Genomic DNA, 59409 nt, shown 5'->3' with positions numbered 1-59409 from the left:
CTGAAAGTAAACTCATGCAGCCTCCTGTTCAAGCCTTTCTGTATATTCATGAGTTGTTCTTTGGTAATATCGGTTTCGAGATCGCACTTGAAAAAAAAATCTAGCTTATAAGATCGGAATGGTCGAAATGCTGCATTGCAATCTTGATCGATAAAGGGGTAAAAGAGGCAAAAAAGGATGTTAATATACGCACATATCCGTGGGTGCAAATGTCCGCGGATGAAACCTATACGCTAAAACTTAGGGTAGTAAACCAAATGTCGGTGAGTGAAAAAGTATGCGAGTTCAATTATCGTAGGTGCAAATGTACGTGGGTGCAAATGTGCTGTCTCCCGTTCGAATAGTTAATCTAGGCAAGCTGAGTGGAAAGTCACACGGTGATTTTCAAATGTCGTTTCATATTATTTCTTCTGGAGTTTAAGAAGGTTTGATATTTATATTTCGGGTATTTATTAAGTAACTGTCAGATAACTCTCTTTATATACAGTACAGCAACATCCCAACCTTGAAAAACCTTGTGCGACAGACTAGCTTCGTGTTTCATTTGACAAAGAATAACCAAGTCCCCCTTACTCTTACCGTAATATTAAGAACGAAGTGAGGGCACACAATTATAACATTGTGGAAGCACTATTGGAGCCAACTAGTTTTTAATTGACCCTGCTATATGTCGGGCCACTTTATTATGCGCGTAGATATTTATCTCTTAGAAATATACTAGACTTGCTGAATATTTACAAAAAAATACAATATTTTAGTTGTACTGCTATCCCTTCTGTATTCCAAAACATGGAATTTATTTACTGAGAAATTTGCTGTTGTCTTGTTTGTATCATACCTGTTTAACGCCGTTCTAATGATGTTTCTGCAAGGCAAAGTATAGCGTTGATTTCCACACTATTTTTCCTTTTGGTCTTGATGAAAAGCTTGTCCCATATAAGTAAGTTGTACAGAAAATCAGCGATAATTTAATGATTTTGTCACTGAGCTCCGGATATATTCTTTTTCGAGCAATATCTGGCTGTGACAATGGCAAGGTTATGTGTTTCGACATCAGCGTGTTATTGCAGGAATGATCAATCATCGATTCTTTCTCAACAGCGTTAAGATCGTACAAATTAATACCCTAATATACAAAATACTTAACAATACAAATGTTTCTCTAAATTATACTGTCAAATTACGGAACGTGCGAGCTTCTTAATCAGTTTAAAATTTAACAAGGGAAGTACTATGTGCTCCCGGACTCCTTCGTTATGATGTTCCCTGTTTATACTTAACGTTTATACGTTTATACTCAAAGACTCAACGAATCATTCAGCCGTTAAGGACTTGAAATTGGCGTAGGACCTCTGACTAAGTTTGCGCATCAGTAGGAGGTAAAACTCGCAAAATAGGTGAGCAGGCCATTATTGCCTTGTATTTTGCAATTGAGGTATAATGTTGGAATACAGTTGAGAATCACTGATAACCACAGAATCGCGAAGTTTGATTTAACGCCGCCCTGTGGTGCCTTTGATTTGAAATCAGTAACATAAAAAGTTAAATATTCAACCACAAGTTCTTTGTCGAAAATCCAAGACATGGGCTGTGTAGTCGGATCTTGTCGTTTTTGATAGCATTGATTGAATTTGGAATGACAACTTCAATCACACGTTATTATTTATCCGCTAGATGATTCAAATGAGTCAGATACAAAAGATACCGACACAAAAGCCAAATAACTACTTCTCACATTTCCAAAATGAATCGGAAAGATTGAAAACGGCCCCTACATTAGGAACAACGCTCGGTTACAGGCATTGGATCGGAGTTTACTCGTACCTGGCTGTAGTGGCGAGAATCCTTAGAATTGTTGAGCATGATAAGTGCATGATTGTTGTATTTTCAAGCAACTCCATTATAATAAGTTTTGTTTATATGTACTGACAATACCTGGACACTAATCTATCTAGGGACAACTAGGGGTATAGACAACTTACCTTGGATAAGATGCTACAATTGTTGAATCGACGACGACTTAAATTCGTGTAACATTACTACAGCTCACTCATAATAATCTATCAACACTCATGAGCCAGTTAATTTTGTGGTAAATATCATTAACTTTTTGTCATTATTATAAATGTTGTCAAAAAAACTTGTAGCGGTTTTCACATCCATGCAATGTGTCACGAAATCACGACCAGTCGATCAAAATGGATGAACTTGTCTAACGCTTTCTTTTTCTCTTTACCCGAGGTTTGTTGATGTGTTTATGCAAATCTCTATTATCGTGTTTCGCAAAATTTAGTAATCTTTTCGGAAGAGCTATTTTTAATCGACGAGATGCTTGGTACATTAACACTTGGATTAGAAAATTTTGAATTGCAATGCAAAACAACACATTTATACTTACGTCCGACAACAGGGTTAAGGAATTCATATTACTGCTGACAGAACAGGATATCTTGAGGCTTCCTTTTAAGTACGAACACTCTTACAAGGTCTGTGAAAATAAACAGCATTTCCCATTAGCGGTTAAAGGTAATAATAAACTTCCATTTCTCTTTATAGAACAAAAACGAGCAAATGTTGTTCAAAGTTAAACGTTTTAAGAAAAATATGGAATTGTGGTGTTGAAATTAAGCGAATTAAAAACAGCATTTGCGTTGTGTCAACATGAATTATTTTGTCCAATATTAGAAAAAAGTTGAAATCACAGATAATTTCTAAATGCGATAATCCTTCTCTGTAGGTACCTTATTTGTTTTGGAGTGACAGATTACGCCGGTAAATATGGCGCAGGTGACGTGTGGAGAAAATATCTCTTGTTATTTGTTATCGACATGATCTTGACAGCCGAGTGTGTTTGATGGCAAGGTGCTAAATGAGGCGGCGGCAAAAGAATACCACGAGATATGAACCTTGTCTGTCGAAAATTGATCATCTGCTCGCATTTCGACCAACTGTGGGTCGCCTATGAATGGCGTCAAAAAGCACCTGATGGAACTACATATTCAAAATAACATTCAGTTAATTGGGATATTTCGACATCGCACACAAGCATAACCGTAACCCGAATAAAAATTCGAAAAAAATTCCACGCTAGAACTGTTCATCTGGAGGTTGTATCATGTTTAATCTGGTACGAGTATATCGGAATTAAGATAAATTTCTTTGCGGGCAGAGATGAACCATCTTCTGACAACTCTATAATTGGCTCGTTTATTATTCATGCAAGCGGATCTCATTCGGCGAAAGCAGTATAAGTAGGCCAGTGGCGCATTTTCTAGATATGAGATGTAGTTAGACCAACATATCCATCAAAATTTGCCGCAATCCGACATTGCGCCGATTTCTCTTAAGACATGAAAAACTATTGATTTATCGATGTGCCTTTTCAATTCAACGCGGACGGATCAAAGGCGCTAAAAGGAGATTTATTTAAATTCGCCGTTCGCTCGTTTCACTCCCGTCAACTATTTGACAAAACGCAGCAACCGCGACGGCAAGGCCCACCTCGTAGAGCTTCTAACTTTCATTCAAGCACCGTAACGAATTAGCACGTTCGTATTTTTCCTCTTTTCAAGCAAAATCACTTTGTTTTCCCGACACACACAGCCCGTTTCGTCAACTATTCATTCGCGAGCCGATGACTGACGGCATTTTTCGCCGTCTTGAGATCAAAGGCGAGGCGTGTGGCATCGAGACCGATGAAACGAGAGGCATTTAAAGCGAATTCAAAATGACTGACACCTTTGATCCGACTGGATATCACTCGTTAAGATTGAATTCTTTATTTGATTTTAGGCTTCGTTCATTTTAATGAACGGACCAGTTGAAGAAAACGACGGCAACTTATTTACAATCCTCACTCCGCACCACAGGTGTGAAGGTTTAATGAGAAGGAGTAATTTTGAGTAATAAGATCTGAACGTTTTTCATATCTCACATCTGCAAAAAGTAATTTACATGCCTGGTATATGTCAAAATTGCTGATCGTCCACCATTTTGATATTCTGATAATATTCTTATAGAAGTTATGCCATTAATATATACAGTTTTGGATCAACCACCATGCTAAATAAGCACGTGCTTAGGGCACAACAGAAAGGGGGCAACACAAAATTTTTATAAATGTTTGTAAATATCAGAAATATTTTCAAAATATATCATATAATTTAATCATAACTTAGCCTTTATTTAGTAGTGAATACTGAAACTTATCCAGATGACATGGAACACTAGTTTCGTCATTTTATATAAATATGGCATCATATAGTCTTAAGCGCTTAAGGCCTCTAAAAGACATGAATCGACCCTGAATATACAGTCGAATATCAGCGGTTCGAGTCAATTATACAGGTCGTTGTCTCGTTTTTTTTGGCTCGAATACAAACTGTGGTGTTTTATAATACGTATAAAAAAAATCTCAACATGCGAACCATAAACATATTTTTTTTATTCACCGAGTTCTAAAGTAGACTGTTCACAGTTTTGTAGATTGAGTCTGATAATACAGATTTGTTGCAGGAAATTGCATGCAGTGGTTTTGAAATTTTAACTTCCTTAATTCTAAAATATATAATTTTCAATAAACTAACGACTAATGGGAGGAAAATAGTTAAACTCCATTTTTTTAAACATTCAAGCCTTGTCATTCAAAAAACGATTTATTCTTGCTAAAATGCAGACGTTTTTGACAGCTATTTATTCATTTAAAACGAACTAATTTTATTAATTTTAAATAGCATTATCTTTCACAGGAAACAGTAAGTGCGCGACGAAAATCGTAGTCAACACTAAACGCATTAAAGACGATTTCAATCCATGTCCTTCAGGTATTTTTAAACGATCGTTGACAATTTCCCTCACCAGTCACTAAGTGCATAGATGATAAATGGGAGATACTTTTATTTATATACTGTCATGTTTGGGTTGTATATGCATTGAGTTGCCTAGATATGTTCAATCTATGATCAAAATGATTTCGAACTAATAGAAAATGGATCTGGCTTCGAACAAAATTGAAATATGCCTAGCAACTGTTGACAATTGCGGCACTTATTACTCTACTGTTATGGACTGCCACATGAAGTGTATTTTCTCAAAACTTCGGTCGGAAGTGGACACTGTACTCATACTTAGGCTATTTGATAATGAAAATAAACCAGGCATTCCGACGGAAGAAATTCATTGAATCGAAAACGTGTGTGGTGAATTAACTTCATTTTACTATAGCATATTCATCGAAATAAATTGTTGATGTTTAATCTGAAAGAAGTTGGCTAAACCAATTCTAGAGGTTACATCAGGTTAATACAGATTTCAGCAAGTGCGTGTATGAACACAATATATAAAAATATGCAAGTTTATGTTAGATATTCCGCATTATTTACGTAGACGACCTGGTTAAATCGATTTTAACGTTATAGGAACAGATTGGCGTTATCGTCGTTTTAATGACACATATCAGAAATACCGGTTTTAAAATTTCCAGAATCTGTTTTATCGGAAAATAACTAAATTCTTTAATCTATATTTATTTTCATCAAAAGCAATTTAAAATTTTATATCGCTTTAACGACGACGGTAACCTGATTCCACATCAGAAGTTTTGCTGCGCGTAAAACTGTCGTTGATATGGTTTATGATGGAATGATGTTTATGGTGTTGACTTTGCCTCCATCTCGCGTTCCATAACAACCTTCGAATTTATTTGTTAAATAACTTCGATCAGGCGTGGACCGCAACTATTTTATTCGTAGTCATACATGGCAAACTCTGACCTAATACGATGTTATAAAATTTTGTCGGCGACTTATAAATTCTAAACTTCCAGTTTTTATCGTCGGTTGCGGAAAATTTTCTTGTGTCATGCATGGCCCATAAAAAACGTTTAATCTTTATAGCGCTAGATCGTTATGAGATCCGAAATGGCAAAAACGCTTTGTAGTTTAGTTCTTTTACTTGTACTATCGCTCGTTTCCTTCAATCAAATAAATCGGCGGCGTTTTATAACACGTGTGTGTCAATTTAAAACGAACGTTATTTTTTGTCAAAATGTCATAAAAAATTTACGTGACAATGTTTATTATGCTTGTTAAATTAGTATTTGATTCATCTTCAAAAATCAAACCTTTCACGACCCAGTAAAACCACATATAATACAACGAATGTAGGTTATAACACTTTCTACATTTTTTTTTGTTTTTCCATGTAAGTTGTTGCTCTGTATGATGTGGTGTGTTGTATGATTCCATTGGTCATTTGCAATATCAAAACGAGATCAAACTAACTCCTGAAACACTTTGTGGGAATAAAGTGAAGGAATATTTCATGGTCTCTCATGAAGCTGATGTTCTGGCATGGCCAGTCGTAAAAATCCAACAGGGAAACTTGGCAAAACTCTACAAAAGCTTTATAAAATTACGTCGACTTACCTAACCTTACCTATTGCCGAAGCACTTCATCACAATCAGAAAAATAATAGCGGATAAATGAAGCCGAACTATATCGCAATTTACTGTCAAAACACAATTTACTAAAAATTAAAATACATGACATGTACATAATGTTAGATATATAGCTTTACAGCATTTTTGCTTTTAAAATCTCAACGTTTTTCATTGAAACTTATTTCATATACATTAAAATATTGTACATTTTTAAAAAGTACGTTTTACAACTCCGTTAATTGCTGTCAATTTCGGAACGAATTTCCTTATCTCGTGTTTTTATTCCCAATTCTAATGAAGGTGATGGTCATTGTTTTTTTATTAAAAACTAAATCACGCAAAACTGTATTAAGTTAGTTGCTCGTGTAATGAGGAATAGGATATGATTATTCCAAACATGGAGGGTTCTGCACCACTATGTGTTTGCTCGGTCGGAGCGATGGCCCGTGGACATTTGTCAATGAGGCCGTAATCGAGATATAATCTTAGTGGCTTAAAAATGCCATAAAAATATTACCTCTGCAAAACATCCTTATATTTTTCTTGAGTAGGCAACGCTGAGAATAAGCTTCGTAATATCCACGTAGTAAACAACAACCATTGCTGCAAACAATGATTGCATCAAATGGTAAATTGTTTACCGAACATGTGTCAGTCTCATATAAACACACGGGTCAGTCATTAGGAGAAGCAATTAACAATTAATTATAAATCAACCAAATCGAAATAAACACTTAATTGAACTATCTCGCCGATAGTTAGCGCGTAGAAAGTGTTGTGACCGTAACTATTTCAAGCGCATTTTTGCTTTTGTATTTCAATAACAAAACATAAAATAGAATACAAAAACTGTCCGGCATTCGTGCTTAGAGACACACTACTTCTGCTTATTGTTTGTGAAATGTTTGCTTTGTGGACATCGCTTTAAGCATGAGAAGCTAAAGGTAAGCAGATATATACCTAAATATGGATTTTATTATTTATTTGCTCCCTCTACCACTGTTTTCGAGCGATAAGCTGCGTTCTTCGAAGTTGTTCTCATTAGCATCTTGACGATTGCAAGCTGATTTTGATCTCCAATGTTAATCTTACTCTAGTCATATATATTCTAATTTTTACCATAAATGTACCGAAAAGCATAATATGCCCTGATAACTTCAAACAATCACAAAAGATAAACGAATAAGGTACACTTGTATGTATATCATGTACCGAACTTTCGTATTTAGTGCCGAAAATAGCCGTTTCAGTCAATTCCGAATTATTTCTTAAATCATTTCACAGGTTGAGGCATGGAAGTCATTGCGACCTAAATCGGTAAAGTCACTTTCAGTATTATATACAAATATATATAGTTATATACAAATATGACTTAATTTACCCGATGTAACTGTGTCTTAAAAATCTATGCTTGAGGGCCCTAGCGCAAATACGCTTTAAGCACAGAGACAAGGTTATTTACTTTAAAATGTCTCGTAATTTAATACATTTTTGTAACACCACTTGTCAGCGTACATTTCTACTACGTCTGCTTTTATTAGTCTTGTAATTGTCAAATAGCATATGTCCGGCTGACAAAAAAAGCTCATCAACAGGAGTAGTATATTTTATCACATCAATGATAAACAAACAACATTGCCGTACATGAAATTTGAAATTCAACATGCTAAACCACCCGTGATCGAATGGTAATTGAAAGAAACCCCACATATTGAACGCAAGGGGTGTTTTTCTATTCGGAAAATTTAGCAAAATTTCTTGGTAAGTACGCTGCGCATTCATGGAAAACTTTTTTTATATCTATGTTCTTCAGCTAAGCTAATCCGTATATTTGGATGGTTATTCCATCTCGATTTATACGTTGTTGAATAAATATAACAGTAAAATATAAATAGGGTTGAAAATTACCTTATTTACCATACAACGTATTTGAAATTTTGGATTATTTTCAATAGTGCGTGCGTCGATCGGGTGTGCTTGAGATTGTCAGGCGAGAGAGATGGATGACCACGGCGTCATCATTGGCAAGTAGTATTTCCTATTTATCAAACGAACGAATGATGAGTTGAGCGCTGGGTCAAGCAAATCAAGAGGCAATTGTAAAGACGAATCGGTATGTTGGTTATCACATTTTAGAAACAACAAAAATGTTTAAGTCGTCAATCATCATCGTTGTGTGGACAGCGTGTTGGTTCTGTCACCAAACGACCCAGCAATCGTCAGGACTCATACAAACTACAACCTGCTTTTGTCAAAACACAAAAGGTCAACAGCGACCGCGGGCACTGGTTAACAATTTTAAATGTAATGTATCAATAATATCATTAATAAATACTTGTATAAAATCATAACTTGGGTTCAATGAAAATTCAGAGAACTCCAGAACATTCCTTGATACGTCAGTAAAATCTGTTTATTTCCATCTCAAAATGATTTGGAATTGTGTAAATGCGAGAAAGAGAATCTTTACTTGCGACTTACTTGCGTATTTGCGAGTGTTCGACATATTTTTTTCTGAATATAAAATTTGAGCAAATCGAAATCATTTTTATACCCTAAAATTCGATTCCCCCAGAAATCACAAACAAAATGAATATTTTTAAATCATTCTTAGTCAGGAAGAAATTTTCTTTTTATAAGAGGGATGACAAGTCTGATTCATTTATTATATTATTCAATACCATGCTTGGCGAACGCTATTCATCTACTCAAAAATGAACCTGAAACAGATTTGTCTTAGTATGTTCCACGAGTATGGGGTCACTGAAATACGACCCATCATTCGCAAATGCTCTGGAAAGGTCCGGTTTAGTTCATGAACCATATTCCATGTATAAAATTTGTAACCACGTATTTACATTCGTCTCGTTCACACTGCTGTTCAATCTATTTTTCTCTGATTCCGTATTTTCTATGCAAGCTTCACGCTCATTTCTATTTCGAAATTCATCAAACCGCCATTTTGTCTTACTTCCACTTTTATATGATCCGTATATTTCATTTCACCGTCTCCGATGCTACGATGAAAACAATGAGCCTTTTGTAATAACTTTCAGACCTTCCGGTTGGAATTTATGTTCCGTTTTGATGAATGTTTGGTTATCAAAAACATCAGATAAACTGTGGTATAATTTATAGCATGAAGAAAACCGAGATAAACTATTTTTGTAATCAAAAGTGCATCCGCACTGTCCGCATGTTTTCTTCTTGTATAGATGAAATACATTTCTCCTACGTCTTATTTGCTTAATTAAATTTTTAGACCATATTTTGAAAATTTCGCGAGTTTAAATTTGATGTTTGTGTAATATGAATTGGTCAGCAAATAGTAGTGCAAATTAATAAGGGAATGACTAAACAGTGGCTAATTATTGAAGAGTAGCTCGCGAAACGACTGTAATCGACTAATCGGGACAAATTGTCATTTCAATTATTCTACCACTTCTTCGATTCACGATAAATATTTCACACTATTTTTTTCAGTACATTAATCATATTAATGTGGGGTAATTTTTCTAAATATCTTGAAAAAGTTTGCAAAGGTCATGTTAATCATCGCAACGATGTCACAGAAGCTAAGCAATAAGTATGTTTATAGTCTGCTTCGTACATAGCAAGCTTTCGATGCGACGTTATATAAACCCTCAGAGCTTTGAAATCAAGGCCAGATTCGGATGAAATATTTTATACAAATTAAATTCCATGTATAAATTAACATGACCAAATAAATGTAATTTTAAATGTATAATACTTTGTGTTGAATTTGCATTGTGTGGGTTCTTTTTTATCTTTAAATGACATGTTTTTGTTGTTGCCAATCACAGTTAACAATGATTTATGACAGCTGTCATATTTTATCTGATTCCTTCGTACGATCTTCTTGTTAAAACTTCACATACTGATGATGACTCATGTCTTTCTTCATGATACCAAGAATTTAACTGAACATGTGTTAATTGATATGGCGCTCGTATTTGAATGAGAATATTTCAAAATAGAAAGAAACATCAGAAAATATTCAGTCGGAGAAAATTTTGAACTTTCGCTGCCTGGGAACGTATTTGTGTTTGGAATTTAGAAATAAAAAAGCCATGTCAAAACTGATCAAATTACGTTTCATGTACATACGTTATGTTTGGAAATCGGTGTATCACACAAATTTGGAATTTTTCAAATATAATCGGAATTTTAAAAAGTCCTATATATATCAGGTTACGAATTCCCCGCAACAAATTTCAAAAGAAATGAGGTCGATGGTTTGGGCTCCACTCAGCGGGCTATATGACAAATTCATTTCGTGGTCACATGCGTCTCAACGAAGTAATCTTCAAGCCACTGTGAAATAAATTATGCCCGGTGGTTTCACTTGTTTGGATTGAATTAAAACGAGTCCACGCAATGCTTTGAAGTGAGCGAATTCCGTCTGTTATATTTGTATTGCGTCACGTTAATCATAAAACACGACGTTGTCAACACAGTAATCTCTAGGCCACTGGTTGTAACTGTGCTAATGTACTACTACAGCAATTTGTGATTTGTTTCTCTTCGTTCAATGAAGAATTGTTGAAAATTTACTGGGTATTTGATCAAGGGCGCCTTTTTGTTCGGCAACATAGAAATTTCATTCTCTCTAATCTACTCGTTAGTATTGATCATCGTGGGAGCTCCTGATCTACTGTCCAAATTTTTTTAATTATTATGCTGCTTCGCAAAATATTAATCACCCCACTGCGTTTCTCAACGACTTCAAACGAATTGGTTTCGGATTGGCACAAAGCTATAGAAATTTATTTCCAAGAGTGTTGAGTTCGGCGGGTTCCCTATATATTTTGTAGGGCAGAAAGGGTTGAAAAAAGTTCCTGATCTTTTACACATTTTAGGTCCGTCACATTCGTTGATATTTTGATAAACTGTCGCTCCCTTGCAGTCACTTAAAATCAACTATTTAAGTATTCATTAGTATAACAATAATTTTAATTTTCTTTCAATTTTAAAGTATTTTGACGAAAAAAAATAATAGTAAACCTTTCCGCCAATGAACAAATTATTAGCAAATATCTCCACCATTGTCTCAGTTTAATCACCAAATTTATACCAAAATCAATTTTTGCCAATAATGCGTTCATTGAAAATCCTTTTGCTCAAGAATAAATATCACCCAATTAAAACCCAGAACGCCAGGTTGTGAGTTTAAAACAAAACAACTAAAATAAAATAAAATAATAAAGCACACGTTCGTTTTTAAAGCAGTGGAACTGAATAAGTCTCGAAATAAAATGAAAAAATAAAAGAAATGTTGAAAAAATAAGAAGTTGGTGTCATATTCTACCTCAAAATGATCCGGATTGACAACTTTGGCCTAGAAACTATTGGAAGATAATGAATATCCTGCCTTAATGATCAGGCATGATAGAGCGCTATAAAATTGTGATTTCTCGTTCTATTTTTTCATTATATTTATGGAAATATGTATCCTCCTGTAGCAGCACCAACCGGCTGCCCGCAATATGCATATGGTGAACTGTATAAAGCTGGAGAACCAGTTACGCTTGGCGGAAATACAGGAACATACGGATTTAATGAATTGGAAAAAGGATTTTTGTACGGGTTATACCTATGTAGCGAATTACAGCGCCTTTGACTGGATTGTAATAGGCGTTCATTAGCTAGAGCAACTTGTGTTAAATTATTGGGTAGATTGAAACCGGGTGGATTGGAACCAGCCATCGAAAAAGCTGATCCGTTAAAGTACGTGGATATGTTGTTGGAAGGAAAATTTGGCATCGCAAAATTATTCACTCCCGATGAGGTGGGAAGTGCATGAGTACTTAAATGCTCAACGAGTCCTTCACGAGTGTGAAAAGTTTTTCCACAATGTCCTTCTGTTGCGGTTACCCATTTGCAAACATGAACGGGAGGATTTGATTCAGCAGTTGATAGATATTCATTTCTAGATGCCATTGCGGCTGCTAGAAGTTGGGATTGCAATCGATTGTAAGGGGATGAGAAAGCTGTTTGCAATCCGAGAGACTGCATGCTGTCTAATGGATACAATGAATAGTATGGATCTGTTTCTTTTATTCTGGCGATATCGCAGGCCCCAGGAAGATGATTATATTGACACCCAACACAAAATTTGTCACAACCTGCTGGGAGGTACGGATAAATACCACTATGTTTGAATGATTTGTTAACATCGAGAGAAGCATCAGAGTGACCGCCGCATGAGTAAGGGTGTGTTGTTGTACAACCACATTTTTTGTGACTATGGGAGTTTGGAATTGGACTTGTGTTGAGATTGCCTGCGGAAGATCCTCGTCGAACTTCATTATCGCCCGAACAAACTCGCAATTTTGTGTGTGTCGGGCCAGTGGACGAGGACGAACGTTCATGCGATTTTATGCTGTCACCTGAGTTCAAAGTCGTGGGAGAATACCGGCTATTAAATGACGGTTTTTCTTTGTTCGGCTTCGCATCGGATAACTCAGGAGACGATCCATCTGACACGCCCATTGGCGTACTTGCTAAAGTCCTCCGTGTAGGGGTTTCTTCGCTCAAAATGTTCGGTGAAGTGCGTCGCGGTTCGGGGAGACCAGTAAGAGAACTTTTTGAAAAAACCGGGGCGGACAATTTCCGTGTTGGCACCGCACAGTGTGAGTTTTCCGGCTCGTATGCCGATGAACGATTCTTTGATGTTTTGCTGTATGGTGTCGCACTCTTTCCAGTGTTAGAAGATGGCGATTTCAGTGGAACTTGCGAATTATCCAAGCTTGCAGAACTCTTTTCGTTTGATAGGCTTTTGTTAGGCCCTTCCTTGCCAATAGCACTGCAGGTTTGCGCAAGTAGAGCGAGGGGACTTTTCTTGGCATCAAGCTGAAAAACAAATAGAATAGGTCAAAACAAATAAACTTAATATTATTATTGTAACAACAGCTACTATAAATAACTCGTGTCAAAAATTATTTATAGCCTATATAAATTTAATCATGCCCATCCTAAAATAAGAGAAGCTGACTTGCTGACCATAGAATATACAATAGCCACTGTGGCAACTAGCCACCCTTATTTACGCATTAGGTACATCTTCAATTCATATCAGAAAAATGCAATGTCCTGTACGGGGAATTGATCTACGAGATCATTTAACATGGGAAGTAGTTAACTAGTTTCTAAATTTGCTTGGAAACACTACACACTAACCCTGTTTCAAGAAATTCGAGGATCGCTTGATGCCACGGTCGGAGGTCATCCCGCGTTCATATACAGACGCAAAAACTGTGTTGCGCGAAAAAAATTCTCATTATTTAATTTGAATCTTTCGACAAACGCAGGTAATGATGAATATTAATGGTGATTGCAAATACTGTTGCGAGTTTGATTGATGGTGGAATATTTTCAGCAAAAATGCGCCCAGCGACCAACTTGAACGTCTAACCACGATTATTACATACATATATATTGTTTAATCAATTTACGTGAGTAGTCACAATGTATAAAACCAACAACCATGTCCATATCATACATGAAAGGTACTTAGAAAGTTTACCCTATCTTTATCGGTGGTTATCCAGTATAGTTATTGTATAGTGAAAATTATAAAATAACAGCGATTCGGTGGGTGCGATATTGCGCATTGCAAACGAGACAATTATTCGAGGAAATTTGACGCCTCGTGGAACAAAACATTATGCAGATTTTCAGATAAGTTTAGCAACACAGGTGCATTCGGATCATATATCGAGATCGTGGCGACAGAATGATTTATGAACATGTGCATGTCAAAATCTGCTTTCTAATCCGTCGTGAATAAGCATAGATAAAGGGCAGTCACCAATCATGTGTCATAATTTAAAATATTTTGTTTTACGCGATGTTCTGTATGGGCTACGTTTTAATGGGCGACTTGGCTGTATTTTGTCATGAAAAAGAATTATTGTTTATGCCTGGGTTTATACCAAGCTACTTTGAATGAGATTATCAGATGTCTATCTATCTACCTCTGTGTAAGATTAAATTCACTGGTACAAATATGACAAATATTTTATAACTATTTATAGCAATTCCATTTTCATTCAGTTATTTATTGGACATTTCAGTTGACGCTTGGACTATTCGGAATTGTGAAGATCATACAGCCCTTGCTTATAGCATTTTGTCACCCTTTTCATTGTAGCTTTAAGCGTTGTCACTATATTATAATTTTAAGCGGTTGGACGTTCAATAACCAGAATCAATATTCATTGGTAGCATGTTGGGTACAGATTAAAAAAAAGCCTAGGAATAAGATCGTGGATATTTGTTATTGACGTCATTTCGGCTTCTGGATCATTCAAACGATATAACCATACATCACAAATCACTGAGCTTTTTTTTTTAATTCGGTAATGTAACACATCTGCATAGGCTTGGGATTCACAGCCTAATTAAAATAATAAGTATTTATTTGCCTTATGTCACGTTTTGTGTGAATGGTCAATTTTAATGCTCATCTAAACTTAAAGTATCGTCGGCTTGGCATAACACGTTCATTCTAACACCTGGCGTATCTATTAAACTTATTGTCATAGCAATAAAATATAAAATTTCATTTATCAAAATATCTTGGTAGTATGTGTTTGATTCAAGCGAAATATACAGAATAATAGAATTATATTCACCATTGACGTGAATCAGGCCGAATGAAAAAACTAGGGTATCGTTTGTGGCAAATAATTCTAAAAAGTTGTTTGCCGCTATTGAATGAACCACCGATACGGCGGATGAGTAATCAAGTGTTTTCTTTCCAATGATGTATGCCTCTTGAATTCCCGATAGATCTACAGCGAGCGTTGTGAACTTTTCAACCGCGCGAGAACTCGGGTCAATCGACGGTCGGACGTATCAATCAACTGCGAAATTAAAGGATCGTCCAAATATAATTATATCGGTTGTCATTCATCTTATTTAAAATATGATTTACTACTTTGCATAGAATAGCTTGAGATGATGATTGAGAAAAACTAATTCACACACCAATTACATGAATCGCGTTAAGAGAAGAGTGGTCGCTTTTTCAACAAGAAAACCATAGTTGCCTTTGTGTAACAGAACTTCGTAGCCAATATACGCAAATCTATATGTACAACTCGTAAAAACAGAATTCTGTATTTAATATGCAATTTCTCTCGGTAGCAGTCGTCATAAGCTTGTTCAATTGTAGCCAATTAATCGACCATTTGAAAAATTGTTTCATAAAATTTCTCGCACATTGATGTCAATTCTACGGCAAACAAATGGGAAAGCAACGGTCGATTTTGTGTAGCTGATATGCAAGTATTATTTATAATACACACATACAGACATAACATAATTTGGATCATAGAAACATATGCACGTATGTGTTTGAAAAACATGTAAAAGATAGTTTAAATGTGATGATGACAAATTTTGCGATTAAACATATCACATTAATTTACGATGATCCGTAGTTCGTGATACAGTATTTAAAAGTCGAAATCTTTTAGCGAAGTGTTGATTACAGTTTGACACGAATAGTGATATTACGCAATATGTGGAAAATATTCCAAATCACCTCTGTGATCAACAGCCAAATAAATATCAATGGGCGTAAATTGTACTTACCGAGGGAGGTCCTGGTGGGGGCTGTATGTACTCCGTGCGGAGATACTGATGCGTTCTTCCCGCTAACACGCCGTCCATTGTCGATGTCTTATAATATTTTTCTTATATTTGCTAACTATGAAAATAAATAATTTTGATAAAATAAATACCAAAATGAACTATCAAAGAAACTAAGTGAATATTGCACTCTTATATTCACTACCTTCAATCATTTTTTTTTCACTTTGCGTGTGCACTTATTCCACGTATGATTATTATTATTTGAATGGAATTCAGTACTTTCTAAGTATATTCTTTGGTTTAATCTAATGCGCGCTTTAGGGTACAACTTCTACAGAACTCTTTTACGCTATTGCTGTTTAGTTAAACTCGTTGATCATCACACGCCGTGTCTTTCGTAAATATTTCATATAACTGATTCACACGTTTTGTACTGTTCAACTGTGTTTAATTGTTATCCACGCATACGCCTATTTCATTCTTCATACCAACACAAATCTCAGAAGATACTGATATTTCCTACCACAAAATAGCTCCAAACAGCCAAAGGCATTCAACTTATTTTCTAACCGGCTGAGACAAAAATATTATTGCAATATTACTTTCCTGATGCTTTGTATGTTTTTCGTTGCAGAAAACCTAATTGCTTACTAACTACCACCAGCGCTGAATAGTACAAAAGAATTTGAACGCGAAAGAAAAAATGAAGCTATCCCCGATGAAAGATGAACATTTCAACACATCTATACATCATCGATTACGCCTCTCACCACAACCCGAAAGGTCAGAGTAAGAGGTATAGGAGGAAACTCTCGTTTCATACACGACGGAGCGAGCAAACAGATACCCGCTACCCCAGAGCGCTACAACAATGATTCTAAATGAAAAGATGAAAGCCTGACCCGCCGCTCACCCAAGCTCGCAATGCTTTACGCAATTAACTTATCATAACCGTTTTAGCGTTACCACTTTCTTCTCGCTTCTTTCCCGCTCTCTCACTCTCCTATCCGACCTACTATGATTGATTGACATCCGAACTGTAAGCTCACTTCACCCTAATCCATCTTCTTTTGTCTCTCGACAGAAACGCTCTCGCCAGATAAGCCCAGAGTGATGATTAGGAAATCCCACACTCAAAAAACCGTTCGATATTTTGAACGATTTAGCGGGCTGTTAGGGAAAAATACAATTTTAGCGCGAGCTACGTTTTGTCAATACGAGTAGGTGCTAAGTGCGGACATATGAGGAAGGGTACAAAATTGCTTCGCCTCTACCGATACAAACCTTTTATTGTCAACAAAATTATTTTATATCGGAACACGCTAATCAGAAATTATTTGAAAATTAATACATTAAGCAATAATAATAATAGTTTATATTCAAAATTTCGAAAAAATGTCCTGAATTGGCCAATATTATACAAATAACTAATCAACATGTTTGTTCGGGCCCTTCAGTTTCAAATCAATTAAATACGACAAGTGTCAACGGCCTTCTTCTGTCATTAAACTGTCTGTAACGTCACTCTCAATTTCGTTCAATAACACATTCTGACAGCCGTGAAAATTCAACTTCCTTTGAACATTTTTACAACTTTTTTATTGAATATCGATAACATATTATCACCGACAATTTTCTACGGAAAGGTGATTTCGATTTTTCTTAATTCAGCAAGCCTTAATGGGAAAATGGCAGTCCGTTTTTAAGAATCACTAAAATGCTTTCAGATTAAACTTCAGCCTACTTTATACTTTGTTGACATTTTTCTATCTGGTTAGTTATAGAGATTGATGACTATAGGCATTAGGATAAAAATAGGATCGTGAACTGCCAACTGTTTTCGTAAATTAAAGAATAATGCAGGGTCTCAACATGACTTTGTACCTGTTGAAGTTATCGATTAATGTCGACGCCAAAGATGGACGCAATTACAACAACGAAATATATCCTCGCCTTAAACGGCGTGGACTGCGAAGCGCTCGGCGAAATCGACGACTATCGGTCCATTACCCTGACCGCGTTCGTAATTCAACACCAACCCGCAGCTTGTCTCGTTGCCTATGTGACAGCCGAACATAAACTTCAATTTTCACTTCGAGAGTAAGAGCAATTCTCCGGAGAATTTGTTATCATTTAAGCTGCGATACTTCGACTTTTCTTTCCATGGGTGAGTGAAATTATTCAAACGTCTGTCAGCCGAAAGTAAAAAAGATAATGAAATCGAAGCCTTTCATCCTTTGACAGCAAACTATTAAAACTGTAACGTTCTGTTTACCTTGTAACATATGATTACAAGCGTCGATAAATCATTGTATTTTATGAAGGTTGCCTGATAAAAAGTTGGGCGTTGGACGAAGCGCCGTGTCAATATTCTGAAAAATAAGAAATTCGACTTTCACAAAAAATTTATCAAATGATATCAATGGTATTACCTTAAACTTCTTATTTATTTTTTTAACAGCAACATTCCTGCTAAATTAGCTTCGTATATTAGTGATTTTTATTGAAATTTGACTCGTACCATCGAAATCCGTTCGTTGCCTGTCAGTCAATCAGCAACTGAAATTTGAATAAAGCGGTTTCCGATAAACAGCAATTTCAAAAATAAGTCGCATACTCTTATGCCATAATAAATTTTAATTCAAGTTTCAATTTCTTCAGACAATAAATCGTTGCATTACAGATCCCAATTTTGTTCCACTATGCCATTTTAAAAAGTAGATTGTTAATTCAAACGGAGTAACAGTGAAAAATTGCAACGGATGAAGATCATACGCGACCTTGACTCGACTATGAATTTCAGCTTTGGATCTTGTTACTATAGCACGTTTATAGAAGGAGTTCGCTCTGCGATCCAAACTTTAAAAAAGTTTTATTATCTAAAATATAGAACATTTTAAAGCCTTCTTAGGGTCAAGTTCAATATATATATATGTGTGACGTTGTACTCGAAATTGAGGTTACTAAGTGAAATGATAAGAAAATCAGTTATGTAAATAGTAGAAGAAAAACACATAACGCACATAGACCAACATCACAATTCTGTTTGCAGATCGAGTCTTAATAATTATTTTTGACCTTGACAGAGCCGGGCGGATTTATCCTGGCACGGTTTCCATGGTTACTTGCGTTTTGGTTCATAAACAAGATAAGAAGTGTTGTCATTTTTCCTGAGCAACAGAAGAAACTTCAATAATTTTCCTGCCCAACGCCTGGTATAAATTTGCCATTGGCGGTAGTTTGCCTTTTTGACAAAACTGTGAAATTTATGAACACGACAGCCGTATTTTGTCAAATCTGAAGGTATCAAGCATGCTACTCTATAGACATCTAGCGGCGATACGCAGTATCTTGAAGTATGCTATACTATGTTAGTTCCGGTAATAGATTTTAAATTTGAATTTTTCGAATTCTTTTTTTGCCCTTCGCCCCGAAATACATCAGTAAATGATGATAGAGCCGATTATTACAAATATGGAATTTAAACCCTATCAATTATAGCAAAAAACTGGCAATATCGGCAGCAACGCTGGTTGTCCATACCTAATCATGAATCTGGATTCTTACGATTGTTTTTAACCTTCGTGTTTTACAAGCGTATTGAATAATTAATTCAAAACTGGTTGCTGGTTTACAATGATTTTAAAGTCAATAAAATTTTCCTTGACTTTGTTTATATTATTAAAACGTGCTATGTCCCTTTTATGCGTGGTTTCCTACCTTTTTCGATACTTTTTCCATTGGCCTATTTTGTAACTCTTAATTGTCACGCACCCGTTCCTATATTACCCTTTCTCAGTTTGTATAGTTGGAAATGTGTTCATAAATATGTATTACATAACTACTGAATAACTAAACAGTATGAATAAAACTACACTAAATACAAAGTAATATCCCCCACAACAACTAGAATTTTCCCCGATTTGGAAGGGAAGCTGCTATAATCATTCGATTCATAAACCATTTCAGTATTCGCTTGCTAAATTTATGATATGGGGTGATAAGGTTCGTTATTTTGAGCAAGAACGTGACGGAATAGGTGACAACAAATCAATTCATTCATTCAATATTCAATTCATTCTATATTATTCAGAAATTTTTTAAGTTGTTGAATCTTTTTGAATACTGAAGTGACAAATAAAACAACCTCTTGACTCCGACATATGATATCAAATTCGAGTTTGGATACGATGCCAGATCCTCATTACGAAAATCCGTCAGTTCGGAGTTTATGTCGAAGTTAAGTTTAAATAATTTAAATCACAATATTACTGTACTGTACTGCGTCTATACATCGTGTGTTACTGCAGAAATAGGATATTTCATTTTTTTGTGTATACTAATGGAGTTTATAATATTCCAATGCTCAAAACATTGATTTGGTTTAGAATTCAGTGATTCCCAAAGTGGGCAATATCGCCCCCCAGTGGGCGAAAACGATACAGAGGGGGGCGAAAAAGTCTAAGGGGGCGATAGGGGGGCGATTTTGCGAAACCTGTTTTATGTTCGGCGCACTTAATTCTGTACTCTGTGTGCATTCGCAGGCTTGAATCACGTGGGCGATTATCACACGCGAAAGGATTTCTGGTCTCGTCTTTGCAGTAAGGCTAGGTAGTTTGCGTATCCCAGTGGTCGGCAAAATACGGCCTGAATAAAATAATCTGGCCCGGGACGATTCACTGAATGGACCTTTCCCCGACCTTTGACCGCGGAAAATTCTTCCCATACTTTACCATTTTAAAATTTTCGGTGTTTATTTTAAGAGTGGTTTCGCGAGTTGTTGCCTGTAAAATGGGGTATTTGTTTCAAAGTATCATTCTAATACACACCATTTAACAATCTGTTTTTTAAAAGTACCGATAAAGAATTTTAGCCTAGTCTATCACAGATATTTCTACACTAATTTTTGATTGCTGTATTTAAACTGAAACTCATAGAAAGACAAAGTAATCATTGACACATTTGATTTATATTCAAATTTCCAAAAAACAACTAAAAACTAACGAATATAATTCAAAAACGCGAAAATGAGGTAATGTTCACGACCACGCCTAAAAATCTTGTCTGAGTGAGAGTGTCTGAGCGCCTGAGCGGATGCGAGAGGGGGCATTGTTACGTTTTTTGCATCTTGCTGATTGGCCAATGTCACGAAGTAAACAAGGAAGTCTATGCCCGGGGAAATATCCAAACGGCGGTTTTGACGATGAAATTTTATTTATTTGTAATCTACGCTCGAGGAGTAAATTCCATTTTTTCACGTAACAGAATTTATCGTGAGACACGTTTATACTGAATTATACTATATCCTAACAATTTAGTGAACAGCCACTCGTTTAACGAGCCTACAATTTAATTATAATTAGACAAATGGAAACACGCAGAAAAGTTGATGCTGAGTGCAGGGGTTCAATAGCGCAGTAAATATTCGAATATATTGCAAAGCAATAAGGAAATAAAATTCATATTCTATTCGAGAGATTGATCACTGCTTAATTTTTGTAAGAATGTATCTTCTTAAAGAAAATCTTTATCAAAATTTCACAAATCATGCGGAAATATTCACTTCGATGTTTGGAAGTACGTATTTGTGCAAACCATTTTTTTGAAAATGAACATTACAAAGAACAAGCAAAGAAGTGGGTTTGGTGATGCCCATTTAGAAAATGTTTCAATCTTGGCGTCGTAAAGCTATCCAGCGTGATGCAGCAACAAGACAGTGTCACATTAAATGTCATTGTAATATTTTTTTAATAAGACGACTGAGTTGAGTTCACGAATTGTCGCGGTTTTTGCGCGTTGTTCCGTTTTTAACTTTCGAAAAATATATACGACCCGCAAAATACTAGCAATCCTGAATTTTGTCCCGCGAGCAACATAAAATTTGCCGACCCCTGGGCCGTAGCCGATAGTCAGTCACGGCTTCTTCCACATCCGAGTCTATAAATCCAAAAACAAATGGCTGGTTAATTATGGACTGGTGATCGGACTGGAGGCCGTGATAGGATGAGGAATCGGGGATTGATTTTTCCGAAGTTTTTTGGTGCAGGTCATCAGGCTGTACGAATGAATGAGATGTACGAAAATCATTATTATAAGTTTGGGAAAATTAACTTTGGTTTATTATTTTAATGTGAAATGGGGTGAATTTAAAAAGTGAAATGCTATATGGCAAGAGTACACGGCGGTTTTTGAGGAGGTAGAACCCTGGATTCTTTCATTTCCGACCTATTATATGGTAAAAAGGGGATTTTCAGCCGTGCTACTATTGCTATTAAAACAACGAAATCTCCTTTCCATCAGTAAACGGGGTAATTTTAGATATAATAAAAAACTCGCCGAAGAACACCAAGCTCATCTATCTCATTAAAAAACACTATAAACTATGATTTGTTTTCCTTGTTTGGTCTGTAATATATTCGTTTCTGACTTTATATTTTTTTGTAGTACAGGGGGGCGATGAAGTTGTATAAACTACTTTAGGAGGGCGATGGTCAAAAAAGTTTGGGAACCACTAGTTTAGATTATTAAACAGAGGGTGCAACATACGGCCCTTGTATCCTTTTTACGCGGCCCGTACTTTACAAAGATGTTACCTCCAAGAAAAATGCTGGAACCTATTCCATTGTATACTTATTCGAGTTTTGAAACAAACTGCTGGGGGTATTCGACAGATTTATACTTGACGTCAATATCATGTATCTACATTTCTGAGACGTTTTGACAGATAGATTGTACGAGTATTTCCTTTCGTTTCCTTTCCTTTCCTTTTACAAACATCCTCGCAACGATCTTTCCGATTTCATGCAAACAACGAATTCCCTACTTTCCAAACTGGAAAATTCGAAAAGCCTTTTTATAATATTAGGCGACTTTAATATTAATTTACTATCCAAAGATAATTTGTCTACACGTTACACTGACATGCTTCTATCGCACCTTGCCGTTCCAATCATAACGCGCCCAACAAGAGTAACTTCGACATCACATACATTAATTGATCATATATACACGAATGCAATCGATCGCTGCTCCTCATCTATTATCATACAACATGATATATCCGATCCCTTTCCTATTATGTCATCCTTTTCTTTTTCGAACACAACTTTCCGTAAGGCCAAACCCCGCATGAAAAGAAAAATGTCTCATTTCAATGAGGAAACATTCAGAAATGATGCTCAAAATGCATTCTATGGATTTTTATTGACAGAATTGTCCACTGATAGCTTCAATGAGGTGTTCAACATCTTTATGACCTCATTGGAACATTTACTCGATGAACATGCACCTATGGTACCGGGTTCTCGCAAAAAAACAAAAATTCTATCCAAACCCTGGATTACGAATGGCATCCAAACATCCATTAGATTGAAAAGTAAAATGCATAAAAAACATTATTTGCATGGCAGTGAAAGCCAACGCGCACATTACAAAAAATACCACAACATCTTAGTTCACCTACTAAGAAAATCAAAACAAGCCTATTATTTGTCAAAAATGAAGGAGGAGATGTAAAACAAACATGGCAGACAATAAAGGAGATTGTGAACATTAAATCAAGGAACAACTCCTCAATATCAGAACTAAAACTTCAAAATGGACTCAAAACTAATGATAGCCTAACCATTGCATCCGAACTTAATAAATTCTTCTCAAATATTGGGAAAAATTTAATAGCAGATGTTCCCACAACAAATGAACATTTCTCGAGCTTTCTAAAAGCTCCTGTTAAGGAGTCAATTTATATGCGACCAACAAATGTGACTGAAGTCTTCAATACCATTCTTGCTTTGAAAACGGAAAAGGCCACAGGCCCATATAACATCTCTACATTTCTCCTTAAGAAGATTGCTGACATAATCTCACCCATCATAGTAAATTTCTTCAACACGTCTATAAGAATAGGCATATTTCCATCTGCGCTGAAACTTGCCAGAGTCATACCATTATACAAATCAGGTGATAAAACTAACCCATCTAATTATCGACCAATCTCCATCTTATCATGTCTGGCAATTGTCTTTGAGAAACTTCTGTATTGCAGATTAAGTGATTTTTGTGTTGAGAACAAACTAATAAATAAATGCCAATTTGGTTTCCAAAAAAATCACTCAACAAGCCATGCCATAATTGACCTCATAGAATATATCTATGATAAATTCGAGAAGGGAGAGCATGTCTGCTGTGCCTTTTTAGACCTAAAAAAAGCCTTTGATACCGTTAGTCATAGCATACTCCTTCGCAAACTTAATCACTACGGAATTCGAGGTTGCGCGCATGCCCTCATCAAAGATTATCTGCAGGGCAGACTCCAATTTGTCGAAGTTGACTCTCACCGCTCCAAAGTTCTTTCAATCGAAGCTGGTGTAATCCAAGGGTCTTGCCTTGGCCCATTATTATTCGTTCTTTTTATAAACGACATCTCTCATTGCTCTGATTTGATGACCACATAATTATTTGCAGATGACACCGGTCTTCTCTGTAGTTCCAAATCTTCACTGAATCTCCAAAATCATGTCAACCTAGAAATGGTGAAAATTTATAATTGGATGCTTAGTAACAAGCTCACCATCAATATACAAAAGTCTAAAGTAGTCCACATTAAGCCTAATCACAACCGCGACAAAACTCCTTTAGAAATCAAAATCAATGGAATCGAGCTCGAGTCTGTGCCTTCGTATAAATATCTGGGGTTAAACATAGACAATCGTCTACAGTGGGATGTGCACATCAATGAAGTGCGAAAAAAACTTTCACGTTCAGTAGGCATCTTGAGCAAACTCCAACATTACACGGACAGAAATACACTGAAGATAGTTTATTATTCTCTCTTTCAAACATATATCCAATATGCAGTTGTTGCATGGGGATCAGCCTCCAAGTCAAAACTAAATCCTATTAAAGTTTTACAGAACAGGGCCGTTAAAATTCTCTATAGGCCCACTGCTCATATTAACATGAATATTATGTATCATGAAACTGGTGTCCTGAAGTATACCGATATTTATCATCTAGAAATTTGTAAGTTGATGCACCAATTCCACAATTGTTGCCTGCCACAGGCATTTAATACCTATTTTGTCAAGCAAAGCAATGTTCACAATTATAACACTAGATCAGCATCCACTTCATCACTCCATGTACCTCGACAGACTTACACTAAAACTCAAAATTCATTCAAATATAAGGGTGTTATTATGTGGAATGCTCTCAGTGCTGATTTACGAAGCATGTCATACCAACTTTTCAAATCAAATATGAAAAAGAATTTCGTGTTGACTTACTTCGAATGTTTGTAACAACCCGATCAAGATCTTTATTGTGGCTGCTTTTATGACACCACCTGAAAAAATATATAATGTGAAAGGTTATTGAATCACTGCAATGACCTAGTAATTACTGTATACTTGCAATAGTTAATATATTATGTCTTCATTACTTTACAGCAACAATCTTTCTCAATTTATAACTCTTGTATCTTTATATGACAAACGTTCATTACTGTATTTACTTTAATGTAGTGAATGAGTTCATATCTGATTTCTGTAATTGAATCAATGGCCTGAGCAATGACACATGTTATTCATATGTTAAAAAGCAAACAAAACATGTCCTATTAACATGATTTTTTTTGTCGACTTACTTCCAATTGTTTGAAACAATCTGTCTCCTAAGTTGTTGTATTACTGTTTTCATACCCCCACCTAAAACAGAGTGAATAATGTTATTTAACTATTCCTAATGACCAAGTACTGTAAATATGGCTTAGCTGTGATACGGTAATTGACGTAATTATTGCATTACTAATTTTCTCATTACGCTGTCCTTATATGTTCAAACTGTTGTCCAGTGCAAATTATTCTTTTAAGGGACCACGTCTGCATTGATATACAGTATATCACTGCAGCACTGAGTACCGTTACCGGTACCTACCACGTTACCGTATCTCGTTTAATTTAATTTTAGCGTCACAGATATTCCGTCTTTCTATTTAATGCTACAAGATTTTATTACCTGTTTTCTTTGCTCTCAATATCCACCGCGTCTAATTGAATGCCAGTGTTACGCCTTCAGAATCTGACGTTTATTGCCGACTGTTAGACAATGCGCATCACAATATAGCAATAGTATTGTTGTGACACAGTCCATTAATGCAATCTCCATGGTTACCAAGTTAGTGGTGTTCAGAGTCGTGTTTTGTTGAAGTGAGCGACTGTTGATTATAGCAGATTGCCTCGAGATATTGTATGCATTTTATTTTCCAATTTATTTACACTTGATTCGACTTTTTCTTCTTTATAATATAGTGTCCAGAGTTATTTTATAGGTGCCGCTGCTCGATAACCACCACTGATTTCCCGCGTCCTTTTCATCCTGTAATATGGCCTATTTATAATTCATTGCCATTTGCATGTTTGCAATCAATCAATCAATCAATCGTTTATTTTGTCATCACAAAAAAACACGTTCAAACATGAAGTGACATAATGAATAAATTACAGTACGAATCATGTTTTTGTGTGACCGGAGTCGCGAGGGACCTAAGAAGGTCTTCAAGCAGCGACACCTACAGCGCTACAGGTTAGAATAAATATAATTGAATGAGGGATAAAATGAATAAATCCTAGGAATAAGTCACAACTGATACAATTACAGCGACATTCGAAGTGTATGCGATTATGACACAGTAAAACAGAAAATGTAACTTTCACGGAATAATTACTAACAACTAATAAAAACGCGAGGAAAGCAAGATAAAAGCACAGAAAAATTATAGGAAGGGCAAGTTTGGCGGAATATGCAACTAAAAGCAATATAAGGCAAACAGTAAATCGAAAATATTTACAGCAAATGCAATTTAGGAGACACTTACGAAAAATTGATAAGGTCTAATGAGGAATACAAACAAACTATTACATCTATATAATGTACATAATAAAGAGGAAAAGATAAAACGGCCTGGTCATTGAAAATAATAGCGAACGTAGGTTAAGGGCAATAAGCTATCGCTCTCCACTCTGAACGATTTTTGAATCAACTATTAATGTAGCAGATACTCTCGGATTCCGACTCCTTGCACCTATTTCGTTCGGGTTGATTGACGTTAGCCAGTGTAGGCCAGATCGTTACGGTAATAAAAAGTAAGCGATCTTAGTAGAAATTTCAATGGTTACCCGTACTGGTATAAGAGGAGAGATACGCCCCGGCGCAGAACGGACCCCAAAAAACCGAATTTTATGAAAACCTTGTGTATATTCTGACCAATTACTGTGACACGGGAAATATAATAATAGCCGGAGACTTTAATATGGTACTAGAACCCATTGATGTGTATGATACCAAAAATTTCAAACTACGACCGCCTGAAAAAATCTTCTGTGGCTTTTTACAAATCAACAATATCTTGGACACCTATAGAGACAAATTCCCCAATAAACAAATTTATACCTATCAATCTGGCACCCAGAGACGTAGAATCGATAGAATATACTCTTCCTTTGACTTATATAGTACTATCTCAACCATTACTCATACGATAAACACAATATCAGACCACCTGTTATGCCCGCAGATTAAGCTCAAGCAAGCAAAGAAAATCCGGTGGGGAAAAGGAACCTGGCGAAATAACACCATACTCTACGAGGATAAGACCTATATCGAAGTTGTAAGACATTCATATAATTTGGCCCTTCTCGATCTAGAAAATAACGTTTCGATATTGGACTGGTGGGATAGTACCAAACAAAAAATAAAGAAAGTCACGGCCGCCTATTCAAAAAACCTAGCTAAAACCAAAAAGAACAATACTTTCAAACTGCGCCAAAAATTAAATAAACTCATAAATGAAGGAATTAAAGAAAACGCACTTACGATCCAAAACTTGAAAGTAGAACTGAATGTCATACTAGACGAACGGAAGAGCTTAGATGTGGTGATGGCTAGAATGAAAAATCTGGAAGACGGCGAAAAACCCACCCGAACGTTTTACGAACGGATCAGAAAGAGGTTGAAACAGACCACCATTGAAAGCGTTAAAGACCGTAATGATTGTTTAGTCACGAGTGAAAAGGGAGTTTTAGCAATCATAGAAGATTTCTATGCGAGGCTATGGGGAATCGGATCAGAAACCGAAAAAAGAAATCAAGATCATTATCTCGACCTTATGAGCTCCACTATAATACCAGAGCTATAGAAATCCGTCATAGAACAACGCGTAACCTCAGAAGAAATTTATAACGCTTTAAAATATATGAAAAATAATAAGTCGCCAGGCATGGATGGTTTGAGTAGAGAATTCTACATAACTTTCTGGGACACGATCAAACCACAGTTTACGCAGTTAGTTAATAATATTATGACATTCGGACATTTCCCCAAATCCTCTAAATTGGCCAAAGTTAAATTAATATACAAAAAAGGTGAAGAAACAGAATTAAAAAATTGGCGCCCAATAACTACACTCAATATGGACTACAAAATCATATCAAAAATACTCGTCAAAAGACTGGAACCAGCTCTAGCTCACATCATTAGTTCGTCGCAAAAATGTTCTCTACCACATAGGGACATGTCAGACGTCCATTATAACACGGACGCAATAATTCGGTTCTGTAAATCCAAAAATATACCCGCAACGATGGTACTCATCGACAATTTAAAGGCTTTCGACAATGTTGATCACAACTTTCTTTTCGGCATTTTGGACAAAATAGGGATCGGAAACCGGTTTCTGAACGTTATTAAAAACATGTATCTAGAAAATAAAAGCTGTATTGATGTAAACGGGAAATTGACTCAGGAAATTAGGATTGGACGCGGAATAAAACAGGGCTGCCCTTTAAGCATGCTCCTGTATGCACTTAGCGTGGAACCGCTAGCCAGGTCGGTTCAAATCAACCAAAACATACGCGGTATAAAACTGGCAAAACAGGAGCACAAACTCGATCAATATGCAGATGACGTAACCTTTACTGTTTCGAACCAACCATCCATTACTGAAATTTTCCACGAACTTCACAATTTCGAACTAGCTTCAGGACAAAAAATTAACAAAGAAAAAACCCAAATTTTGTGTATTACCCAATCATCATATAATTCGATCTTTCAATCTCCCTACAGACGATATATTAAGAAGGACGTAAAAGTACTTGGAATGAATTTTGGTCAAAAACCTCTATATAAAACATGGGAAGAAATACAGCTAAAACTAATCAGAACTATAAACTATCTTAAATTCCGAAATCTTACATGGTTTGGTAAGCAAATCATTATAAACTCGCTATTAATGTCGATAGTAATGTTTCATGCCAAAGTTAAACCACTCCCCCCAATTGCTATGAAGGAGATAAACAGAGCTCTCTTTCAATTCTTGTGGCATCCCAACAAGATAGAGGCAATAAGCAGAAGAAAACTCCAACTACCACGAGAGGAGGGCGGTATGAACATGATAGATATAAAAGCCAAACTAGAAGCATGCCGGGTTGAGAAGATGAAGGCGCTGGTTAATGGAGTCAACTTGGATCAATTCTGGCACCTCGAAGCGCAATATTCACTGGGGACCAAAATTAAACAGATTAACCAAAATCTTTATACAAACTCAATGCCCCACGCTGCAATAATTCCAGCATACTGGCGGGATATCTTGAGCATATATCAATCAACCAACTTTTCGTCGGGAGAATGGGAGACAATTAGGCACAGGGATATATATTCAAAACTAAAAAGCAGACATCAAGAACAACAACAGGAAAACATCAACTGGGAAGATGTCCATCTGATGAAGAACACATCAAGAACATACTACACAAACGCCGAAAGGATCTGTTCCTATCGCATTGTGAGAGATGGATACATCTTCGGCGACCGTATGAGGAGTATGTCCCTTAGATTCGATACGTATGGAAATTTGAAAATATTAGGGTGCAAATTCTGTAAAAGCCTTGTCGACAACACTAAACACATATTCCTGGACTGCCTTAAAACAAAAACTTATATAGCCGAAATTATAAACGTACTCAACCGTATATTAAGCGTCCGAATTAAGATAACGGAAGAGGAAATTCTCTATAATAGCTATATCGGCCCCAATGCAATAGTTGTTACCAAATGCTTCGTCATAATGAAAAAACAATTGATTGGCACAAAAATAAAACTTGATATTCAGAATAAATATATGACCCCCATAGACGACAATGTAGTCTCGAAGACAATATCCCTATTCATACAATTTTTAACAACTATGGAATACAAATTCAGCAACCTCCAATTTATTGGTATACTAGATAACTGGAAAGAGATCCTAAATGGATATTTATCATCATAATTTTGATCCATGAAAAAAATCTCGACCCACCGCGAGCGGTAGCATAATTGCTGACCCCAAATGCCAACCATTTAGACCGTTTTTAACAACCGTAATACCATCTCACAATTAGCGGATGTCATGAATCGGAAGCTTCATGGTTGATGTCGTGCTGTGTGCGTGTTGCACGTCACGCAGTACGTACGGAAGCCGTGGTGGCGGAAGTCGCGCTGTGCTCTGCATGGCGCAGACGAAAGCCCTGGGCAAAGTTATGCTGTGACATACAGCATATACTGAACCCCGGGGTGGAAGTTTGTAGGAGGAGAGATAATCACCGATATATTTATTTTTTAGGTCTCTTTTAAAAGTGCAATATGCTAGGGATCTAATGGTATTAGGTAAAGCGTTCCACAGTTTCACACCTATATATTTAATGGATTTCTGTGTTCTGCTCGAGGAGTACCTTGGGACATGGAATGAACCTGATGAAGCCGATCTGGTAGAGTAGGAATGGATATTACTCTGCTTCGTAAAAAATTCGGTGAATGCCATGGGAAGTTTGTCATCAAAGTACTGGTGCATGAGTTTCAATACCTCAAATTCATGAATATGACCAAGTTTAATTATTCCACATCTGTGGTATAAAGGATCTAGTCTAGACCGAAATGGTGCGTTACATATGGATCGAACTGCTTTGTTTTGTAAAACCTCCAATCTTCGAAGGAGAGTAGTCGATGCGTTACCCCATGATATGATACCATACTGTAGATATGACTGGAAAAGAGAAAAATAGACCATTCGAAGGACTGGCATGGTAAGAAATTTTCTAAGTTTGTATAACATACCAGTTGCACTTGCCAGCTTTCCAGCAACATAGTTAATATGGGTGGCCCATTTCATTTGATCATCAATGTGGATGCCAAGGTATTTAAATGAGTTCACATTTTCGAGTAGAGATCCATTAATGCTAATCTCAAGTCGAATTTTATTTTTACGATTATTTTTGTGGCTAATCAATAGGCATTTAGATTTTTCGACATTAATCGTGAGTTTATTGTTAGTCATCCAAGTTGAAATTTTATCCATTTCAGAGTTCATACCCAATTCCAAATCACTTGGAGAGGCTGAACTTCCAAACAATCCGGTATCATCAGCAAAGAGTTTGACAAGCAAGTTAGTGGCGTGCGGAAGATCATTGACGAAAAGGAGGAACATTAATGGGCCAATTATCGAACCCTGTGGAATTCCACATTGTACAGTTGCAAGCTCGGAGCAACTTGATCCGATTTTTACACACTGCTGGCGATAACTCAGATAGCTCTGGAAAAATTTTGACGCGTGGCCGCGAAAACCATAATGGTTCATTTTTCTAATTAGTATGCTATGGTCAACGGTATCGAATGCCTTTTTGAGGTCAAGAAAAATAGCACTGATAAATTCCCTACTCTCTAACTTATCATAGAAATAAGAAATCATATCGAGAATTGCATGATTAGTGGAGTGTTGTTTTTGGAACCCAAACTGGGATTTGTTTATAATGCCATGTCTTTCTATGAATTCGGTTAGTCTAGCATGTAAAAGCCTTTCAAATACTAAAGTCAATGGGGATAGAACTGATATTGGACGATAATTTGATGTACATTCTTCATCCCCAGATTTATATACCGGTGAAACTTTGGCAGTTTTCAAACTATGAGGGAAAATTCCAAAGTCTATAGAGGCATTAAATAATTTACATAGCAATGGGGAAACTATGTCAACAGCATATTTTAGAAATTTCGCTGGAATATTATCATAACCAACCGATTTACCATCAGGTAAACTTGCTATTGTGTAATATACTTCATTGACGGTTATTGGTCTCAGAAAAAAAGACTCTTTTATTGGATTCTTAAGGTTGCTCAAAAAAGATCCAGTGTGAGGGATTTTTTCAGAAAGCTTAGGGCCTATAGAGATAAAATAATCATTAAAATAGTTGGCAATAAGATCTGGATTGCTTACTTTCTGCCCAGTTTCTGTTTTTATTGCTTTAATTGTAGTTGTTGATGTTGTGTCTTTTTTTATATTGACCAGTCGCCCAATTAGGTTCCACGTTGATTTAACGTCGCCACTGACTTGTTTAAATTTATTAAAGTAATACAATTTCTTTGCTTTAGCTATCAAGACTCTAAGTAAATTGCTGTAAGTTTTGTATAATCTATATTTTGTGTCGCTACCATTTTTAAAATATTTTTTATGCATTTTCTGTTTCGTCTTAATTGATACGCGGATGCCTTTAGTCAACCAAGGTTTAGCTAGAAGTCTATTCTCTCGCCGACTCAGTGGTTTCATTGGTGCATTGGCATCAATGGTTGATTTAAATATCTGAATGAATGAATCGAATAAAATATTTAAATTATCAGATGTAATTTGGCAATTCGATATGGGGTGCAAAGAACATTCTAGGTCAGATCTATAGCTATCAATAGAGAAATGTCTCATATCTCGCCTTAGTAATCTGTTTTTATTTATCTTACTAACGGGAGCAGAGATTGTACATAATTGTGCATAATGATCACTAATATCACTTAGGATGACAAAGCTTGACAAATCATGGTTAATGGAATTTGTAAAAATATTATCTATCAATGTACTGGATGTACGAGTTACTCGTGTTGGTTTAGTAATTAGGGGCAGTGATAAATTGGCAAGGTGTATATCAATATACCTCATAGTGGCCAGATCTGTTGAATGACTCAATAAATCAATGTTCCAGTCACCCAGTAGGATAAATAATTTTTTGTCCCTATTCAACTTTTCTAATGCATTGGAAATAGTTTCGGTAAATTTGATGATATCTTTTCTGGGGTGTTTATAGATTACTCCAATTATGAAAGAGATGTTGGAATTTAGTTTTAAGTTGATCCATAAATCTTCACAGTCTGGATGTTCTAGATCAGGGGTCGGCAACCTACGGCCCGCGGGCCGTATCCGGCCCGCGGAGTAACGCAATCCGGCCCGCGACGCTTCACCAAAATTTAGAGACAAAACGACGAATTTGTGAATTTTGCAAAAAGGTGAATTTTCACCATTTAATTTAATAATCTACCCTCGAGGAGCAGATTATTAGACACGGAGCTATGGATCGTTTTGTTATTATGTGGTCTTCATTAATTAAACGGTATTTTATTCATTTCAATTATTTCTGTGAGCTCTATGGGATTCGTTTTTTGTGTGCTACGACTCGTCTCCAAAATTTGCCGCCTTGTGGCGTTTCCGCGAACGCGTATCTGCCGATTTCGTGCTCAGCGAACGTCGGTGTATCTCGTGATTAGCGAAAGTGGGCGAAAGTTTTTATGGGGAACGTTAGACTGTGGGGCCTGAACTGGTGATACAGAAATGACTCGGATCAGTTCGTATTTCAAATTCATGTTAAAATTTAATAAAATGAATGTGTAATCGCCACGGGGCCTGGAAAAGCATGACAGTCCTTGTACCGTAACCGGACTGGTAAGTTAACGCAGATGATTTATGGAAATGATTTTATGGGTAATGGTAGGCTGTGGTACTTGATCTGGAAATATAGAGGTGACTCAGATCACTTGGTATTTCAATTCACATTAAAATTTAATTATGAAGAATAGATGTAAGTCACAGGACCTGGAAAAGCTGTGACAATATCCCGATACCGGTAAGTTGCCTCATATGATTCTCGGGGAATTGGTGATAAAATATCTCGCTTAGAAGAGGATATTTGAGCATAGCTGTTTTGTTTATGTAACAGAATTTATTGTGAAGTGGACTAAATTTTAATATAACCTAGTAATTTAGTGAACAGGTTTATTGAGCCAGCAATGTAATTATAATTAGGCGAATGGCAACAAAGCGCAGGAAAGTTGATGCTGAGGGAAGAGGGTTCAATAGCACGTGGACGACAAAGTATTTCTTTGTAGAACACTTGGGCAAACCTACCTGCTTGATTTGCTACGCATCTATAGCTGTCAATAAGGAATGTAACATTAGACGCAACTATGTGACAAAGCATCCCAAATTTTCAGAACTAGATAGCCAAAGGAGGAAGGACAAGATTAAACAGTTAAAAGACAGTTTAGAAAAGCAAAGTTCTTTCTTCCACAAACAACACAACGAAACCGAACAAAATATTGTTGCTAGTTACGAGGTGGCTAAATTAATTGCAGAACACATGAAGCCCTTTGTAGATGGTGAAATTGTGAAAGAATGCTTGATGACCGTCGTTGGTATTGTATGTCCTGATAAGGAAAAGTTATTCTCAAATATCAGCCTTTCTGCTAGAACCGTGACTCGGCGAATAGAAGAAATGTCAAGGGATGTGAAGCGTCGTCAAAGGGATATCATCAATAACTTACAATTCTTCTCAATTGCAATTGACGAGAGTACAGATGTGGCAGACACCGCTCAGCTTTCAGTTTTCGTGCGTGGAGTAAGTGAAGCTTTTGACGTTGTTGAGGAGTTTGTCCAACTAGTGCTGACATTCTGAGCGCATTGCTGCTATGCATTGGAGACATGGACCTTGATCTATCAAAGATGGTATCAATAACCACCGATGGAGCCCCGGCAATGACAGGTAAGAATCGAGGCGTTTCAGCTCTACTTCAAAAACACATAAGTGACCTCGGAATTGACAACGACATCGTCAAAATACACTGTCTGATTCACCAAGAAGCCCTGTGCGCCAAAGCTTTGAGTTTGAAGGGTGTTATGGATACAGTAGTGAAAGCTGTCAACATTGTGTTATCTCAAGGCTTGAACCATCGCCAGTTTCGTCAGTTGCTTTCAGATGCAGAAAACGAATACGGCGATTTACTTTACTTCTGCGACGTTCGCTGGCTTAGTCGGGGTACAATGCTAGAGAGAGTGTATATACTGAGGAATGAAATAGCGTCATTCCTTGAAAGCAAAAATAAGAATTTTCCTGAATTTCGCGATCCAAAATGGCTCTCTGAACTGGCATTTCTAGTTGATTTAACGTCCCATCTAAACAAACTGAATTTGCAGCTCCAGGGGAAAAATCAGCTCGTACATCAGATGTGGAGACATATACTCGCATTCGAAAGGAAGTTATGCCTCTGGGAGAGCCAACTGGAAAAAGCAAATTACGCTCACTTTAACACACTTAAAGAATCCCCACAAGCAACTTTGAGTTTGTTTCTGTAATACGGGAGTTACGAAGCGATTTTTCCTCCCGCTTTGCTGACTTTCGTTCTCTTGAAAACGAATTCAGGCTGTTTAGTACTCCGTTTGATGTCAACGTAGAAACAGTTGCAGAAAATATTCAAATGGAGCTTCTTGAGATGCAATGCAATGAGGAAATTAAATCCATTTTTTATTCGAGAGATGTGTCACTGGTTGATTTTTATAAAAAGTATCTTCTCGAGGGAAATATCTATCCGAATTTGATAAACCATGCGAAAAAATTCACATCGATGTTTGGAAGCACATATGCGTGCGAACAATTATTTTCAAAAATGAACATTACAAAGAACAGGCGGAGAACTAGTATTTGTGATGCCCATTTAGAAAATGTTCTGATATTGGCTTCATCCAGTGTGTCACCTGACGTCGAAAAGCTATCAAGCGTAATGCAACAACAAGTGTCACATTAAATATCCTTTCTAATTTGTTTGCCTGTACGGCGACTTGAGTTCACGAGTCGTCCCAGAGCTCGCTATTTACAATCTAAAATTTCAATTTCTGATTTGTGTAAAAATGTGATTAATAAACAACCCATTCGGTTTATAACTTTCTTAAAAAAATATGGCTGCTCCTGAAGTATGTGTACAAACGTGGCGTACAACCTTCAACATAGTATGTGTACCAGCTTTGAGTTCAGGTTGTGCGTCATCGCCAAAATATGTCCGGCCCGCCAGTAATTGCAGCCTTCAATTTTGGCCCGCGAGTGCCAAAAGGTTGCCGACCCCTGTTCTAGATCGTATTCATGAATCTCACAAAAACCAAGGTCTCGAGTAATATATAGGCCAACTCCCCCAGCAATTGTTTTGGAAGGTTTGTGAATGAATTCATAATTATAAATGGAAATATTTGAGGTGGGAGTCGCACCAAGCCTCGTTTCTGAAATGGCAATGAGATGTGGGGGTATAACTAATTCAGATAATAGATTGACAAGCTCATCATGATTTTTTTGGAGAGATCTAATATTTAGGTGAAAAGCAATAAAACAATTTCTTGGCATGGACCTACTGGTAGAATTCAAATCAGATACTTGTATATTTGCGCATTCACATCTACTTATTTCGCTTAGAAATTTGGAATTCTGGTCAAGTGCACTATGAACCTTATGGTTAGATCGAGGGGGAGAGATTCCATTCAAACACGAATAACAAAAATAAGGCTGAGATCGTGGTGCGCGAGGGGATGCGGAGGCGAGAGCACATTCAGAGTGGAATAGTTTGGCACATATTTCACAGTTTGTTTTAGTTTGATCAGATAATAATAGTTTGCTACATAAATGACATGTTATATCAGTATTAGTCAACATAGAATAAGTAGAAAATGGCACTCACATAGCAGTTATTTGATTTTTGACAGATCTTCATCACATCTAATATTTAGTGAGTTTTTGACATCGCTGTTCTTTTTCACGAATACTTTTCCATTTGAGGTCCATATAAATTTGTATCCGCAGTTATTTTTTGCAGCTCTAGCTCTGAAGTACAGATCTTTATTCAGAGCCGTTAGATTTTCTGCAATAAATATTTTTGAAGGATGTTTAAACACTGCGCTTGATTTTATTGATCGCAGGGACTTTCTTTTTTCAAAGATCTTCATTTTGTTTTTGCGGTGGACGAATTTTGCAATTATGGCAGGAGTTCTAGTATGTTGGGCTCCTGTTGGCATTCTGTGTGAAACAGAGATATCGGTGGCATGGATGTTAACGCCAATCATCTTTGCTATGTTACAGACTATTTCATCCGTATTCTCATTTTCAGTGATGGGGACTCCATGAAACTCGAGATTCTCTAGACGCCCGCGTCTTTCTTGATCTTCAAGCTTCTCCGAGACATAGTATAGATCGTCTTCCAGATCATATATTTGCTCAAGAAGATTATCGATAGTTCTTTTGTTATCGGATACTTGTTTTCCCAAGATTTTGTTCTTATTTGCGAGGTCATCATACATCTTGGTATGAAATGATTGGCTTTCTTTTATTTCAGCTAATTCTGATCTTATTTCTCGCATGGACTGGCTCAAATCACTGAGTACTTCTTGGATATTTGGTGTTATAGGGGTTAGTATATCAGAGTTATCTGATAAGTCATAGTTTTCCTGGAGGCACTGGCCTACCATGGCAGGAAGTTGCAAGGTGATGCCTTGTATTATATTCCTTGTTATTAGAGGAAGGATTCCACTCACTATCTCGCTATGTTGAGATATGTCAGATGTTGTTGACACGTTGAGCGGAGCTCCTGCTATCCCGGATTGTTGCTGTTCTTCTTTTTTGTTACATTTTGTTGTTATTACCTTTTTGGTCTTGCAAGGTGTTTTTTTCTCTGGGTGGTGGTGTTGGTGGATTCATATTGAGTTTAGAGTCATATACAGTATACTATATTTAACTATAACCTGTGAGATCTTGGACAGCAAACAATGCGCCTATTTTGCGCCTATTTAAACTATGGTTATATATAAACTACTTATTAGTGTTTATAGTGTTCGCAATCAGGCTATTTCTAGCCAATATATACAACACGTATCAGCATTTCAGACCTTTATCTACCCGATTAATCAGGGAATACCCTACGAGTTATCCGGTGGGATGGGATTTTCAAATCTGTACCGTTACATTTTATTCTTAAAACATAACCTCCGAGTTTCCAAATTAAATTAGATGACGAATCTTGGGTGTCGCTGCTCGATAACCGAATTTGGTTCCCCGCGGCTTCCCTTCCCCAGTAAAAATGTGTGTTAAATTTTGTTTATCTTTTGATTTTGTATGTTATTTTTTTGCTGGTTGGAAAAAATAAAATTGACTATGACAATGACGTGTCACATCGAACAACTTTTCCAGTCTCCTAAAATATCATGGTCGATAACTGCTTGGTGGTGAGTTAAGCGAGTAGCCTACGCCTTCACATATAAAACACACACCATCACGGCCGCGCATTTCATCTTCGACGTCCTCAGGTTGTGCACCCCTGATATAATAAATGCTTGTGCCAAAAAAAGATAGCTTGGAAAATTGAAGAGAACAATAATTGGAAAAAATTAGGTTCGAAAGATAAACAATGACGAACAAATACGATCATCCATTGAGTGCAAATGAGCCGATTGGGGATAAAGTATAATATGTTTTATTTGGTAAATCGAGCCGGACATAAGAATGGAAATAGAAAACGTCGATAAAAGAGGTTATACAAAGTTAGAGATTGGGCTAACAGATATCCAGCTTTTTTAGGTACTACATATTTGCTCTTATATTATTCAATATTATTATTTGATGGAACAAAACGTGGTCCTTTCTATATATATATCTTAGAAATCCAGTTTGTTTTCCGATAGATACCCAAATATCAAGCTTTTTTAGGTACTACATATTTGCTTTTATATAGTTTGTTTCCGCTATGAATTTTCCAAGGGGATGAATTGCGATGGAAATTGGTTGCAACATGTAAATATTAAACTTGAATAGAATCTTGAGTTTTGAATCGTATATCTACTCACTTATTTCACACGTATTGCATTTTACTAGTCGTCTCATCTAACCCTTGGTAAGTTCAAGGCTAAGTTCAAAATTCTTTAATAGTCCTTTCAGAACGTTCGAATACGATGATCTTTGTAATTGTTGGAAAAATCCCTCCGTCGTTTGAAATATTCAATCCAAGATGAGTATGCTTGCTTGGTTCAACATTATTTAAAAACGCCGTCAAGCGTAGGAATAAAGCTTCTGGGTACCACCTTGTTCAAATTTAATTTCTATTGGTCTTGAACTGGGTGGTTCAAGGTTGTCGGCATCTATGGCCACAATATTATTTTTGTATTGTTCACGGACCGCATTAATGCTAATAATAAGTGCAGGACTATATAAAACAAAATATTTCACCCGCACGATTTGCAGATCTATTTGGTTGGTCAGCTCTCTTTTCAAATTCATGTTTACCGCGACTTACAAATCAGTGATAAATGGTTGATTACTAAATTTCGACAAATGTGAGGTTCAGAGGGTAGTATCTATGCAACATTCATTGATTTTTATTTAAATTTTCTGAAATACAGACAGTTTTTTTGTGTGTTAACAATTGCTTAGTCCATTTTAATAATTGCTTAGTCCATTTTTTGTTTGTTTGTTTGTTTTTTTAAATTTTGTTTTGTGAACTTTAACCATTTACAATAGTCATATTTTACTGTGAACTTATCATCGTAAACTTGGAGGGAGCTCACTCCGATGACCGCATGGTCGTATTTTGAACTCCTTTCAGTATATACCGAAAAAAGTGTATTTTTTGTAGCCATTATTTATTGTTATGACTGTTTTTTTCTGGTTAACGAAATAAAATCTCTCTATCTCTACTGTTTAATCTGGTTGCAAAAAGGCAATCAACAGGGAGTATATTGTTAGGCCATAACATCTATCAGTAGCAATCTGGACTAATTCGATTTTTAGTTGTCCACAAAGCCTATTGAGAAAATGTGATGGTATGTCCCGAACGAAAGAATAGAATCAATCAATGTAACGCTGTCAAAATCGAAAACTGACTTAAACTAGTTAACGATTTAGGATAGCGAAGGACACATTTTAACGGAAATGAATAAGTTTGGTATTCAATAATGTCCTTTTTATCCACAGTCAAAGATAAAAGTAAGACCCAATCAACCTTATCTGTCCTTTCTCCAACTTGCCTTTGACGCAACAACTACTGACGTAGTCGTTATTCAAGGTGTGTAGGTCACCACGTTTGGCGCTGTTCAAGTTAGACCTAATCGCGTTATTGCCTCCGTCGGAGATTCCATCTTGCAGTCTTAATGTTGGCTGAAAGTTCTGATTTTTCTGTTGGGTCAAACCACCCTCTGTTCTACTTCTTGGTAAGTAGGCTATAGGTTAACTTTTTGCAGTGTAGCTACTGTATTATGATAACTGACTATGCGATATAACGTTATTCGACACAGTAGTAGGCTACCGTACCGGTCAGACGCGGTCGGAACCTTAGATTAGGTACCGTTACCGGTACCTACCGTACTGGATTGAGGCCCTTCTACTGTTCTAACGATTCAGACGTCCGTTTATTTGGCTTGAATAGCGTTAGTGTTAATAGTGTATAGGTATGTACGGATTTTGTGTATAGCTAGATAAATGCAGTAGTAATGCAATGCAGTAACTCCAACTGCTGATCTGCTTGAATCTGTGAATAACGTCAAACAAAAATGTGATTTGAAAATACTGCCCAAATTTTTTTTTTCTAACTAAAAGACTGTCTCGAGTGAAACGCTGTAAGTTACCCTATTTGGCATTTACGCCGTTCATCTCACTATAGCCTAGGCCATAGGTTCTCAAAGTGCTCCGTACGGAGCCCCAGGGCTCCGCGAGAGAAACCCAGGGGCTCCGCGAGCTATTCGATTACTTTTCAAAATACTGACTTGGCTAATTTAAAACTGTTCCTAGAAGCAATAACAGCTTTGATAAAATTTGACAACAATATAGCCTCGAAATATGGCAAAGTGGCGGACTTAAAAAATGACATTATTTATAAGCAGGGGCGCAGCCAGGATTCTTAAGAGGGAGGAGGTTCAAATTTGGAATCTGAAATTTATGCGCAACATTCTTGGCGATTCAAAAAAAAAAAGGATAACGAGATTTCTGTTGTGTAAAATATTCAATTCATGACCGATGTGAGCGTGTCTTGTCGTAATAATTTAATTGTGCTCATCGTTACTCACGTTCGATTCCAGATTACTATTAGGATTACTAAAATGAAAGAATACTATTCTAAAATAACATAAACTGCCAACTATAAATAAATTGGAGTCGTATTTTTGCGATCTTGGGATTTGTTAAACTTGATTTGTTCTCCGTCGGTAGTTTTAGAGTGGAAAAATTTTATTCTGACGTGAGTCTGCTGAAACAAAACGTATAGTGTTATCTTCCATTTTAAGTTTTAGTTCTAATATTTTAGAATGCCGCTTTTTAATCAAGAAATTTGAATTGCGGATTTACCTCTTTATTAACTATTATTTTCAGCATTTCGTCGCCGATGATTATAATATGGTAACATGTTTTTCACATTGAACTTATAATTCCCCACGAGAACGAAAAAGCAATTATCGTCGTCATTGTGGAACAATACATGTATATGCCGAAGGAAATTTTTGATTTAGTGAGAATAAACACCGGCGTAAAGATGTTTGAGGTTTAAAAACACGCCATGCTGACGAAAACAGTCGGCGATTGTAACAAAATGCAATCGCGCACGTTATTAGCGACCTTTTAAGTCTTCCAAAAATGTCAAGAGGGGAAAAGATTCGACGCCTAATTTATTAATATGTTTGTCATGTGTCAAATTTACAGCTTTAGTATTATACAATTTATCTTTGAAATTTAGATTTATTTATGACTTGTATTAACCCTGTTAAAAGGGTTTAGTATTTAAATTGAGTAAAGTACGTTTAACTTACTCAGGAATACTAATCGGAAAGTAACAATTTTAACATTTATTTTGGGGCTCCGTGAATAATAGTCAACCTTTTCAAGTGCTCCGCAACGCCAAAAGTTTGAGAACCCCTGGCCTAGACTACTGGGCCTTTCTCTGGAGAAAAGAAATACTACCTGGATGACTAAAACTTTGGTTTTGGTGAGTTGGTTATCACCAACATCAGTCGTCACTCTGCTATTCATACGGTACTCCAGTATTCATTGGTTTGCTTTTTCTATTAGGGCAATAGGCTATGTAACCAACAGTTTTAACATTACATTACTCTATCACATTTAAACCTAAAAATTCAAAGGCATTCCAGCATTCAGACATTAATAATTTCTGTGTTATATATTAGTACTGTAGTATGTAAAAACTTTTTATCCTAAGATTGATGGTCCATTGTTTGGCACATAGTGATAAGGCTGAAGCAGGCTGGGAATTTAGCACCACTCATTACTCCGCTCCTGTATCGCAGGTTCAAATTGTAATAATGATAATCATATTCACAAGTATCCTATAAACATCACCTTTTCAACATGTCTAGTGTCCATGACTACCTTCTGCCTTGATAGCGAAATTGAATGTATGGCCAATTTTTTGAGTAGACTTATTCATTGCTTTTTTATATAAATTAGTTATTAGTCCTCAATACTGAAAATCTCACCATTATTTGGATATCGTCGCTTGTCTTGCCGAAAAAAAAAGTTTTGGAAATAACATTAATCCTGTAATCTGTTGTATTCTAATGTTTTTGTCAATTTAAGATTACCATGAGTTCAAAATTGAATTTGTATAAAGCAGTACACCGTTCAAGGTTTTAATAAATTCTAAACATCTTCCAAATTTATTTCATGATAACTTATTTGGGGGTTCTTAGTATTTATAGTATAGATATGTACATTCTCAAAGAATTCTTAGCCATATCATTACAGTGTTGTAGTTATGAAATATTAGGATTCTTATTTTTAAGCTTGAACACATGCATATTCGATTTCAATTAATTACCAAAATGTTTTTGTGCAATTTCAGCTTATTTTAAGTTCATGTTGATTATTTATCAGCATTTGTAAATGCTTAGATAAAATAACAGCAACCATGTTGTCACGATTAATACCAAGAATAAACACTGCTCTCCGATCAACTATCATCAATAACATAAGGAATTCTTCCCTCACTGTTGCGTCAAGACCTCGAGACAATTATGTCGAAGATTATGAAAATTTCAAAATGCCACTTGCTCCATATGAGGGAATGGGTCCATTGCCTGTGAAGCCAACTTGGGATCCGAATTACATGCGTCATTATGTTATACCAGAGTATTGGTTTGAATTCTTATACCCACGCACTGGAGTCACCGGTCCATATGCTCTTGCTTTTGGTACTACAGCATTCCTAGTGTCAAAAGAAATCTACATTTACAGTCCCGAGTCTTGGCATCTATTTGCCTTATTAACAGTCACTTATGGTCTCCTGAAAGTTGCTGGACCCATGTTGCAAGAAATGATGCATTCAAACGAAGATCGACATTTTGATGCCATTTATCGTCTCAAGATGTCAGAAATCGATGGTCTCGAGGCAGAAGTGGAAGACATTAAAACAGAGAAATGGAGAAGTGGATTGCAAGAAATGTACCACGATATCAAGAAATCCAATCTTGCTCTTATGTTAGAAACAGAATACCTGAACAGAAAAGCATCTCTTGTATCCGCTGTGAAGAAGAAGCTGGATTATCAAGTAGCCGTTCAACAAGTTGATCGGGAGTTGGCACATTCTCATTTGGTAAATTGGGTTGAAGAGAAAGTAAGGAAAAGCATCACTCCAGAATCGCAGAAGAAAACTTTGGATGTTTGTATTGCCCGGCTTGCTGCATTGACACCAAAATAGCTAAATTATAAAAACTGTTTCTATATGTATCCTCAGTCTCCTTTGTTGCGAAATGTTTATCAGTGAACGAAATAATAAAAATTCTTGGTATTATCCTCTCGTCATTCTATGATTTGAAATGAGTCAGGTATATGTAGTTGCTACTACTAGGAAAAAATTTACTATTACAAATATTATGTCCTTCATAAATATTTTTAAATATTGAATCATATTCAACACAGAAATGGGGTTTAATTTTTTTACACTGTAGGAAAAAGTTAGGTGAAGTCAATTTTTTATATGATCATCAGTTATCAAATGCTGAGTTGGACAAATATTTAAAATAATATGTTCAGTATTATTCCTAAATTTGAAGAATTTTTAATTTGCGTATATTCGTTCCTTCTCGCCTTCCATTTGAGACTTCTCCCTATTTTAAAATCCGTCATTGGTTTTACTTCGTTCTGATGACTCATAAAATTTGAGGATTATTGGAATGTAGAAATTGTGGTGTCCATCACTCAACAGGTATAAGAATCGTTTGCTGAGTTAAAAATGAAATCACCTAGCATAGACCATGCTTCGATCGGGAAGGTCAGAGGGGCCGCCGATCAGCACGTTGTAGGGGGCAGCAGATCCAGGCTGTACATATTTTTCCCGATGTGTTTTTTTTTTGAGTAAAGGCTGACTTGTCGTGATTTGCCTTGTGTGACTGATTTATTTCACTCTTGCTTGACCTTCAATTTAATTATTCTCGTGTATAACAGCATCTATAATTCGTTTATCCCCTGAATTATTTTTGAAGTTAGATGTAAGGGGCGAACCGTGCCTTAGAGGCCCATATGGTGCCATATACATAAATAATAGAAAATAGTGTTCCATGTTATCTGAATGGGGTAAGTAAGATTCATCAGTATATATTACTACTTAAAGGCCAAGTCGTGCACACATGCATATTTTGCTTGATGGTTAATCCATCCCTCGAGGAGGGGTAGGGGTCATCAAAAGCACGCCCTGGGTAGCAGAATAGTTTGCTACGCCCCTCGTCGTCTCTCGTCCACTTGCCTCCTAAGAGTTTGAAGCCATGAGCGAGGTTCAAATTACGAGTTGGCCATCGAGTCGATAAAATTACTCGATGGATAGGCCTACTTACGGTGTTTGCTCGGTGACTTCGCTGTGCATGCTTCTGGTACGTTCCTCATTCTCTACGCTTTCTTCTTATTACCACCCGTACCACAGCACCAACAAATCATGTTTGTGATTACACCAGAGCCTTCCCTTCTTAATTTGGTGCTTCGTATAGATAAAAGGATGACTATACGACAGGAGATATAAAAATAACGAATGAAAGATGGTTTCATGGGGTTGCCTGGAGTACGCTGTTGTCACATTCGATCGAATTATTATCGCTGCTTATTTCTATTCGTCGAGAACTAACAAAAGTTATTTGTAACAAAATATGCGTTGAAATATGATGAGTCGCAAATGTTTCGCAAATTCAAAATATAGCTCATCCATTCCGTGAAGTTTTCCTCGAGGCGAGCGTCTTCACTTCTTGTGAACCCTCATGATAAATAAAAAATTATTCTCACTAAAAATATTTTATCAAAAACAAATAGTTTCAACTTCACAGATAAATAAAAATATAAAATAACAATGTGGGAATTAGTTAGCTTGCTCTGTTCAACAAAATGAGACAAAGTTGCAGTTTTCGCAATGTGGTTTACAATTTCAACAAATTTGAATATCTACTGAAAATCAAATGCACTCCCTATGTCGCGAAATTGGAAATGCGTATCCTACATATTGTAATATATTATATAAAAAACGTGGTTTGTGGAAACGTTCAAGCAGATATATATCTAAAAAAATCAGATTCGGTTTCATGCAATAAACACACTTATAATCACTAAGTCTGTCGTGATCTATCACTAATCACGAATATATCCTCGATTTTGGAAAAAAATAGGAAATGTGTCGCAGATCAGTGCGATTATTTAAGTATCAAATGAGCACCATTTCTCGACGTTTATGTCGCACCCCAAATTAACATTATAAACAGTTATTGGAACGTTTTTGATGGTCATTTCCACTGTTGATGAGATATTGTATTCGACATCATGGAATCCGGTATTCGTCTCCATTTGAAAAACATCCTGCAAAAAACACATCAAAACTGGGTTGTTAAGTGAAACATATCATTAAATGCTAAACCTCCAACTTGATGAAGAGAAGAAAGTAAAGATGCATTCAGGCAGTCATTCTTCGTTAATTCATGAAATCATTAATCTCTATATATATAGTTCATTCCAGATCATAAAGCATAAAGAGTAACTTTCGAAAACGGAAGATAAATTTCAATAAAGGATGCAATTTTCTGTAGTATTATACCTTGTGTTCTTTATTAAACCTCTTTTTATCTCGCGGTCGTTTGATTGGATTATGAAGATTCTTGAACGTATTATCTTTCCCAGTTGAAAGTCCAGACTTTCTATAAATCTGTCAAAGAAATTAGAACACTAAAACCCAGACTTTCATATGAACAAATTACCTTCAATTAAAACCGATGAAAATATGGGAACAAAAGTTTGGGAATTAGTTAGTTGATGTTCCAAAAGACATGCATGTTTTGGAAACAACATCATGGTGCTCTCTCGTTTTTTTTTCGATGGATATTGATTACGGACCCTAGCACCGGAATAAAATCTGTGAATAATCTGGTGTAATAGACCTGTTAATTAATGCCTAACGTCAACGTCTAGAATAATTCTCGTAGCATTTCCTACACTTCGCTTATTGAACACGAAATGTACATACGGATCGTTTTGGTATTATGTTGTTGTTGTGCGCCATCTTGGTGCATATACTTCTGGAGGTCCATTTTTTGTTGTGAAAAAAATTTGTTTCTTTTTTTTATTGGAACAATTGCTTTGAAATTTTTAGTGATTAAACATTGTTATTGTCGCTAGAAGGCTATTTATTTATTCCTAAATTTTCCATGATTTCTCTGAGATCTGATATTTTTCCAAAATATTGCTGGATTATATTTTCTTCATGGAAAATCAGTTTTCAATCCTCCAAGCGTGACGACTGTCTTCCACTTCGATTATGCAAACTCGTGCTACGCGGAGGTCTGAGGTTATTTGATACCGGTGACGCACTGTAGACTAGGTACGGTAAACTTTTTCGTTTTGGCTTTCGTGCCCATATATTTGGCATCGTACTCTTGGTTACAAAATTTTGGCTTCCGTTTCATTTTTGTATATGTAGGACTGATACTGGTTACCTGTCGTTCTAAAAAGTCACATGGAAGTTGTTACGTCAGTGTGCTCACATCAGAATCTTATCGTTTTATCATTAGTGATCCACCTGAAGCCAAATATAACTGATCTCTGGAAGTTAAATAATTTTTATCTAAACATTGATCAAGTTGCAGCCCTTAATGCTAAACTTGTTTCCTCTATAACTCACCGTCATATTTTGGTTCAATATTCTCATATAAAACTCGTTGTCCTCTCCACCCCAGCCCCAATCAGTATTGGTCATTCCTCTGACCTAAATTAATGAAAGCGTGTGATAAAAGTTGTAAAAAATATTTAGATCGATGTTAAACAACTGTATCTAGTGAATACTGACGTTTCGTCTACGTATTGCGTTAAAAATACCTGGACTAGATATCATATTGAAATTACTTGTTTTAGTCAAATATATATTCATAATGTACCTTCTCAAACTGTTTCATTGTTAGGAGTATGATTCCTCCAATGTATGTTTTTCCGCTGAGAAATGGATGATATTCTGGTGAAGCAACATGAAATGGGCCCTGTATAAAACAAATTTGGAATACATTTTGGCGGTGGCGCGCCGGATCGTTCTATTTGATAGATAGTCACTCCAAAGAAATTGTAGGGAATAAGCTATACTCGTAGCGAAGCTTGGCCAGGTGACGCCAAACAGTTGTATCCAATCCTGATGATGATTGACTAATTCGGTAATCCCCATCCAGACTAAGTTTAAAATTTAAATAAACGAAATAAAAGCCTAATGTTTACTATACTATGCTTGTTAGCACAAACGTGCGACCTTCGATGTAAACAGTTGTTAAAGAAAAAAATTGACTCGACTTTTTTTGTAGCATTAAAGATATAAACAATTTGTAAAATGTTTGGTTTTTTTCTCACCTTCTCTGGAAACGAGTACTGCAGTTGAGAATTAAGAGGTAGTAAATCAACATCATGTATTGCCAAATAATCGCACTCATCTCTAGACAACAGATATCCTATATTTACCAACGACCCTTTGTTAAATCTGCAAAATAAAGAAAAAATTGTAGAAAGCAGAAAAAGAATAAAAGGTATTTTGAAAGTAATGTAGTAAAGTAATCGGGTGGGTTTTAGAATAAGGTGTCCGCGTAAATTCATTTTAAATTGAGGGATCTACATCACGCATAAGCTATTTTGAGAGTTCTACTACCTGATATAATTTTGTCATTCCCACCAAAGCAATATGTCAGATGAAATACAATTTGCAAACGTCGGTGGTGCTTCGCACTTATAGCATCGCATTTGGATAAGTTTTACAAATAATAATTCAAATTTTTACTATTTCTGTGTAGGTAGTCACGCCTCTTTTTATTTGCGGTTGTCCTGAACATCTATCGTTTGGAACTGATAAATTACTACAAATATATATATAAATAAACTACAAATATCCACATTACTGTTCGGTGCGAACTTAATAATAAAACCCCTTATTCCTTATTTTATTGAAAATGTCATACCTGAATATGTCGGCTTGATTTATGACGTAAAACTTGTGATTTACGCATTGCTTGACAAGGAATTCGTGAAGACTGGGTACTAGTTCCATAAGTTCGTCAAATACATTTCTGAATGGTATGATGACTGCTAGTCTGTGCGGACTGCAATTATCCAAATCGGTTATAAAACTGTCCTGGCTTCTTCTAAAAGCTTGTAGTCCGCCTACATACTCTTGATGAATTAGATAAGTGCATGATACAATGAGAAAAAATCCTAGGACTATGACTTGAGCCCGTGCCATAGTGTTTACTAACAGTTCTAAATGCGACGTTGTCGATTGCACCGAATTTTTCGACTACCAAGTACGATGAATTCCGCCCCAGGCATTCAAGTAGCAAAAATAAGCCTCAGGCAATAAAGTTACTGGTATTGTGAGAATTAGATACGCGTTTCCAAATTAGGTTTGTTCTAAACGTGGCAAAATAAGTTTTTATCTTGAATATAATCCATAATGGGCCTTCAGAAACTCGTCTCTAACAGGATGATCATTGATTATTATAGAGAAGGACAGTCTTTAAGCAAGATACACCCTTTCCATGTTGGGATATTCACAGAACTGCGAGAACACACAGTGATAGATTGCATTAACATGATCCTAGTCAGTGACATAAGTCCATGCACGATCATCAATGATCGAACCCAGAGAAGGGTGTCGCTTCAAACACGGATTGATTAGAGACAGTCATTATGTTTTTCCCGCACAATCACTGCTGAAAGTATCTAAATTGATCTTCTTGTTGAAAAAAACACTCCCGTCTTCGCAACTGATGGACCAATCAAATTTATAGCACTCAATGATGGAAGAATCCGCCGGTATGCTATTTTTTCGATGGATTTCTACCCCCAAGAAAAGATGATAAGACCGGTTAATATCATACAGCGAACCACGGCTTCTCGCCCGGTCACCAGTCCATGTCGGGTAAGGGACTAGTTAGCCAATTATTAGTTTCAGATGCATTGACAAAAGAAGAAGCCGCAACCGACCAGCGGTTACGTGCGCCATCCTTCGTTGCAAGGAGTCCAGCAATTCTCTAGTCTAGCACACATTTATCCCCCAAGGGATTCAAATCCACGCAAGGTAATCATAGGTGCGGCGTCTAGCATGATGCGGTCACAGCAAATTCCATGGTGGCAATATACCGTACCTCCAGAAAGTCTATTTATCACACTGACAAAATAGTTTACGAAGCACTCATACTAAATTCTCACACGAATTCTCAAGCGACTTTAATTATTTCAAACACAAATGAAATTGAACACAGATTGAGACTGGAAGAGCTTAGAATCTTACACATAAAATAAACATTCATTTCAATACAAAAATAAACCGTTTGAAAAGTGAATAAAATAAATAAATTTAAAATTATGTGGGGGAACTGGCAAGCAAGATAATAAAGAATCCATTTTGAAGAAACAATCCACAACAGTTTTTGAATAGAATTAGGATAAAATCTCACATTTATACTGCAGGCGGGGAAACTTACTAAACAGATTATCCATCAATATCAATTGAATCATCGCCAAATAGATTGTACAGTTTTGAGAACACATACTTCTGATGGAATGCACCAATATGCTGCTTATGCTTGGCGTAGAACAGATATAAATATTTCTATGGCAGGTCATCATCAAATGTCATGGGTTGAATACTTTGTAAATCCGTTCCGGACAAAGGAGAATTTCCCGTCAACCATAGATCTACTTGGGAAGAATGTGGAGCTGTCTTCCGTTCAAATGATCGGTTTCTAGATCGGACAACTGATCCTTTTGCAATTCCATTTGGAGTAAATGCATGATTTGATCGACTTTTAGCTCGTTGTCTCACATGCAACGGGTTTTGAGGAGGAAGAGATAAGTGACGTGATCTATGGTTTAACTCGGCCTTTCTGCTTAAACTAAGTGTGTGACAGCCACTCACAACATCTTCAATTGTGATTCCAACAGGGTTTACAGAACTTGATGACTGATAATTAGTTGCAGTTGAAAGTGTTCGATTGTCTATGTTGCTTGCATTCCTTGCATCAGCATTATACCTCCTGTCATTCTGATTTTGAATAATATTGAAAATTACGAACATTTTGAATCATAAACAATTTTCAATTATACCCATGGAAAATGGTACTCACGGCATCAGAACTACTAGAATGTAATCAGATAAGAGTGTGGCAGCCATATTTATATCAAGTTTTCGAATGTCATAGACATAGATTATCAAAGTATATATTTTGAATGCAGACAGAAGTGTACAATTTCCCACCATGATGGTTTTGCCATGGTACTTGGCTATATGAAAAACTGTCGCAACAGATCACAGCTTCACAGACAATAAAAATGTCATCTGCATTAAGCTCAAAAAATCATTGGACGTAGATATATGCTATTCAGTGTGCAACAACAGTGATGTTTTATAAGTTCATATTTCCAATTTTCATAATATAACATTTCTTCTTTATTCAAAAAATTATTTTGAATGGGAAATATAATAATCTCAATCTGTCCATGCCCAAGAGACTGACTCAAAAATGATACAAAATAGTAATTGGAATCAGCAACAACAAAATTCCTAACAGAACTTACTTGCATATTCTGTAATTTTGCAATTCCTATTCCAGGAATCATTAATTCTGTAGACATATCAGTTGCTTCAATATCTTGTTGCCTGCTTCTCTGTCTACTCGTTGAAGTTGCACTTTGTTGTCTACGATGCATTCCCACCACCAGTCTCTTATCAATTGGACATCTCCTGTATAGCAGTAAGAAGTTGTGAAAGACTTTCTATATCAATTTTTTTCAAAATAGTACGCAAAATATTCTGAAATAAAATTGAGGCATCAAAAACATTTTTAATAAGCCAATGCTCTGGTCTAGATATATTAAAATTTAGAAATACTTCAAATACTCATTTTTTTATGTTCTAACCAAGAAGTACTTTCACTGAAATTATATTGTAACTTCCCCAAACGAAGCTAAAATGTTGGAATAATTTTGGCATTTTATGCTAATAAAAATGTCGTTTAACAACATGAAAAAAAATACAATTTTTGTTCCTTGAATTTACCTGTGATCTTCTGAAAGCCAATCATCAATGCATTCTCGATGAAATATATGTTTACACTCTGGTAATTTTCTCACATATTCGCCAACCTCGTATGATCGTAAACATATTCTACATTGCTTGCCAGGCACAAGTAGTTTAGCTCCAGGTCTGACTTTCATCATTGGAAGAGTGTTGATGACATGTTCAGGTAATCCACACAAATCAACTGGAGCTGTGTCTCCACTTGAGCTAAAAACAGAACTGAAAAATCTAACTGGTTGTATCAATACGAAATATAATTTAAAACGTTGTATATTTGAAAGTAATGAAATTAAGCATGCTTTAACAATTAACATAAATAAATGATTTTACAGAGTTAGTCTAGTTAATAAGTCTAGCTAAAATACCTAAATCAAAATGAATTGTTTATTTCTAGAGGATTGAACATTCATTATTAGAGGTCTCATTCAAGCTAAAGATAAAATATCATTAACTCTCTACATATAATTGCCACAATCTGACTGGACGAGACAAAATTTATGGGTAAAAACGGCACGAACCTGTCCAATTGCAGTAATAAATCGTAATCATTGTCTGTAATTTCACGAGTGGACAAATCATTAATAATAGCGAGTTCCCGATCTGTTTGAAGTCGAGACTTTGCAGGGCGCCAACGATTTGTTCTTTTTAGACGAAATTCAAATGAATGATGCCTATGTTTGTTACCGTGGAAGCAGGTATTGCATAAATAGAAGGAAGAACATGTTGTGCACTTGTAGCATTTACCCTGATATATGAAAAAGAAAAATTGTTCACTGTATGAAGAGTAAAATATAGGGCGACCCAAAAAAGAAATAGAACCAAGGCCATTGGAAACATATTCTAGAGAGAACATAACCTTTGTGCGAAGCATACTAGGTTACTGAATTTATTGTATACAATCATACACAAACAAATTTTGAGTGTTAATTACACCTTCTTCATTTTCATAGAAGTAATCAAGAAATAATGGGTTCTGTTTTTTTGGGATCCAATTGTATATTAATGGCATGTACGTCTAAGTATATACATCCCATATTTACAACAAACGATTCATCAGGATAAATATGCACTAATCTCAAAAAGAGGGTTCGTTAGTTACTTTTATGGGACACATTTGACATCCATTACAAGAAATTGAAAAATGAACATCCAGTCTGTATGCTTCAATATCATCGCCAGAAGCATTCCGAAGTTCTTCAAGCAATTTATAAAAGCTTCCAAAAATTTCTCTACACATTGGACATCTAATTTCATCATCTTTTGATGATTGACGTTGATGTTCTGCCCAAATCTTCATGCATTTGATATGAACACTGTTTCCGCAACCATATCTGTAGTCCAAAATTTCCACAAATTATTGATGGCATACAGAAAAGAGATGCCAAAATGCAATGCTAAGAGATTCACCAACATACTTTGTTTGCATTATAAAATTTGACATACTGTAAATCAGGCATTACCAGACTAAATTAGGAATTTTTTAGACTATATAATATTTTTTTCTAGGATAGGCTTACCAGTCCATGTCTGGTATGGGATTATCTAGCCAGTCTTTTGTTTCAGATGCATGAACTTGACAGTGGACGAAGCCATAATTGACCAGCAATTACATGAACCACCCCACTCTTACCTGCAATATGTTACAGGCAAATGATTATCTAATAATTCTTCTTGACATATGGGACAAACATCCAATTTTGAAATAGCTCGTTGTTGTGCAGTTCCTTTTTCTGAAGTACCTTGGTCAAAAATAGAGAATGGTTGGGGCTCCCGAAGTATGCGAACCAAGATGGCGGACATCGGAATGTAATATGTGTACTAGGTTAGGGTTAGGCCATAATTTTAGGTATAAATACTACGGGAGGCTCTTGGCTAGTCTTCGAACTGATAATAGGACTAAAATAAGGAAAATTGGAAAAAAATTATAGTCTAACCCTAACCTGTTACCCATCAACCCATGTTACGTTCCGATGTCCGCCATCTTGGTTCGCATACTTCGGGAGCACCGAATGGTTACTGAGGCACAAATCAAGTTTGAATCAATCATCTCTATTTCATTGACTATTTCTTATCAGTAATGATAATATGTAAAGATTGGTCAACTTTTACCTATATCTTTATTTCCCTTGGGTTGCTCTTTCTTCACCTTTTTTGGACCTTGCAGCAATTGATTGATTTCTCTTTCTACCAGGCCATGTTGATATGATACTTGAATATGAAAAATATATACCGGTAATATAAATATGCACTCCATGTCAATATATAACTATACCGTAGTCTACTGCCCCACAAAATAATTGCAAAAGTAACACTATATTTCAAAAATAAATTTCAGTTTCTCCATCAAGATACCATCGCAATGTACAGCTCCATTAAAATTTACATCCAAATGTTACTACAGTAACTTATGAATGCAAAATAAAATAATGATGCATCAAACTTCATAGGAACATGATTTAGACAAAAAGGAAACATTTGCATAGTTATAGGCGATATGGTTTTGATTATAAATAAATATTTCAAGTAAATGAAACTAACATTCATTTGTTCTTGGCCACTTGAATTTCTTCAAAATTAACCAGCATATATGCTTGCATGGGTTTCTTTCTCTCTTGAAAACATCGCATGTACAACTGTGTGGATCTCCAATGTTAACCTAAAAAACTTCTGATACATTAATAAACTCTAAAATTTAGAAAAAATTCGAAATTTGTTTACAGTTTTCAAAATATAAATATGTAATGCTCCAACTACCAAGCCCTAAAGATGCTTTCACACTTGTTAAAACTCTTATTTAGTAAATTCAGATTCTGTATCGAATAATGTGATATTTGACGCATTTAAAAAAAATGTTATTCCATTGCATCAGTACGGTAGTCTATATAAGCTAAAATTGTATGAATCCATGTATCTATCTACAGATCTACCTATCTTGAATATCTACCAATTTGCAGATTTGGTCCAGCCACCAATTTGATACACATAAGCCAGCAATAACGTAATAACTTTATTTCTTCTTGTACAAAAGGCCAATGGCTGCATGTTCACCTTTAGTTTCCTATCTTCTTCTTCTTCTTTCAACAAAAAACTGGTTGGTCCCATTTCTCTTAGTAAAAATATAGTTGAATTCAAAGCTTCGTCTTGATGCCAACTTACAGCATCAGATGCTTCCAATTGCCATTTAGTTTGTCGAAGCATCTTTGAATGCACTGTGCGCTATTTAATCTTCCCTGCTTTTCAGTGCCGTTTCCGAGTCGCGTGTGTGTCAATAAGTCAGCGCAGTCGTAATCCATTTCACAATCAGCTGTCCAGTCGCCGTGACAACCAATAAACCACTTGTCGGGTCGGTGGAGAGCAAAGTGATAGTCACTTTGGTGGAGAGCACAGAGATACCGTGTTTTCCCGAAAATAAGACCTACCCTGAAAAAGAACTAGCCTAAATTTTAAGAATTATTTTAATATAAGCCTTCCCCTAAAATAATACCTAGTCAATAACGCGAATTTTTTTTTTGACCTAGTCGCTAGCAAGCTAGCTCTCCTACCCGTTTTAAATGCTTAATAATCTATGTTTTGCAGATATTTTGCATGAAAACGTGTTATTCATAAGTAAATGGATATCGGTTTTTTATATTTTGCATATTTTAAAATATCGTAATTCTTTACTTTATAATTTTGTTTTTGATAAATTAAAATATAAGACACATAAATACCCCCCCTCCCCCCCCCCAAATAAGCCCTAGTGTTATTTTTAGGAAATCGAAATAAAACGCTGTCTTATTTGGTTGGGACCCCGGGGAATCCCGATCCCGAAATTTGGACTGTTTTTTTCCAATCCCGATCCCGCAATTATTTCGTAAAAATCCGGGGATTTTAAGACTTTGCTACCCACATATAGATATTCTCACAAATGGTTGGTTATACCCAACGACTAACATACCATTTTATTCAATACTTAATTGAAAAAAAGCCATTCACGCGTACAGTGTGAGTGAAAGTGGAATTGTTGTGCGAAATTTTTCTCAAATTGTACCAAGTAATTATTATTTGACTAGTAGAATTGCCATTATTACTGATTTATTTAATCATAATTTGAACTCAAAATGTCATTCAGTAAATAAAACAGTCACACTTTTGAAAAGTAAAATCCGCATTCCGCCGTCAGAAATGATAATATTCATTGATTTAGCTTAAAATTGGGACGGTTAATTCACAAACGGTGACAAAAAAAGATCAAAGCTGACCCAAAATTTAAAAATCGGAATAAAATTCCGAATTCAACCCGATATTCGACAATTCGTTAAAATTATGCGATTCGATGAAAATGTACTATTTTGACCACCCTTGCGATCTGTAATCACGCCAGTAATCTGGCGAAACGCGTGGTAGTCCAAACACTGATGCAATGAAATGAAGTGTTTTAAGCGATAATAATTAATTGTTGTAATGAAATACAATTTGTTTGCCACTTTCATTTCTCTCGCAAATGCCGACAATAACACTATTGAATGATTTTGGCAATGAGAAAAACCTTGAATTGTAAGTGAGAATGCATGCGATAATAATAAGGGCGTAACATGGAGGGGCGGTGCGCAACTTCTACAATAATGTGAGATGCTCCGAAGACGCTCTCGTTTACATTAATGTAAGAAAACAGTTCTAATATCGATAACTATTAACCATTTGTTCGCGCTCGACTATCGCACTCTTAATGGGTAGTAAATGTTCGTGCTTTTATGATAGGTGTGCCGCTAATATTCAAAGAGCTAAATAGTGTGCCGCGATATAAAAAAAAAGGTTGGGAACCACTGCCCTAGATGCTCTAATACTTCTGCGTCGATATTACATGAAATAAATACGTGATTTTCATGCAAGTTGTTACTTGTCATGCAAGTTGTTTCAATCTTTTACTTAATCACGGGATTATACGGCTCAATCCCGGGATATCACGATACCGGGATTTCAAAAACTGGTCACGAAATCACAACCCTACTTATAAGACGTCGAGGATGTTTTTGATATTACACAAATAATATTGTCTATTTCAATTTAGTCAAGATAGTTTGTGCGTCCCCGGCAATAAATATAAAAGTAAATTGTGTCCTAATTAATTGTTTTCATGTTTCGATAGTGACCGAACATAACGGGAAATTTTCTCATTTTTTTGCAATTTAGAGCTTATAAAATAGCTCTGAAATAAAATTTAGTATCTGTCGCGTATTTTATCGTTATCGAGGCGTCGTTAATGACAATATCAGTTTAAGTTAGCGGTATTAATTTATAAATAAAAATAAAATTATTACAACCGACATGAAATATTAAAATCATCGCCGACTCAAAAAATAAATGGCACATTCACTCACATGTCCAAAACTATCATTATTCAAAACAATAGAGTAGACCACGTGCTGCTTACGTACTGATTTTAGAGGCTAGTCTATCGCAGCGTTTTCAGTTTCAATTTTTGATTGTTGTAACTAAACTGAAGTTCCTCGGCAGACATAATGATAATTAAGTTATTTGATATACAACTATTTCTTGGAAACGCAACTAACGACTGACTAATAACGCACAAAACTATCAAAAAGAGGCAATGGACCTCTCCCCGAACATCGACTTTCTTGTTTACTTCGTGACATTGGCCAATCAGCAAGATGCAAAAAGTGACGTAACAAGGTTCCCTTTTTGCAACCGCTCAGACACTTTTCTCACTCAGACCGTAAGCTCAGACAGATTTTCAAGCGTGGTCGTAATCGTAACGTTACCTCGTTTTCGCAGACTAGGCTAAAATTCTTTACCGGTACTTTTAAAAAACAGATTGTTGTATGCGATGAATCATAATGATGGTTTGAAACACAAACCCTATTTTACAGGCGCCAACTCACAAAAGCACTCTTAAAATAGCCCCGAAAATTTTGCAATGGTAAATAATAGAAAGAATTTTTTGGGGGTCAAAAGTCGAGGAAAGGCAACCACGCTTAAATCAGTCTGAGCAAAAAAATTGTCTGAGCGGCGGCATAAATTCCGATTGTTACGTCATTGTTAACCTACCGCTGATTTGTAATTGTTACTGCCAAAACACGTACAGTAGCCTATTATATTGTCTTTTTTAACATTGTTTAATTGTTAGTCGGGGTGCATGTCGCACATCTGTGTCTTAGGCCAGTAAGGTCTTGAACATGTATTCCCGTCTCTGTTTTACTGTTTAATTATTATGCAGATAGGCTACTGTTATATTTCTGAGGCAAATAAACATACATATATTTAGTAGAACCGAATCTCCCTCTCGTGTCCAGTAGCGACAAATACAATCTTCAAACACTGAAAATTTCAAAACAAGTGGTCCAGTAGTTAATGAGAAAATGGATTTTTTTTCTTACAACGAAAAAAAAAAGGAATTCTAAGCACAACAACATAAAAAATATGCACAACGTTTCACTCAATCCGACATGAACATGGCCACTGTTGCGCATTTCTCTGATCACGTGATGTCATGTGATTCCATCAGGTTGAGATCGACAGCTTTTCCGTTTTCGTTAGCTATTGATTTCGGATTTGCTCGGCAAACCGTCAGAACTAGCTCTGTACATACGTACGGTACAATTCAGTCTTCAAAAACATACGGTACCGGCATGTAGCTATGTAACTTCAGGTTAATATTTGGATATTGTCACAGTCAGACAGTTGACTGATTTTCCAGTGTTCAGATGTTACAAAATGCTAAGGCTGCAAAGCAGCTCTGCAGCTGGTAAGGCAGTACTGGTATAGGATGGTGTAGCCAGTCTGCGGACGATTTCATTCAAACCGCTATAAAACAAAAACCATTATTTCTAACCCGTTAATTTTTTCATGGTAGGTGCATTGGCATTTATTCTACACGCTGAACCTCGAATTAACTTTCTACGAACAGGGGTTAAAGCTATACAAACCACCAAAGTACGACACTCTGAAGACATATTTGCGACCGAACAACCAGTGTGCGACCACGGATTTCAAGCCTTGAACATCGTTTCTGCTGCGTCGAGACTAGGGCATACGCAGCCATGCGTGAAAAAAATTGGCTTATTGCATTTCTGACCGTCATATATTTTAAGAACATGGTTATTTCGAACAAAACTCTTCAAATTATAAACAAAGCACCGCATCACAGCAATCAAACAGACTAAAACACGGTGGTCGCAAATTGGTCGACAAAGATATTATCGACGTATTGGAAATGCGCACCCTCCTATTCCAGTATTCCCCCTCTTTTTAATGTAAAAACGCGAAACTTCAAAGATGGTTAAAAGAAACACAACTCTACCCACCTGCCAAGTTTCATCTTTTTATCTCTTATATTTGTGTGGATTTTTAGGCTTTTTCAAAGGAACAATGGGTAGTTGGCGACAAAAATGGTCCGTTTTTTTTCTTCGGTCGGGTTTTCGGTCGTAACTTTTTTGTTTGTGGCCGCATTTTAGTGTAATTTTGCAGAGCTACGAGGGATGAGTGGACGATAACGTGTGCGAAATATCGTCGCGGTTCGTTAATTTTTTCGGCATTAATTTAATCGATGAAGTTGATGGTCGCAAATAGGTCGTGGCCGCAAAGTGGGTAAGCCACCCTAGCTTATATATTTCTGTATTTA

At 36.2% G+C, this 59409-nt stretch overlaps 7 protein-coding genes and 3 long non-coding RNA genes across 11 annotated transcripts; 5 read left to right on the top strand and 5 right to left on the bottom strand.

The window, feature by feature from the left end:
- The first annotated feature begins 7243 nt into the window (after nucleotides 1-7243).
- On the top strand, nucleotides 7244-10264 carry LOC120336399 (uncharacterized). The gene is made up of 2 exons (XR_005568796.2): nucleotides 7244-7384; nucleotides 8396-10264. It is a non-coding gene; the product is annotated as an uncharacterized LOC120336399 (long non-coding RNA).
- A 1233-nt stretch (nucleotides 10265-11497) lies between these two features.
- Nucleotides 11498-16970, bottom strand: LOC120336472 (zinc finger protein 703-A-like). Its single transcript, XM_039404156.2, has 2 exons — nucleotides 16062-16970; nucleotides 11498-13313 (listed from the first exon to the last, which is right to left on the bottom strand). The coding sequence occupies exons 1-2, from the start codon at nucleotides 16137-16139 to the stop codon at nucleotides 11898-11900; spliced, it is 1494 nt and encodes a 497-aa protein (XP_039260090.2). The 5' UTR covers nucleotides 16140-16970; the 3' UTR covers nucleotides 11498-11897.
- Nucleotides 16971-22967: 5997 nt separating this feature from the next.
- Nucleotides 22968-27140, bottom strand: LOC144416337 (uncharacterized). Its single transcript, XR_013472235.1, has 4 exons — nucleotides 26076-27140; nucleotides 25705-25765; nucleotides 25346-25404; nucleotides 22968-24583 (listed from the first exon to the last, which is right to left on the bottom strand). It is a non-coding gene; the product is annotated as an uncharacterized LOC144416337 (long non-coding RNA).
- Nucleotides 27141-30690: 3550 nt separating this feature from the next.
- LOC144419935 (uncharacterized) lies at nucleotides 30691-32761 on the top strand. The gene is made up of 2 exons (XR_013474385.1): nucleotides 30691-31177; nucleotides 31455-32761. It is a non-coding gene; the product is annotated as an uncharacterized LOC144419935 (long non-coding RNA).
- Nucleotides 32762-34216: 1455 nt separating this feature from the next.
- On the top strand, nucleotides 34217-34861 carry LOC144432142 (general transcription factor II-I repeat domain-containing protein 2-like). The gene has a single exon (XM_078120256.1). The coding sequence runs from the start codon at nucleotides 34217-34219 to the stop codon at nucleotides 34859-34861; it is 645 nt and encodes a 214-aa protein (XP_077976382.1).
- Nucleotides 34862-34887: 26 nt separating this feature from the next.
- LOC144432141 (general transcription factor II-I repeat domain-containing protein 2A-like) lies at nucleotides 34888-35538 on the top strand. Its single transcript, XM_078120255.1, has one exon. The coding sequence runs from the start codon at nucleotides 34888-34890 to the stop codon at nucleotides 35536-35538; it is 651 nt and encodes a 216-aa protein (XP_077976381.1).
- A 1374-nt stretch (nucleotides 35539-36912) lies between these two features.
- On the bottom strand, nucleotides 36913-37521 carry LOC120331576 (uncharacterized). Its single transcript, XM_039398670.2, has one exon. It carries the CDS (start codon nucleotides 37519-37521, stop codon nucleotides 36913-36915), a length of 609 nt encoding a protein of 202 aa, XP_039254604.2.
- A 2810-nt stretch (nucleotides 37522-40331) lies between these two features.
- LOC120336079 (ATP synthase subunit b, mitochondrial-like) lies at nucleotides 40332-44003 on the top strand. The gene is made up of 2 exons (XM_039403681.2): nucleotides 40332-40419; nucleotides 43056-44003. Exon 2 carries the CDS (start codon nucleotides 43122-43124, stop codon nucleotides 43908-43910), a length of 789 nt encoding a protein of 262 aa, XP_039259615.2. The 5' UTR covers nucleotides 40332-40419; nucleotides 43056-43121; the 3' UTR covers nucleotides 43911-44003.
- Nucleotides 44004-45471: 1468 nt separating this feature from the next.
- LOC120336078 (beta-1,4-galactosyltransferase 7-like) lies at nucleotides 45472-48981 on the bottom strand. The gene is made up of 6 exons (XM_039403680.2): nucleotides 48670-48981; nucleotides 48071-48197; nucleotides 47614-47712; nucleotides 47361-47444; nucleotides 46281-46388; nucleotides 45472-46045 (listed from the first exon to the last, which is right to left on the bottom strand). Exons 1-6 carry the CDS (start codon nucleotides 48948-48950, stop codon nucleotides 45887-45889), a joined length of 858 nt encoding a protein of 285 aa, XP_039259614.2. The 5' UTR covers nucleotides 48951-48981; the 3' UTR covers nucleotides 45472-45886.
- A 940-nt stretch (nucleotides 48982-49921) lies between these two features.
- Nucleotides 49922-55421, bottom strand: LOC120336680 (E3 ubiquitin-protein ligase Zswim2-like). Of its 2 annotated transcripts, none has more exons than XM_078110130.1 (9): nucleotides 54837-55421; nucleotides 54327-54444; nucleotides 53898-53996; nucleotides 53419-53527; nucleotides 52888-53119; nucleotides 52307-52533; nucleotides 51768-51995; nucleotides 51290-51452; nucleotides 49922-50762 (listed from the first exon to the last, which is right to left on the bottom strand). In XM_078110130.1, the coding sequence occupies exons 1-9, from the start codon at nucleotides 54984-54986 to the stop codon at nucleotides 50322-50324; spliced, it is 1767 nt and encodes a 588-aa protein (XP_077966256.1). In that variant the 5' UTR covers nucleotides 54987-55421; the 3' UTR covers nucleotides 49922-50321. The 2 variants fall into 2 exon arrangements, with proteins under 2 accessions (XP_077966256.1, XP_039260344.2); XM_039404410.2 differs by having other exon boundaries at nucleotides 49922-50753; nucleotides 51287-51452; nucleotides 54837-55388.
- Nucleotides 55422-59409: the final 3988 nt, after the last annotated feature.

Source organism: Styela clava, chromosome 2 (assembly GCF_964204865.1).
Source record: "Styela clava chromosome 2, kaStyClav1.hap1.2, whole genome shotgun sequence".
Classification (NCBI taxonomy): domain Eukaryota; kingdom Metazoa; phylum Chordata; class Ascidiacea; order Stolidobranchia; family Styelidae; genus Styela; species Styela clava.
This window is presented reverse-complemented; position numbering and strand designations above follow the sequence as displayed.

Bases quoted from the DNA above. Each gene is read 5' to 3' on its own strand.
- LOC120336078 (XM_039403680.2), bottom strand. From the start codon at position 48,950: ATGGCACGGGCTCAAGTCATAGTCCTAGGATTTTTTCTCATTGTATCA. The intron at 47,713-48,070 runs GTGAGAAAAAAA...TGTTTTATACAG, and splicing joins AGTACTCGTTTCCAGAGAAG to GGCCCATTTCATGTTGCTTC. The intron at 46,046-46,280 runs GTATAATACTAC...TGTTTTTTGCAG, and splicing joins GGTTTAATAAAGAACACAAG to GATGTTTTTCAAATGGAGAC.
- LOC120336079 (XM_039403681.2), top strand. From the start codon at position 43,122: ATGTTGTCACGATTAATACCAAGAATAAACACTGCTCTCCGATCAACT.
- LOC120331576 (XM_039398670.2), bottom strand. From the start codon at position 37,521: ATGTATGATGACCTCGCAAATAAGAACAAAATCTTGGGAAAACAAGTA.
- LOC120336680 (XM_078110130.1), bottom strand. From the start codon at position 54,986: ATGCTTCGACAAACTAAATGGCAATTGGAAGCATCTGATGCTGTAAGT. The intron at 53,528-53,897 runs GTAAAAGTTGAC...TTTTTGACCAAG, and splicing joins CAAGGGAAATAAAGATATAG to GTACTTCAGAAAAAGGAACT. The intron at 51,996-52,306 runs GTTCGTGCCGTT...TTCTGTTTTTAG, and splicing joins TTATTACTGCAATTGGACAG to CTCAAGTGGAGACACAGCTC.
- LOC144432141 (XM_078120255.1), top strand. From the start codon at position 34,888: ATGGACCTTGATCTATCAAAGATGGTATCAATAACCACCGATGGAGCC.
- LOC144432142 (XM_078120256.1), top strand. From the start codon at position 34,217: ATGGCAACAAAGCGCAGGAAAGTTGATGCTGAGGGAAGAGGGTTCAAT.
- LOC120336472 (XM_039404156.2), bottom strand. From the start codon at position 16,139: ATGGACGGCGTGTTAGCGGGAAGAACGCATCAGTATCTCCGCACGGAG. The intron at 13,314-16,061 runs GTAAGTACAATT...TTTGTTTTTCAG, and splicing joins CCCCACCAGGACCTCCCTCG to CTTGATGCCAAGAAAAGTCC.